Source organism: Dreissena polymorpha, chromosome 9 (genome assembly GCF_020536995.1).
Source record: "Dreissena polymorpha isolate Duluth1 chromosome 9, UMN_Dpol_1.0, whole genome shotgun sequence".
Taxonomy (NCBI): Eukaryota; Metazoa; Mollusca; class Bivalvia; order Myida; family Dreissenidae; genus Dreissena; species Dreissena polymorpha.
Genome location: NC_068363.1, coordinates 39,925,925 through 39,998,013, shown reverse-complemented (window position 1 = coordinate 39,998,013; position 72,089 = coordinate 39,925,925). Strand labels below are relative to the sequence as shown.

At 34.7% G+C, this 72,089-nt stretch overlaps 2 protein-coding genes and 1 long non-coding RNA gene across 9 annotated transcripts in view; 1 reads left to right on the top strand and 2 right to left on the bottom strand.

Moving 5' to 3' along the window:
• Positions 1–23,789: 23,789 nt before the first annotated feature.
• LOC127845176 (uncharacterized) lies at positions 23,790–41,310 on the top strand. 2 transcript variants are annotated; one of them, XR_008033093.1, is made up of 5 exons: positions 23,790–23,838; positions 36,164–36,309; positions 37,784–37,972; positions 39,011–39,086; positions 41,219–41,310. It is a non-coding gene; the product is annotated as an uncharacterized LOC127845176 (long non-coding RNA). The 2 variants fall into 2 exon arrangements; XR_008033092.1 differs by lacking the exon at positions 23,790–23,838 and having other exon boundaries at positions 35,140–36,309.
• A 6,025-nt stretch (positions 41,311–47,335) lies between these two features.
• On the bottom strand, positions 47,336–58,528 carry LOC127845977 (uncharacterized). Its single transcript, XM_052377155.1, has 7 exons — positions 58,426–58,528; positions 54,825–54,914; positions 54,367–54,438; positions 54,137–54,200; positions 53,017–53,055; positions 52,515–52,696; positions 47,336–48,622 (listed from the first exon to the last, which is right to left on the bottom strand). The coding sequence occupies exons 1-7, from the start codon at positions 58,526–58,528 to the stop codon at positions 48,354–48,356; spliced, it is 819 nt and encodes a 272-aa protein (XP_052233115.1). The 3' UTR covers positions 47,336–48,353.
• Positions 58,529–67,117: 8,589 nt separating this feature from the next.
• Positions 67,118–72,089, bottom strand: part of LOC127845146 (uncharacterized) — a 226,638-nt gene continuing 221,666 nt past the window's right edge. For all 6 annotated transcript variants that reach the window (XR_008033077.1, XM_052375869.1, XM_052375871.1 and 3 more), the window contains one exon: positions 67,118–72,089. This exon is cut by the window's right edge. The gene's annotated coding sequence lies outside the window, so the exon portion shown is untranslated.

Genomic DNA, 72,089 nt, shown 5'->3' with positions numbered 1-72,089 from the left:
TCGATAAATGTAAACATTGGATCGTAAAAGCTCCAGTAAAAAATCAAGAATTAAATTAAAAAAAGGAAAAGAACATTGCCCAGACCAGGTTTCGAACCAGTGACCCCTGGAGTCCTGCCAGAGTCCTGAAGTAAAAACGCTTTAGCCTATTGAGCTATTCCGCCGAGTACGCTTACTTAGCGTATTTTATACCTTATATAAGCAATCTTCGTAGTTTTACAAAATTTAACGACAAAAACAGAACTCTCCAAATTATTCAATCGTTTCGCGTTGCAACGCTTTATAATTTTTAGGTTTTAAAATCGTCAAAAGATGCATATAATGGCTTTATTAGACCATGGTAAATGTTCGGTATTACTGATTCCTCACAAATATCATAACTAAAACGAAAATTTGCGAATCTGAAACAATTTTTTTCAATTTTGTCAATTAACCAAAGCGTGAAAAGATCCCTTTAACCCGCTGCCTATCAAAACTGTTGAGCTTTGAACTGGGCTATTTCGGCAAGTTGTCGTTGTCGATACCGGCTTTGTAACTGACCATGGATCGTCGTCTGGAGTAAGCGAGAACCGCCGGGGCCGGATTGGGGGCAACGGTACGCCCTTTCTTTAGTTTTTCCAACTGCCTTTTTTGATCACCGTCTTTATTTTCCGGAATGAAACTATAATGAACATAAAAAAACTGCGTAATTAGATCTGACTTAAACGGTGTGCATTCTCGAATCATCAGAACAAATATACTCTTCGGTGTATTGCAGTGTATGCTCGGTTGAATCAGGCTGCTCCGGTGCCTTTGTCGCAATGTCACCGTCAAAACCATGACCGTTCAGAAACATGGCATGTGTAATAAAATGCATACCATTTTCCAAACGGAAACCGCGAATGCGATCTTTCCTTGCTTTGGGTGTGTTATTTATCTTTGTTGACGATTCACTGAAGTGGCAATTTACGTCATCATCTTCACAAGCGAGAAAACGACGACTGTTGATTCTCGACAGCTTCTTTCGCCGTCGGTAATGCAAGAAATCACAATGAAACACTAAAGTAATCCGATCAGTTTAATACAAAACTCGGGCATAGCTATTAACCATTTTTTCTCCATAGTTGTATTTTTCCTACCACAGTTAACAGAACCCAGTCCAATCAATGTATACACGTCTTTTCTTGTTACACTAACATACTTTCTACTTGTTAAAACTTACAAGTGCATTTAGGTGAATTACAGCGTGATAATTATTGTTGTCCAGAACAATCTTCATTTATTTATTTATGTATTTAATCATTACGTAGAACGAAACCATTCCGTTAAATTGATGTGATGCAGCAATTTAATAAGGGCAATCGAACTAATAAATAAATTAATTATAAATAATACAACCTTACTTATTATACGATGTCCTTTTATTATATTGATTTTTATTTGACATTTTCGCCAAGAATTGTAATTTCTTTTCTCACTTGTGCGCCATCGTATGTAATAATTACGTATGCAAACACTGCATGGCAACGTAATCAGGGTGCAGGATCATGTAAATTTGTGGAAACCGGTAAGTGGTGCTTGTTTTCGAATAACTTTTTAAAACAATTTTTCTGAAGAATTTCAACTTGTGCACAAATGACTGATTTTTGTGCTGCTTATGGCAATGGGAAATACATCCGAATTACTTTATTTAATAAGCATGTGTTCTTGGTCAAAAATGATATGTGTACTGCATTCATTTATACGGTTAAGCTTCACGCAACATGAAATGATGTCACCAATTTCAGACCATTTCACGGATTTATTGTTATACATTAAGATATTGGAACAAACTGCAAGAAAAAACTGTATTTTATACACTGAAGATTTTCGCAAATGATTTTTACAATAATTTGAGGTATTTGCAAAACATGAAGCTCTTAACGGTGTGTTTACATTCTTTCCAGCTCGTGTGTGTAAACCCATGGAAATCCCGTTGATTCTGCATCCTGTAAAAACTTTATGCCCGACTACATTTGAGTTAGGTTAGTAGTAAGTGATCGCAACGGAGTTAGCACTCGTAGAAAAGTCCCATAATTCAACCATTCGAGGAGAGTCGCCGCGCAAAAAAGCCTGGTTAAAACAACAAATTGTGTACCATTTACCTTATTTTCAAAGTTGCTTCATACGGTAAATATGTAGTATTTTGGAAATATCTAATACAGATTTGTGCACTGTTTAATTCGTAATTTGCACATCTGCTGATTTTACTGACCAAGTATTTTTCATGTTTTTTATAAGCGATGGCTTCACTATAACGCGAAACATATTGAAAGATATATATGCATTTTGGATGTGTTTGCGTTGCAAGGAAATACAAAGGATTTATTTCATTTAAAGTTTAAATTTGATTTGTCTTTTGTTATACATTGCTCAACCTACATAATGACATAGTGTTTAATTATTATCAAATACCTGGGAAGCATGAGGCTGATAAAAGAGATAAATTTGTATGTATTAAGCTGGCCAGAATATTTTACTCTCTTTTATACCTAATGATAAAATATGACATTTCTGCAGTGAAATAACAGCAGTGAAAATAAACAAATTGTTATTCACCGGTGAAAATAACAAATTTTCGGAACTACTTTTTCTATTTTTCAGATTATCATATCAAGATTTACTTCAAGATTTATATATATTTTTATGATCACGAGTGAATTAAAAACAATATTCCATCGAATCCAACACATTTTCTTTGTATTGTATGCTTTTCACCGTTAATTTACATTGGAAAAGAGTTTAACCGGAGAATTTCGCTGTTATAATAACGTCATTTTGTGTATTGAAATGTATTTAGGCACGCCACGGGAGAAAGCGTAACTTTTCAGCGAAAGGGAAACAGCTGTTAATTATTTTCTTCAAAAAGGGACATTTAGGAAACAGAAAATTGTTGCGCCACGAGTGAAAATATTATTTGTACATGCTCACTCGTGAAATAACAACCGATCTGACACTGACATGAACCAATATCCTCTATAAATTACATTGTCGTAGAATCTTCTCCCGAACAAAAACATTTTCTCTTTGTTCAAGCTATCTGGGGAACCTTTCCGTTTTAAATGCGTGTTCTTAACATGACGCTTGAGTTTAAAAGGTCCGTGATTTTAATATAGCAATTTAAGGTATTTACTGACACAATATTTATAAATCCCAATCACTGACTTAGTCCCTTTAAACCAAATCCTACCGATTTGTGTTAGCTACACTTTTCTGTTAAAAAAAAGACACACATAACGATTCACCACATGCATACATGTTGGTCAAATCTCCATGTCGGTTATTCATACAGAGTGGAAAGCTACAGCGCACACAATTTGGGAAACCGAACCTCTTTGCGTTCATTTTGCAGATCTGTTTATTTTTCAATCGTTCGCAAGTAAAACATAACGAAAACTTCGGTAATATTGTATTGACTAGTATTAAACATTAAAAGGTGTTATTTTATACTTATAAAATTGTTCCCCGATTTGCGTTTTAACACCTAATAACTCAATTGATGATGTGAACGAAAACAATTATTATTCAGTAGGGAAATAAAGTCATTCGAGTTTGAGTGCACATCCATTATGCATTACAATGCATCTGCTATGTCAATAAACGAACGGTATACTAATACCTTGCAGCACAATAATTCGCTTCGTTTCGAGCATAGCAGGTCAATATCCGATCAAAACGAATTCATGAAAATAAGGTTCCGTAACGCATTCATGAAAAAAGCACATAACGATTGGTTTAATTTATATCATTATGAGATGAACTCGAAATCAAACTGCTGATCGTGATTGTACATTTGTACCAATGTCTAACAACTGACTTTATCACTAACATTACGCTCAAAGCTTTTTATCTAATTTATCTGATTGTACTACTACTTCTACAAGTACTACTACTACTACTACTACTACTACTACTACTACTACTACTACTACTACTACTACTACTACTACTACTACTACTACTACTACTACTACTACTACTACTACTACTACTACTACTACTTCTACTTCTACTACTTCTACCACTACTACAACTACTACTGCCACTACTACTACTACTACTACTACTACTACTACTACTACTACTACTACTACTACTACTACTACTACTACTACTACTACTACTTCTACTACAACTACTACAACTATTCCAACTACTACTACTACTACTACTACTACTACTACTACTACTACTACTACTACTACTACTTCTACTACTACTACTACTACTACTACTACTACTACTACTACTACTACTACTACTACTACTACTACTACTACTACTACTACTACTACTACTACTACTACTACTACTACTACTTCTACTACTACTACTACTACTACTACTACTACTTCTACTACTACTACTACTACTACTACTACTACTACTACTACTACTACTACTGCTGCTGCTATTGCTGCTGCTGCTGTTACTGCTACTACTATTTCTACTACTACTACTACTACTACTACTACTACTACTACTACTACTTCTACTACTACTACTACTACTACTACTACTACTACAACTATTCCTACTACTACTACTACTACTACTACTACTACTACTACTACTACTACTACTACTACTACTACTACTACTTCTACTACTACTACTACTACTACTACTATTACTACTACTACTACTACTACTACTACTACTACTACTACTACTACTACTACTACTACTACTACTACTACTACTACGACGACTACTACTACTACTACTACTACTACTACTACTACTACTACTTCTACTGCTACTTCTACTACTACTTCTACTACTACAACAACTACTACACGAACTGCTACTTCTACCACTACTACTACTACTACTACTACTACTTGTTGTTGTTGTTGTTGTTGTTGTTATTATTATTATTGTATTTTTTTATTAATTTTTTTATTGCTGTAATTATTATTATTATTATTATTGTTATTATTATTATTATTATTATTATTATTATTAGTAGTAGTAGTATTATTAGTAGTATTATTATTATTTTTATTTTTATAACTACTACTTTTATCATCACCATCATCACCTAAATAAAACCATGCATAGGAAAATAATTGCTACGAGAAATATTGGTAATACAAACGACTTACACACCTTAAGAGACTCATGTCTATAGTTATGGTGTGAGTGAGTTCACCAACCTCTTGGGGTCCGTCTGAATATACAGTAAAAACTCTCTTTTCGACCACTTCGGTATTACGACCAACTCGCTAAGACGACCACCATTCTTCAGTCCCAATTTTTTCCTTCTATATTTCAATGGTCATTACACTCAACAATCCGACCAACCCGCTTAGCCGCTATTACGAGTTATATTTACCCGCACATTATCGGGTATCTAAACGAGAAAGGTGAATCAGCTTGAAGAATTTCAAGAATTGCATCTATGAAATGCAGAAAAATGTTAAAACGTGATTTAACAATTGACTTATGAAGATTTCGTCGCTAATAACCGAGCAATAATATAAGGTCATCTGACCATCGAGTTAGTGGATTATCAAATAACAATGAAGCTTTAATGTCACACAAAAAATGTGAATATATTTTGTAATGATACGTGTCTCACTCGTTTCATTTAAGACTCTGATCAGCTAACATATATGTGTTTGTCTCAATCGAATGAAAATGTATGTGATTTGCTCTCCTGGTAATGTGATGAACTTTGTTCATTGATTTTCGACTGATTAAAATTGTTACACAAAATTATTAAACCCATGCATACACGATAATATATGTTTACTGGTTTTAAAAATGAATGATCTCCAATTAAAGTATTTGAGTCTTCGATTAAATTAAAATGTAATAATTAGATGCAGACTTTATTATTTCCATCAATTTCGTTGAAATCTTTTGTTTGTTTTGATACTTCTTCATTGGCTAGTTTACAGACAAACATGAATAAGACGTGTTCGTGTAATATTTTATAAATTATTCTCTCGTGATTCTTACTCAGAAGAAGTTAACGTTTAGGCAACTACTGAATGAGTTTTTTATTCACAAATAAAAGCGATTATGCTAAAGTTTTACATTAAATTTCTTATATTTCAGGATTGTTACGTCAATAATGAGAACGTTGTTTACCTATTACCTGGGCTTGTTTTCACAAATAGCAACGAAACATTTTAATTTTGAATTTATAATAACTTAGCTTATTGTACAACGCCCTAGTATGCTTTTACTGACAAAGCAAACGATAATTTTAACGTGTTATATTATAATAACTTATTGTCCACAATTATTACATCAATAACGTTGTGTAACGTAATACAAATTTGGGTCATTATTGAATTAATATAATACAATTATAGAATAAATCAACGAAAATTATTGTAAAGGTAAGGCGGTGATAAGAAATATTAAATGCAGTATATTTCTACTTAGCTGTTTTAAATGATAACATAGACAAAAAAGCGCTGGTCTTGGTGGTAACCAGTCCTATTTGCCCCGAAGTTAGTGCACCTGGTTACTTTTTGCCACAAAAAGAACTTGTTATGATTACGCAAACAAATATTTAGAAATGTACTAAAATACATATTTTTAATACCCATATACAATGATTTTCATTGATGTACTGTGTTCTTTTGGTTCATTTTATTTTATTTTTTTGTGTAAGAAAATTGCAGTTCTTTATTCAATTTGAATAAAGAATAAGGAACCAGTTACTTATTCCGTTTTCCGAATAAGGAAATGGGTTATCATTAAATAAAACGTAGTTAAGTTGTACTGCAATTAATGTTTTTGATACCTAACCTAAATTTTAAATGATTTTCATTGATCTATTGGTCTCTTTGGTTCATTTTAATATTTTGTTTAGTATGAAAATGCCAGTTCCTTATTCGATTTGAATAAGGAATAAAGAACCAGTTCCTTATTCCTTAATCACATCGAATAAGTCACTGTGGTATTATTTTATAAAACTAGGTAGAAATATATTGTAATACATATTAAAAACTTCGAACCTACATATACCATGATTTTCATTTTCATTTAGTATTCTTTGGTTAATTTTATTTTTTGTTTGAGTAAGGCAATACCATTTCCTTGCTATCGTCTTCATACTACTTGTTTTCAGCGTTTATTGTCAAAAAGAATATAAAAAGAAATGTGACAGAATACCTCAATATAACATAATCAAGCTTAAATAACACACACACCATCTAAAATATAACATATCTGAAAGTCATCGTCCGAAAAACAGGCTTCCGAATAAGGAACTCACTTTACACCCAAAATCTTATTAAGAGGCCATAATTTCGGATACTTAAATTCGGATCGTTCTCAAATAGCACAGCATTATATTCGTTATTATTGGCGGTGTTTAATGTAAGATCTTTTAGTTATTTCTCTGGTACAGTTCTTAAAGTCTTATCTGACCCTGAACTTTGGTCAAGACTATTGACCCTGAACTTTGGTCAAGACTATATGAGAACTGTTACGAAGGGATATAATTTCACAACGTATCCATAAAAGAAAGACTGCACCGGAAGCAACGGGTCAAGTGCCTCTAGAAGATTAAAAAGTTTCATCGAAATGCCTCAATATTTAATTTTATTTTATAATAATTCTGCGTTTTCTCGTTCATGCAGACCAGCGGTACATTCAGCGACTTCAACCTCGGCACACGACGAATGCCAATGTGTCGGACAGCGTCGTCATTGGTGCAACGTCACTGATAGCACAACAAAGCGAGACTGAATCGGAAGCAGCGACCAATGTGCCTCTATTAAACTGGAAAGTTTCATCGAAATGCCTCAGACTGTATTTCGTTGTTGATGTTATTGTTGTTGTTGCTGTTGTTGTTTTTTAATTAAAAACCTAAATTTACATAACTGTAATTGGGTGGTTTTATTTCAATAGATTTTCTATCTCCGGAAGCGCGTGTTCTCGCTTTGGGATGCCTACGTTATATCCGACGACTTTCAACATTGGCGCACGATTAAAAGTCGTGGGAACTGACAAATGGCACTGTCTGTTCTTGGTGGTTATAAGTCATATTTTTATATAGTGCGACTGGTTACGTTTTCCTTATTCAGCCGCGAAGAAGGCACGGTGTTAACATAACAAAACAGAACCAAGAAGAAATGTACTGTAATAAATACATATTGTTTATTCCCAACCCAAAATTTACAGTGATTTTCCTTGATTTATTCGTCTCTTTATTTATATTAATGTATTTGTTTAGTAAGGAAATGCCAGTTCCTTATACGATTTGAATATGTAATAAGGAACCAGTTCCTTATTCCTTATTTAAACCGAATAAGGAACTATGTAATACTTATATACAACAAAGTTTAAATGTACTGCAATTAATAGTTTTATACCCGTCCTACATTTACAATATTTTTCGTTGATTTATTCGTCTCGTTGGTTCATTTTGATTTATAATTTATAGAAAGAACATGCCAGTTTATCATTCAAACTGAAGAAGGAAAAGGATTATTATTACTTAAAACTAAGTAGAAATGTATTGCAATTAGTATTTTAAATATACAACCTATATATAATGATGTTCATTTATATGTAGTTAACTTTGGATCAATTTCATTGAAGTCTAAGTAAGAAAATGCCAGTATATTTTTTGTACTGGTTTTATTAAATTAAATCATTTAAAAGTATTTTAGCCCACGATTAATTTTTATATTTAATTATTGGATGCAAAAATTTAGCCCCACCAGGTAACATTTTTTTCTTCAATAACATTGAAATCTTTTTGTTTATTTTGATACTTTTGATTTGGGTTGTTTACAGTCAAACATCAATAAGTCGCTTTTGCATGTAATGTTCTAAAAATTATTCACTCTTGATTCTTACACAGGAAAAGATAACGTTGTGAAACTATTGACTGAATTGCTTTCACTAATAAAATCTTATATAATTCGCAAATATTGTATAACGTCCTAGTGTGCTTTTACTGACAAAGCAAATGATAAATGTAACGAGTTAGATTATAATGACTTATCGTACGCAAGTATTACGTCAATAACGTTAGCGTTTGGTTTATATTGACAAATAGGAACGTGTGATGTTATATAACCTATCGTGCTTTTGATAAATAAAAACCAATTTGTTTTTATGTTTTTTCAAAGTTACAATAATCCATATGTGTTGTGTAATGCTATAATAACTCATCTTTGTTTGTGATAGTGTACTGACAAGCCTTGTTTGTGACGAAATAATAACTAATCTTCGTTCTGTGATAAGATTATAACTGTTTTTGATATTATAATAATTACCGTAATTGCTCTTAGTTTTCGGACACTCTTAGTTATCGACACCCCATTTTCTTGCAAAAAGAATTATTTTTCGTGACTCTTAATTTTCGCACAGGCGCTTTTTCGTCTATTATTAATGACTCTAAATTTTCGGACAGTATGTTTTTTCAGCGCTATTTTAACAGATTTCGGCACTGTTATCGCTTATCTTTTGACATTTTGATCATGGGGTTTGCAAACGTATTACGGTCATCAAACCGGGGAGACGCGTGCCTGAGGGCAATGGACCATAACATTTGCACCATTGGGTAAATAACCATGTATAACGACAGAGAACAACCGCATCACCCATCAGCATTTTAAATGATATCTTCCTATTAAGGAAGCAGTATGTTAAATGTTTTTACTTTTTTTTTTGGTCTGTATCATTTCAGGCAAGAGTAAGCAAAGCTTTAAAGTTGTTTTAATGATAAAGTAGAAACACTATTGAGCATTGTTTTATTGCATTTTTTCCAGTATAATTATAATTTTCGGACATTGAATTTATGTCTCTTAATTTTCGGACACCTGTATTTTTTAATATTATCCGTATATAAGTTTTCGGACAAGAAAAACAATATTTGAGTGTCCAAAAATTTAGTGTAAATACGGTAATTATTATAACATCAAAAAAATGACACGCTTACCTCAATAACACCTTTAATCATATGATCATACACATAAAATAAAAGTAATATTCATTTCAATTTCCTGTTCATCCACCCCTTAATCTTAATTTATTTCAAACCACATTTTTTTAAACGTGTATTGCCTGCTAACTATTCTGTACAAAACACACGATTAACAAAATCGAATGATTAGTCGGAGCGATTTATTTTCCTCCTACAGAAGTTTCCAATTATGCTTTACAAAAGACGTGTTGGATTCGTACTGTGCTAACAAAATAAATAATTAATAAACCTCCTCGTCCAAATTGTTGTCACTAAAGTTCATAGTCTAACTAAACTGGTGTGTTCCGTCACATAAATTACGTCATAGGAGATCTACTGAAAATTGGTTCAGTGAACCATTTAAGCCGTTATGCCGGCAGCGGGCCAATTGACCAGTCGCCAAATACGCGAACGCTCCGTCCACTAAGTTGTGTTTTCATAAAACGCTTATTCAATTCCTCCGACAGTCTTTGCTTGTCGGACCATGTGGCCGCAATAAACGAAATCTGATTGATTATTGCGTCAGTTTGATTGACAGCTGGCTTTTAGTGGTCAATTATGGACGTCCGGCCCAGCTCAGCCGTGTGCTATTGTCTAAATCTCTCAATTACGTCTAAAATCAAAACTATGTGCACAGTATTGCGATCTTGAAGTGTTGATGTTTAGGATATTAAAACTCAAATTCTTCTTTTAATTATATATAAATATTAACGTTACAAATCAATTAACAGGATAATAACAAATGAATATTACTCCAAGCAGTGGACATTTTTAAATTCGAAAAAAGTGTTACTTTAGTGAACGAAGTCATGTGCAGCACGAATGTGAAAGCAAGTGTTTCGTTCGAATTCATAGTCATTGTTTTGTGACACGTATTTCATCGAATTTTATATCAGCTCATAACAAAACCAGTTTTTCAAACTAGCATACTTTTTAAATATTTCATAATATCTGCTCTCAAAGATCTTCTAATGCTAACACAAGTCAAAAGGATATTCGGTTTCGATACGAATCAATCTTAGCTTACAAATTCTTGATTTTCAATAGCTTGACAGGGACACCAAAGTAAATAAATTTAGTCTCGTCAAATATAGATCTATCTTAGTTCGTTTGGTACGTAGAAGTGACTCCGCTAATTCACAATATATCTTAAAAACTATTTATTTTCCCGTGTAAACATGCATCACCATTGCTGTGGGCCATAAACAGAAACGTACAAAAACTTTTACAAACATTGAACAAAAAATTTAATGACAAAACTATATTAATGGCAAATATGTGACGTTCGCAGCGATTTGGGGTATTGTTGCGCAAATGAAGTTGTTGAGAAAAACGTGATTTTAAAATGTCAATTAACTTTTGGGCTGATAACACGCTTTTTAAAGCTGCGATTCAAATGAAAACAACGAATTTACTTCTTTTAATAAGTTTTTATAAGACAACACGTACACACCTAATATTTTTCTAAAGAAGCTTAAATAATATTTTTGAACTATGACTGCGATATCGACAAAAGCCCTCACCACATTTTGTCGGTTTGCGAAATGGCGCGGTACACATCTGAGAAGTCTTTAAAAGAAAAAAAATGGCTTAATGTTAATAATAACTTAAATACACGTTTGACAAATGGAAGGATACATCATAAGAAAGATACATGTGGCTTTTACAGCAGTTTTCACGTTTGTGTAATGCCTTAAGTTGTTAGAACATTTAGAATAATAAATAACCCGGAAGAGAAATTCTGACATTTTAATTTCATATGTCTTTGTTTGCAATAATATTATTATGTAGTTACGTTTTTAAGGATGATCGGCTAACAATTGTGTATGTTTTGCTACTATCTGCCTTTTATGACGTTATTATTTGTAATTGATTCATTACTCAATTTAAGCAAGAACTTCTTTTAAAAAGATAAACAAAGCTAAGCGTTATTTTTAACACTCTGATGATCATTGTTTCATTATAAAACACCACCTTTACATGTCGCATAACGCGATCCGACATATACTTCCTTAAATTTAACCCATATATGCCTAGTGGACTTTCCCATCCTTCTTAATTGGATCAATTTATTTCCAAAATTAGGAATGTCTAGTATATTTATTTCTATATTTAGAATATTTCTTACATAAATTCCTTTAAGCAAATAGCGCAGACCCGGATGAGACACCGCATTATGCGGCGTCTCATCTGGGTCTACGTTGTTTGCTGATGCATTTTTTCTAGACGCTAGGCATACATGGGTTAAATCATTTACGGACATCGATAATGTTCAATAGATCACGTGGACTTTTAATCTTAGCAGTAAACCAAGTGATTCCTTGTGGGTAACACTACATTTAAAACAACGAGTTTAAGGTATAGTATTAAATTGTGTTTGCTTTATTATACCAAATGATAAAAACATATATTGTTCTACAAAATAGTAAAAATATAATCAAATTGTTATTGTATGATATGCATGTTATTTGTGATTTTTATTCCATCAAACAAATATAACGTTTTCACATATTTTAAGTGAAAATACCTCAAACGCCACATTTTCAGGAGAAAATGCAATGTTCCCAAAACAGATGAAACAAAATAGCGCATTGTCTACCTATCTTACAAGAATTGTCTCCGTTTGATTAACAACATTAAGAGCACCAAGACAACAAAAGTGTCTACATAATTAATGACGTTTATCATAAACGTGGACACTGCTTAATAACTCAGCTCATAAAAAGTAGTATAATTCCACGCAACGCTGATCCAAGAATGTTCAGTGTGTTAAAACAAATGACCTCGCGGTTGCGTTTCAGAAATCACACGTGTTTCAACTACCAGCGTATTGCGTTGCGCTGGAACCGGTGTCATTATATTAATTAAGAGTTGGTCAATAACAATGACCTCTGTCATTAAATGTTTTTGGTCAGCTATGCACATTTAAAATGGTTATTATTTTATAGAACACGTAACATACATCAACAACTAAAATGCTTTATAATAGTCAATACATAGTATAGTTCAACTTCCATTAACATATAAACGCTGTGTCAAACCCAAATCACAATTATATTTAATGCGATAAACGAAAAATTACATGAAAACTTGTAATCCACAAATGCGGACTGTCGCGAAATGCGAGTAAACTTACAACAGCCCATGCTGGTGTTTTGATAAACTTTGCTAATTCACTTGAATATGTATATCAGTTAAAAGGTCGCTGCTGTACAGCATCAAGATAATCCAGATAATACAATCTCTAGCAATCTTTGAAATTAAGTGACAGTTAAATGATTACCAGCAAGAAGTAAAGAACAAAAAACTATGTACAATATTAATCCAATTTATTTTGGAATTATTGTGAAACTTTGCGAGCTTATTAATAAATAAAGAAATATGTTCGTGTTATTGTAATCAATTAAGTGGAAAAAAGGAATTAGTCCAAACTATCAACTGAAAATTGAAAGCGCCCATAAAGTGAATGGTCCAGTGAACTGGACATTAGAACAGTGGCAAAATAAAAAAAGATACAAGTGCAGTGAAATCACCATAGAGCTTAAAACAGTGTGAGCATAATCAATGGGTTAATGCCAATAAAGGTAAAGGTGGACAGAGCAGATAGAAACACAAGTTTAAAAAATGTAACGTAAATACCCAAAGCTATTGATTGTCGTGTGAAACATACTAAAGACAATGATACATGTGCCTTTGTGGCTTAATATAAAAGTACAACAATTAACCATGGCAATTACACAGCATATAGAAGGTTTGAGTACACTCGTTGTTAATGCTCTAAAATAGGAATATAGCAGTGGATCATAATTGATTGACACCGAAGTGTCATCCTGGGGTAAAAGTACGGCAGCAGATTAGATCAGTATATGATTAACACTAATCCAATGACTCACTGGTAGAGACACTCGGAGATACTGACTCCAAGTTGACGGATGCCACCTTAATTTAAGAAGCCACGTTGCATGACAGAGCTATGGATCTAATTGCTGATCTTTAGCTTCTAAAAAAACTTGAAAGTTCTAAAGATTGAAGAAATGTTTGTGCAACAGCGGTTCTCAGAACCGGATCAAATTACAAGAAGAAAATAAAACTAGGTGAAAGTGAACAGGTGTTAACAATAACAAATTTGCAACATCCAAAACTTGAAAAAAGTCGCACAAAGTGAAAATGTCCGGTGGGAGGGGGGGGGGTAATTAAGGGATTCCTTTGAAAGTGTTGTCAATAAAAGTGATAAATGTCAGAATAAAAGACAGTTTAATTTCTCAATAAGCAAACTTTGGGAGATGCTTGAATTGCAGTGGCTAGACATGCGTGATCTAAAGAGAATTTTTCGAGGGCAGGGGAAAGTTTACACACAAAAACGTAAGAAGCCATTGATTTGTATTTGCAACATAATGACAGACAAAATGAAAATGGAAGTGTATCATAAAAGTGGAAACAATAAGTGTTCGATGTGTTGTTCCAGCAACAATTAACAACAAATGTACTGATTTAGCTTGGCATTTTCAAACTTGCGGAAAACAAGATTTTACTTCCAGAGTTAAGTACATTGTTACGAAAGTATATAAAAGCCGGGAAAGGTGAGAAAAGAGTATCGACGATGCAAAATAAAGTGGTGTTTCTAAACTGAACAAACGTAATGGCATATTTAATTGTATTATTGTACTTTATGTAAGTACCACATCTTAAGTAAAATAAACTACTAAGCAAAGCCAATCACTTTTATTCCATTGCGTCTTAATATCGGTATACTTAATAAATGGCGAACGTCACTCTCGTTTGTAAATGATCGATGCTCTTCTTTTGTTAATACCTGTTGTTTCGTGCATTTCGTAACGTACCGATCATGCCAATCTTCAGCCGGTGCGTTTCAAAACTGTTGCGATTGGAACCAGAGCTGTTTCGGCCGGTAGTCCTTGTGACCGACCATTCATCGTACTCTGGAGCTAACGAGAGCCGACGGGGTTGAATTTGGGGTAACTGTACGTTTCTTTTGTGGTATTGATACTGCTTCTGCCCATCGGGATCATATTCGTATTTTTTTGGAATAGTATAATTTGTTGCATCGAATACTGCGCCGTTAGATTTGACTTCAACGGTGTGCGCCCCAGAACCATCAGGACCAATATGTACTTCGTTGTTGTGTAAAGTATCATCGGTATCGTCAGGCTGTTTCGGCGACTCTTCGTCGGTTGCAACTGCCTTCGTCGTAAAGTGAGAGTCGGAACCGTGACCGTTCAGAAACATTGAAGGACTCATAAAATGAATCCCATTATTCTCTGGTTCGCTGTTGTTACCGATTTCTTCGGACGTTTCACTGACGTCGCATTTTACCACGTCGCCGCTTTGTCCTTCGGGAGTACCACGACTGTTGATTCTAGCGAGTTTCTTTCGCCGACGGTAACGCATGAAATCAACAATTAACACTAAAGCGAATGAGATCAGTATAATGAAAAACTCGAGCGAAGATATTAACCATTTTTTCTCCATAGTGATATAATTTTCCTAGCTGAGATTAACTAAGCAGTATCCATGTATAAACGTTTTCATTTGTGTACGTGTATATACATACGTAGACGTTTATTGACCTGAAGTATAACATCATAATGATTGTTTTCTTGAACGTTATTTTGACAGTTCTGAGTAAGAAACTATTTCGGACAATCGATGTTCTAACGTAATTTAATAAGGCCAATGTGGTATCAACAGGGAACAATAATTTTACATCTATAATGTAGACCATATGTTGGGGTATTTGTTTTAAATTGCGCATGAGGCCCGATGTTTGTGTTGTAAATGTCAAGTGTTCATGGTTCTTTTGACTGATCATGAAACATACATCGCGAATGTAGGTACTTCGTCTACTTCTGTATTACAATACTGACTTTAATGTGTGGTTTGTATGATGGAAGATAGAATGCATGCAAATTCTACAGCAAATAATGAGTGTTTAGCCGTACCAATTTATTGGGGAAAAGAAAACGAACTGTGAACCATTAAAAAAAAACATTGCAATTTAATGAAACTTGACCATATACAAATAAAAAGGTTTAACTGACTAGTAAATTATCTATAACCAGGTCGTTTGAGTTATTTAATGATATAATGGCAAATACAATTAATTTATGTTAACAGTGTATATGTACAACAATAAAATTTGCCTGTAGTGAGTTGAAACATCAAATAAACTTATCTGAATTAAGTTTGAGAAACGAAATTGATTACATTATTTTAGAAAGTAACTAAATTATCATGTATATGTAGTCTGTGTCATGAATTGATTGCTTTTCGATTATATTTTATCATATCATATCACTATGAAAAGCATGCACAATAGGATGGAAATTTAAATGATGTTTAAGCGCCGGTCATGCAATTGGTTTGTCATTGTTATACTGTGTAATATCGAAAATGGCGAGTTTAAATTTTGACATGTGGACACTGGATTACCGTTCGTTGACCTTAGTACTAAGCTTTTTGTTTACAAAATACATTGTTCTCGTATCTTTCATCTTTTAATATTTCAAACCATGACGGTTTCCGGTAGGGTCAGAATATGGTGTGTATGGTTCGTCGGGTCGGATGTTTTCGGGTCTGGCCGGGATTTGATGTAAATGCACGTATACGTAAACTTTGATTTCCAATTTCAAATCAGCATTACATTATAAGACACATTATCAGTGATAATGGAAGTCTTATATCCGGACTTACGAGCAAATAAAATTAATCAACTAAGCTGATTATGTACGGCATATGAATTATACTCAGATGATTCTTCATAATGTTTCATTAGCACCTGGTATTGTTTTAAATACATTAAGTATTTGTTAATGTTAAAGAAAATTCACCTTATGTACGGTTACACATCACAACTAAAGGTTTAAAATAAAAATTTCAGAAATGGGAACTATTTTTAATATCAAAATGTCATCAACAATGATAAAGTAAAAATCGGATTGTGATTTTATGTGTTTCGCAGTTTGTAATCGACATATTAATATTTTGAAACTGTTGAAAACATATCAGCAAAGCAAAAGAGATGGTGTGCTTTTACGTCGGTAAGTTCTAATTGACAATGGGCAAGACCATAATTTGTTTTCACCGGGACAATCGTGAACACATATGTTATCATGAAGAAGACGTATACTCGACTGCTTTAGGGAATAAGACATTTAATTGTTTCACTGTTTAAATAATTCTTTTTTCGAATGCAATTTTATAATCAAAAGGCTTTTATTGACGTTTATTAAGGGCTATTGATTGCCGAATTCGTGGTTGTTAAGACGCTTCGGCTATCAAACATGTGGATTTAATATCACATGCATCATAACCTTTGACTCGTTGTTAAAATGGATGTTTAACAACTATAAACCGAGTATTTGTATCAACCGTAGAGAGTGTTATTTCAGAAGAAATAACTAAGAATTGTGTGTCAGTCTGAGTGTTTTGTTTATATATTTAAGTACATCAATTTAAAACAAACTATGTGAACATGAACAAGAAACGTAGTAGTTGCGCCTGTTATTATTTTATTTGCTCTTTTTTATCACAACTGCAAAATTTCTGTAGTGATAAAACTTAATTACAATCACCAATCATAGAGGAACATGTCTGTTGATAAGTCAGCCTATATACAGCTTTTCTCATTCGATATAAGCATTCCATGCAATTAAATGAAGCCAACAGGACAAGTGTGGCGAAAGTATTTTTTATAAATTAAGGTGAACAATAAAGAAGAATTTCAACAACAAATTTGAAACGTTGTTATAAATACTATACTGAAAATTATTTGAATAAGACCATCTTTATCGTCTGATCAATCAATAATTTAAAAAAAGGTCAGTGCAATATTTTTGGATTAAAATTTAACACAAAATAACTTTCCCGCAGGTTTTTTTTTAACAAAGTACAACAATTCAAGAGATTGAAGTGCAATATTTGGGAATACATTTCACAAAGTTCGAAAAGAAACTATAACATTATGAATGGTAAGAAAAGAACTGCCGCTGAGAAGAATTAAACTAATAACTCCTGCATATATTTTCTGACAAATGCCATAGACGAAAATCAATATAATGACCACAAATAAGGTCAACGTGGCATCCGAACGACCATAGCTGCTTGTGAGTAAGTATATTTTATTCATGCCCACAATAATCATATTGAACAGGTTTCTTTTGAATTATTCAGCACCTGACCTATTATTAAGTAGAACAAGACAACCAATGTGTATAATGTCCGACCTACATATATACAATTATGCTATTGGTAATTGGTGCACATTGGCCCTTTTGCAATATTCTCATAATTCGCCGCGAAATAGGAAATCGGGTGTAATTAAAAAAATACGTACACATGTGTTAAAAAAGTATTTGTACTGTATTCCTAAATATGCAATATTTGCGTTCGGCATTTTGCATATAGTAATGAAAATGAAAAAAAAGCCCTCCTGGAAAGTTGCGTTTTTTTTTAAGTTCGGCATTTTAAATGGGAAGCATCGTTATATTCTTATTGATCTCTTTCGAATTTAAACATCGACAGAAATATAAGATATGGAGATTTTAAACTTAGTATGTTGCACCGTCCAATCAATTAAATATATTTATAGCGTATACATAATTGACAAATAATATCCGTTAAAATAAAACAAGGTTTTTAATTGTTATGTTTACATTTGTAACAATGTAAAATTGTAAGGTGCAGAAATCACACAAGTTTAGCTTGTGCATTTTCCAATTAAAACTTTTCAATGAATAAAGACTAAAATGTTCAAAATGTAAAAGATACATTAATTTATATTTCGAAATCGCATGCACAACGCACAAAATTGTGTCACAACTCAACCACTTTTTTAAATGAATTATAAAAAATAATATATCAAGTTAACCAAGGGTTTAATGATGGAATACTGAATTAAATGTGTATTGTTCTAACTAATTGGTTTTATAACTGAACATAAATAAACCACACTGTCTAAGTTTTATCCATTGTCTTTTTTAACAAACAAATGTTATGTTGAAATATAATATTTTCTTCATATTCATTGTCTTTTTTAATATCATCATTAATATTTTTGCTTTATTTGAACACATTTTTTGTATAAACAAAAGACAAAAATAAATAAATGTATTAGTCTTCTGTTGTTTTTCAGACTTTAAAATCAATAGTCGAAAGATTTGTACCGGTTTTAAGATTCGAAGCTGTGTAAGAAGTACATGAAAACCATCCAACGACACGGAAGTTGTTTTATGAAGCAAGTGTGACGGGCATAGACTTTGCTTAGTTCAGTGGTGTTTACGGAAAGCTTTTTCTCTCAACGAACTATGTAACTATATAACAATATTTTTTTTTTCATAATCGATGTAAAGTTTATGTATTAATATTAGTGTATATTCACGGTTTTGTTTCTAACTTATTACTCATATTGATTAGATGCTTATGAAATATGAGTATGCATGCTAATGAAACACTGGTTTCATAACAAATAACAATATAAACCCAATGATGCTTGTTTATGGTTTATTTAAGTTTCTTTAGTTTCAAATATTATGCGCATATGGATTTTTTTAGTCTATCAAAATAAACACTATACTAATAATTGCATTTCATTTTAATAATCATACTATAAAAGCAGTATGTGCACCTGAAATCCTTTGATAACCATTCCGGATATCAGCTCCAGACCACCAAATATTGCTAACAAACGTTAAACGGATCAACGGAGTCGATATGAATCGATCTAAAACATCAGTTCTTGATTTTGAATAACTTAAATAAATTCAATCAGGCCATGTTAATTGTTGAAGGTGTGCCAAAGTATAAGCCTAATTGATTTCTAAAAGTATAGTTCATTACGTTAACGTACACATGTACGTTCCACAACACATGTTAATCAACGAGCTGAAAGCACTGAAGTTGTTCGCTTCTGCATAATCTTAGACGCAACTCATTTGTCAAAATTATGTTATAGCTTTTTAAATCGAAAGTTTGAAATGAACACAACCCAGTCAAATTTATAAAGAGTGTGTTTTAACGCACAGGTCGATATGTGTGTGCAGTTTTTGAATGCAATTTTATTTCGAAATTTATTGTGCTAAAATTGCCATTTACAACTCGCAATGAGATTTGAGTGCTTTTAAAACCTTGATTGATTTTATATCGGACAGCATCGCCTCTGACCAGACTACGCAAATGCCATGCTGGGCTTGAGCTACGCTGGCCGAAACGACCCGTTTTCGCATGAAGCGGCTATGAATGAGTGAATTAAATGTTTCGAAAGAAAACTGCGTAATTAATATTAACATACGATATATTTCGATAGTGGAGAAATATACTTATAATAAGCCATGTGAGGACACATATGATGTTAACTCCCGTCGTATAATTTGTATCTACTAATGTGTGGTTTGACTATAATAACACACATTTCATTCAAGTGAAAAACACACTCAATAGTTTAACTTTTGTTTTCAATTCAATACGTTTAGAAACGTAAATTTCAAACCTTATTTCAAAGTAAGCATTTTCGAAACTCATGTTTAACGTTTTATAAATTGCGAACTGTGCATATAAACAAGCTTAACCTTATACTATTGCGTTGTTATCACCCGTGCAATTGAGAATACATGATCTATCGCCGCTACCTGTTGAGAACAAAAGAACGTTTTCCAGACATATCAAATTTAATCCCGCTGTAGTAGCAAGTACTATCGGCGAGGTTACGCAACAGACGCTTGATAGTGTATTGGACTCTTTGATCAGCGGTAGTTTTATTTTTCCGCATTTATTAATAGCCTCAGATTATGAAGGACCTGTGCTGAAAAAATACCACGTGATTTAGACGCAGCAGAAAGTTGTGACTATTTTAATCATTCATAAACATTCTCTTCCGCGACAGTATATTTCTAACATTGTTTATTGATTCCTTTCTATAGACGATCCGTTCAAAAATATTCCATTAAACAAGATATTCACATTATGTTTCCATTTGTCAATGAATATAGTTGAAGAACTCAAACCTCTGGCATAAATTATACAACTCTTTCTTGGCGTGGATGCGGCAGTTATCAGGTTTATCGTAGTTAAGAAAACCCGGCTTGAATACGTGGTTTAAATCTTAGTTGTTCGCAAGCGAACATACTCAATACGTAGCGACCTTTCATACTTAATAACAACCGCTAATTTACCTAGAATCTGAGGGAGGGAGGGGGAGGTTAACGATCGAGTAGGGTTTACTATTATTTTGTGTTTTATAGTTGTAAGACATTAAGTTGTGATGAAGTTAGTGTCATCATATTAATTAAGATTTGGTCTTGACCGATGACAGCTACCATTATCGGCATATATACAGTATATATACAGTATATATATATATATATATATATATATATATATATATATATATATATATATATATATATATATATATATATATATATATATTCAGATACAGTCCATTGTCTCAGTTTCGGCTCTATTGATTTCAGCTAGTGAACAAAATGCAATCACATATTTTTTATAATACGCTGGTATGACCGACTGACTGATACCGTGTTTAACATCTGCCATTCGCACTCATTTAGGATACATTCCGCATATTCATTTAACACACAAGCATGCCATACATTTCATATAAGTCCATACGTTCTTATAATACAGCAATACCATGTATCATGAAACATACATAAAAACATGATTACAAACAAAGGCTTTGTCATCGTGACAATTATCAAATAACGTAGTCTACTTCTTCATCAGACATACTATAATGACAGGCACGCTTATCGAATGTTACGGAGACCGATTCTCACATAAGGATAAATAGAATGATTCGTATTTATATATATATATATATATATATATATATATATATATATATATATATATATATATATATATATATATATATATATATATATATATATATATATATATATATATATATATGGAGAAAGATATGCGTGAACAACCGGATATACATACATATATATATACACACACAGTTCGAATGGTCATTATTTTAGTGACCACGTCAAATTCATCAACATCTAAACTGTTCAAAAAGTGTAATATTTAATATATAGTGTAGTTCCTCTTTCATAAACATGTATGACGCTATGTCAACCCCAAATCGCTATGACATATACAGCGAGCTAAGGTAAACATAACATGACAACTTGGCATCTAAAAATGAATACCTTCCTATGATTTCCAGTAACATATTAACTCGTAATTAAATCTTGTCCGTGCCGTAGTGGTTACTGGTCTCGCTTTTAGATCTCCCCTAAAGAGTAAAAGAACTGGTTCTATCCAGGAGACGGAAACGAGAGCGTTTCAATAAGCCTTAGGCTTTCGATGCAATAAATAATGAGGGTTAATTTGATGGTGTTCCCATCAGTATTAAAGGGACATTTTCAAAGATTTTGGCAAATTTTTAAGTTTGTCATTTAAGTTTTAGTTTGATAAATATAAACATTTTAACTAAATAGCTCCAGTATTTAAAAAAAAAGAAAAGAAAAAAGTAATCCACTACTGGGCTCTATCCACTGATCCTTGGAGCAAAAGTCTAACGGTTAAACCACTCCCCATCCGAACTGATATATATAGGGACGTATATTAAAACATACATATAAGCAATCCTCGTAACGTCACAGAAAAAAAGTAACGAAAACAACAGAACTCTCCAAAGTATTCAATTATTTCGCGTTTGTAATGCTTTATCATTTTCAGTTTTTTTAATCGTCAAAACATGCCTATAATGTATATTAAAGAACTTGATAAATGTTCAGTATTTTAGTTTCCTCGCAAATAATATAACTACAACTAAAATTTGCAAATCTGAAACATTTATTTTTATTTTGTATATCTACCAAAACGTGAAAAGGTCGCTTTTAAAGTATTTTTCAAAAACATTACACAAAAGTTAACTTCAATTTCGTGCGTGAATAAAATACTGTTATAAATCGCTTCCATTAACGTTAACAACTGAAACATAATAGTACATTTGGCAAATTCGTGTATTTGGTATTGATACCAAACCTATTATAATATTAAGGACTTAAACAACACCAATAAATTGTCTTTCACCATGTCTTTACTTCGTTATACCATATACATGGCATTTGCCAACCAGAGCTTCTATATGCTCAATTCTCGACCAGTGTTAATACATGTTTTTGCGCGCACTTTGTAACGTACCGATAAAACCAATCTTAACCCGCTGCCTATCAATACCGCTAAGTTTTGAACTGGAGCTATTTCGGCTAGTTGTCGTTGTCGATACCGACTTTGCAACCGACCATGGATCGTCATCTGGAGTAAGCGAGAACCGCCTGGGCTGGATTGGGGGCAATGGTACGCTCTTTCCTTGGCTTTCGATCTGCCCCTGCTGATCACCCTCTTTATTTTCCGGAATGGAACTATTCGGAACATCAAATACTGCGTCGTTAGATCTGACTTGAACGGTGTGCATCGAATCATCAGAACCAATATTCTCTCCCCTGTATTGCAGTGTATGCTCGGTTGAATCAGGCTGTTCCGGTGCCTTTGTGGCAATGTCACCGTCAAAACCTTGACCGTTCAGATGCATTGCCTGTTTGAGCAAATACATACCATTTGCCAAACCAAAACCGCGAATGCGATTTTTCCACCCACCCGATCCTGTTTTATTAGCTACTACTAGTAGAAACTTATTAGACTTTTTAGACTACTACTACTAATAATAAAAGATGCCTTTCCTACCGCGGTAAAATTTATTAGCTACTGCCAACACTAATAAAAGATCACGGTTGGCCTGAATTATTTCGACCAATCAATCAAAAGCACTCTTTACGGCAACAAAGATGGAGGCATCCAGCTCTGTTGCAGTAGGCCTACCGACGGTAGGCTACGTTCTAAATTTCTATATCATCACGATTAAGTGTTGGCGTATCTGCATGTTTATTAGTAGACTATTTAGCGACTGAAGACAATAACGATTGCTTTCACTGAAATATTGTTTCAGGGAATCTGATTGTGCTATAGACGTCTATTTTGGATTTAAAGCGTTATTATTTTCGACTGACCTACTTTCGCTAGGTCGATCTACACAATACTTTTTACTCAAACCAAACTGAAATGAAAAATGCTGGTGTACCCTAGTATGGTTAGCAACGATTGTACTTTAAGACCGGGATTTCTTTACCAGAGTATCGTATCGATATATTCATTTGTCACTGTTTCTCTGGTCCTCGGATGTTTCGCCCCCAAGACGTTTCCGCCCTGGTCGTTTCGCACCTGGTCGTTTCGCCCCCATATTAGGTGCGAAACGACCAGGGACTAGGTGTTGAGTAGTTTAATTGGTGACCATTATATAATCATCAAAGAAAGTACCCTGAATCAATAATGTAAGTATATTAGTGGAACACTAGGTGTTGAGTAGTTAAATTGGTGACCATTATATTCAATAATGTAAGTATATCACGCATTTATCCGACAAAGGGTAGGTGATAAAAGCAATTAGCCACCATAAGTATATATATTAATGTAAAATGAATGCAGATATATTTTTAATTGACTTGATAATCACAATCCAATCAATTTGATATGAGTATCTTTTATAAGCGGGTTATATAGATATAGATATATATATATGAGGCAATTGACCGTAAATTTAAATAGCATGAGTCTTAAATTAACAATGCATTTCATTCCCTCATTATGTAATTGTGATAAAACAGGTGTTAGTTATGGTAGCTATAGCGCTTACCATTTGTAGAAAACGAAATGTGAAAACATTTGGAGATCTGTATTAAAAGAATAACAGTGCTGCTATATATTGTAATGTAAATAATTACGACTCATTCAGTTTATAAATGTGCTTTGCTGTAATTTATTATTGTGTGCTATGTAGTGTTGCTTATTTTATCTAAATAGCAGCGATAGTATATTTATTATCTCTGTTATATAATGAATTTGTGTATAGTAAGAAATTCTAGTCATAAGTTGATGGTATATTGAATATATTTTGTGTATATAATCTATTATATAGGAAAAATACAGAAAGCCACTGTTAACCAGTTCACTTAGGTCGTCGCTCTTTTACACCATTTTTCACTATGCGCATTAGTACCCAGTTTTACAAGCACCAGTGTTGTATCAACTTCAATATTTTATAACAGGTGTTTAACATAAGGTTAACAGGGGCAAATCTGTAAGATTGGCCATGCATGTTTGTAAATTGTGTTATTTTATGTATTATTATATTGTACATGTCATGGACGAGAAATAAACCTTGAAACTCTATGTTTAAGTCGTAAGACATAATTAAACATCTTAATTGCGATAAGTTCCATTGATTAACTTGACAGCCTTCGCACAAAGTGGTGCTTAGGCAACAATCAATTACTGACACCCGCCTTCGATTGTCAATAAATAAACAAATCAGTTTTCTTTTAAAGTGCTCCCTAAATGGATATTTGATAAACAGTATGAACAGGTGTTATAAACATGCCATTCAATGCGGACAGCTTATCTTAACATTGCCACTAATCCGATGTTGTTGCGTAATATTATTTTAACTATCAGACAAAGATCGTCGTGTATTCGCTTCACAGTAAAAATGATTTTAAAAATGTCGTTTTTTTAGGGTTATTATTATTATTTATTTATTATGAAATGATAATTCAACTTGTTCATCTATGTACTTGATTTACAAATAAAACGATATACATTTACTTATTATAAAAAAGTTATTATATAATCCATCGATATATTATATGTAATTAATTAAATAACATTGCTATAGTCTAAGTTGTTTTGTATGTACAGTCCAACCTGTCAATAAAGACCACTCAAGGGATTTGATCGTTGTGGTCTTTGTTCACAGGTGGTCTTTATTCGCAGGGTCGATCAAAACTTTGCAAAATATGCTAGTAGTTTTTTAACAGGTACCTTATCTATGTATGTGCTCTATTGTTTAAATGTTTGAATACTTATGCATGTATAATGAAATAAAGGATTGAAAACACAGTTTTGTTTTACATTTGTATATTTATTACAAGTTGTGTTTCTATTCCCTTATGTTTTTATTATTTATTTAATTTATCATACACTGTATAAATAACTATTGACATACATGTATACGCACATGCACATGTAATTCTACAAAGTACAAAATTCACATAACATAGCAAACATTTATACATGAAATACATGAATCACTACTACACAACCAGTAAAGTTGACAATAATGGACAATAAATGACATCTGATATTTATATAAGACTGAAAACATCGTCAACAAACCACTTATGCACTAAGTCATTCACTGACGCGAATTCCGACTCACGCTTAAGGCGTTTACTTTCACAGTTTACGTTCTCTTCGAATTCGTCCATAATCTCATGTTTGCGCTTTAAAATGCTCTGAATTTGAGTTTTTCCTACACCAAGATCACTAGCCACTCGTCTACAACTGTGTCCTTTATCTAACAAACTAATGACCTTAACGCGTTCTTGCAACGTCAAGAACTCACGCTTGGAAGCCATGATGGTTAACTTGAACTGACAATTAACTTTTCTATAATCTATGAACGTCTTATTACGGAGAAATTTAAGAAGAGAATGACTATCCAAATGTTTGTCTTTAATAGGCATCGTAAATGATTTGAAACCGTTAATTTCCTTAATGAGTTTATGAAAGCCCCAATTTTGTCTTTGATATTTTCGGCAATTAGTACATTTATCGCGAGTCACTTAAATACAAAGGCAAATTTTTACACTTTTGACAAACTGTCAAATGCATAAAAGAAGCAGACGACTATCAATTAGCAATGCATGTTAAATAAACAAACAACTGCTATCGAGTGCAATAAACTGTCACTTGCCAAAATCTCCATAGCGACCGACGAGTCCACTAGTAAGATGTGTATCACGTGACTACGCAGCGTCCTTGCGGTCATTTTGTTTTTTGAAAGGTGCGAAATCGCTGATTTTTATGATTGCAGTGGTCGTTGTAAGCTATCAAAATGGAGATTTGGGAATGTAAAAGGGTGGTCGTTGGTCTTTGTTCACAGGTGGGCTTTATTCGCAGGTGCAATATATAGTGAAATCGTTCGGGAGGAAATCGGTGTGGTCGTTATTGACTGTTGGTCGCTATTAACAGGCGGTCGCTAGGGCAGGTTGGACTGTAGTTGACAAAAAGACAGTAATTCATCAGTACTTAATCTATAAAATTATATCTTAAAATGTAATACGAGAAAATTGAAGAATTATTTACTTATACAAACATTAAATTACATGGCAGTAGTTTTGTATGTATTTTTTCGTATTAATTTATAATAGTGAAAAGTCTATGTAGAGCTCTATTTTCGCGTTCTGCTAGTGTTTGGGCTGTTATACCTAAGTATTTTAAGGATGTCACTATTTCTAATAATTCTCCGTAAAGGTAGAAGTTGTAATTTGTATGGCGATTACTTTTTTCTTAGATCGAGGCCTTTGTTTTAGATGTATTTATTTTAAGAGACGCTATGCAGTAATTAAACAATAATTCCTTCGTTTCACAGGTATTTCTCTTGAGGAATACAAAGCCGCTGTGACGTCAGGATGCGAGCTTGACTTCGTCTGCAGTCCTTGTTCTAAAAAAGAACAGACACATAGATCAGAGGCCGATATTGATGTCGATGACTTTGCTGCAAATTGGGAAATGGGATTCGACATAAGCGACATTCATGACAACGTCACCGACGAGGACTTGGACAGTACGCGGGCAGAAGGGAATGGAAACGTGGACGATGACGGCGCTATTGACGGTGATCACATTACCGGAAACACAATGGACGACACAACTGGAAACGGGGACGATGACGGCGATATTGACGGACCGCCAGACATGGAGTGATGTACGCTGTCGAACTCACCTACCTGCGTGCCTGCAGAAAACTACTGAAATATCGAATGTGTTCAAATAGACCCTACGGACATTTCTTCGTGTTGTCATGTTTATGTACTTCATAAACTATATAAATAAAGAATGCTTTCATTGTCGTTTTATGTAACTAAACTACTAAAAAATGTTAATTAAGTGACACAAGTTGCATTAAAATGTCAGAAAAAAAAACATGAAATATATATTAAAACATGTAATTATAACATAAATAATACTTGAAAAATATGCATTTTTAATTCATATTGTCACATTAATTCAGATGCTGTTTAAAGTCTTGTTTTCTTTTCAAGGCAGACACAGGAGCAAGAAATTAATCATTAATGTTACTTAAAAACATATAACATTAAAATTTTAAGTTAGCTGTAGAGTAATACAAGCCTTTTTTTTAAGAAATACTTTTGAAGCTTAATTGTGTTAATATGAAATTTTATCTTCATGTAGAGAACAAAACTATATCTCTCAGTGACTAACACAATCAAATTGGTCATAGTGACTGCTCATTGTGTTTCGAAGTTACATGATTACATGTTCATATACTGAACTCACTTGCATGACTTTAATGGATGTAATCTAATTTCATTGTGAAGAATTGCCCATCTCCTTTTCTAAATCGTTTTATGTAACTAAACTACTGAATTATCGTATGTGTTCATCGCGATGTTTTACAACACTGTAATTCTACGTTATTTTATGCCAAATAAAAAAACAAATAGACTCTACGGACTTTTCTTTGTGTTGCTTATACGCTGTTGTGTTTATGTGGTTCATAAAATATATAAATAAAGAATGCTTTCATTGTCGTTTTATGTAACTAAACTACTGAAATATCGTATGTGTTCATCACGTTGTTTTACACTGTTATTCTACGTTATTGTATGTCAAATGAATAAAAAGGTCAGAAAAAATATCTCTTTTTAGTTTTTTGTTACTACTCTAGAGTCTAGACTATAAGTTTAGTCATTGACGTGATAAATATCCTCTTAATAAAATTATATAATTGTCATCAATTAAACTACTCAACAACTATTGTTCCGCTAGTATGGGGGCGAAACGACCAGGTGCGAAACGACCAGGGCGGAAACGTCTTGGGGGCGAAATAACTAGGGTGCGAAAAGACTTGGGCGCGAAACGTCTGTAAATCGTTTCTCTTGTTTCATGTTTCGTCCTCTAGCCTTTCGTCCTTTGTTTTTTAAGAAAAGCATTTTAACAAATTTCATCAAACTTCTAATTTGCCAAATCTTTAGATATTTTTCCATACCTCACCCACTATTTTATTGTTACGTTTTTACCTACTCTACTGTAAACACAATAAAATCAAAATAAAGCATAAACACAAACCAATTTAATCAAAGAAACTAGGCTATTAACAAATCACAAAAAATCCTACCATATAAGTTATGCTGGGGCTAGTAGTTATATATGTGGGGCGAATCCTTATAAAATAAGGGTCGAGTTTATATGGGGCGAGTCGTTCCCTATCTGGCTACATTACTAGTTCTTTTTGAATGCTCTGAGCTTGTATGGGTGCTTACGGAGTGTCAATAGCTGTGAGAAACTATTTCACAACTGTGTTTATATTGTTTATAAAATTTCACATTTTCGATTAAATGACCCGCAGCCTTTTCACAAAATGACCAGGCTAGGGCATCTTCACAAATTTTGGTGAAAAACCCATGCAGTCCCATAATACACTGCTTTTTATATCCCCCGCCAACAAGGATATGTGAATCGCAGCCATCCGTCCGTTCCAATTGTGTCCGGAGCATAACTTCATCATTAATAAAGCCAGTTTTATTAAACTTGCTACAAATGTTCCCCATCATTAGATTATGTGTCACCCTAAATTACCAGGTCCCTGGCCACATCCAAGGTCAAGGTTACAATTATAGGTCAAATGTCTATGCGGTCAAATGTTTCCATCCAGTTCATGTCCATAGAAAATAACTTCATTTATTAATATTAAGCCAATTTCATTAAACTTGCTGCGAATGTTCCCCATTGTTAGATGGTGTATCGCGCTAAACAACCAGACACTACCTCCAAGGTGAAGGTCACACTTAGGTAAAGCGTCTTTATATGGTACAATGTTTCCATCCAGTTCGTGTCCAGAACATGATGTTGTCATTTATTAGGTGAATTTCATTTAACTTGGCACAAACGTTCGGCACCATTATTCAATGTGTCTTGCTTAAAGGGTTTCCTGCCTCCAAGGTAAAGGTCACACTTATATGTCAAATGTCCATAATGTTCTACACTTATTTATGTCAAGAGCATAATTTTGTTATTTTTAGCTTTTGTCCGTTGTGCGTCGTCCATCATCAACATTTTGCCTTGTGAACACTCTAGAGGCCACATTTATTGTCTGATCTTCATGAAATTTGGTCAGAACATTTGTCCCATTGATACCTCGACTGAGTTCGAAACTGGGTCTTGCTGGGTCAAAAACTAGGTCACTAGGTAAAAAAAAAAGAAAAACCTTGTGAACACTGTAGAAGTCACATTTGATGCCCAATCTTCATGTAACTTTGTCAAAATGTTTGTCTAAATGATATGTTGAATGAGTTCAAAAATGGTTCCGGTCCGTTGAAAAACATGGCTGCCAGGGGGCAGGGCAGTTACGCAGTATTTCTTATATGGCTATAGAGAAACCTTATGAACACTCTAGAAGTCACAATTTTTGCCCAATCATCATGAAACTTGATCAAAACATTGGTTTCATTGATATCTCGGACGAGTTCGAAAATGGTCCAGATCGGTGAAAAAACATGGCCGCCAGGGGGCGGGGCAGTTTTCCTTATATGGCTATGGTAAAACCTTGTTAACACTCTAGAGGCCACATTTATTGTCCAATCTTCATGAAATTTGGTCAGAAGATTGGTCTGTATGATATCTTGGATGAGTTTGAAAATGGTTAACTTACGTTTGCCTGAAAAACGTGGCAGGCTGCCAAGGGGCGGGGCATTTTTCCTTAAATGGCCATATATGGCTATAGTAAAACCTTGTAAACACTATAGAAGCCACATTTATTGTCCAATCTTAATGAAATTTGGTCAGAAGATTGGTCGCAATGATATCTTGAATAAGTTAAAAAATCGTTAAGCTGGCTTGAAAAACATGGTTGCCAAGGGGCGGGACATTTTTCCTTATATGGCTTTAGTAAAATCTTGTTAACACTCTAAAGGCCACATTTATTGTCCGATCTTCATGAAACTTGGTCAGAAGATTCATCCCAATAATATCTTGGACGAGTTCAAAAATGATGCCGATTGGTTGAAAAACATGGCCGCAAGGGGGGCGGGGAAGTTGTCCTTATATGGCTATAGTAAATCCTTGTTAACACTCTAGAGGCCACATTTATTTTCCGATCTTCATGAAACTTGTTCAGAAGATTTGTCCTAATGATATCTTGGATGAGTTCGAAAATGGTTTCGGTTGCTTAAAAAATATGGCCACAAGGGGGCGGGGCATTTTTCCTAATATGGCTATATATCATGCTTTAGAAAAACCTTGTTAACACTCTAGAGGCCACATTTATTGTCCGATCATCATGAAACTTGGTCAAATGATTTGTCCCAATGATATCTTGGATGAGTTTGAAAATGGTTCCGGTTGGTGGAAAAACATGGCCGCCAAGGGGGCGTGGCATTTTTCCTTATATAGCTATAGTTAAACATAGTTAACACTCTAGAAGCCATATTTATTGTACGATCATCATAAAAATTTGTCAGAAGTTTTGTCCAAATGATATTTTGGACAAGTTCGAAAATGGTTCCAGTTGCTTGAAAAACATGGCCACCAGTGGGCGGGGCATTTTTCCTTATATGGACTTATGAATCTTCATGAAATTTTGTCCGTATATTTGTTTAAATGATATCTTGGATGTGTATTAAAATGGTTCTGGTCTGTTGAAAAACGAGGCAGCCAGGGTGTTCACTAGTCATGAAAGATGGTAAGAACATTTTGTTCTAATGACATCTTGGGCTGCACAGAACAGGTCAGTTCCTTTGAATCTCAGGTGAGCGACTTTGGGCCTTTCAGGCCCTCTTGTTTAAGCAAATTTAATTAAACTTGGTACAAATTGTTCCCATCATTAGAAGATGTGTCGCGATATAAAGCCAGGTCCCTACCTCCAAGGTCAAGGTCACAAAGGGCGAATGTCTATACATTGTACAATTTTTAGCTCACCTGAGCACAATGTGCTCATGGTGAGCTTTTGTGATCGCTTTTTGTGCGTTGTGAGGCGTCAACATCTGCCTTGTTAACTCTTTAGAGGCCACATTTATTGTCCAATCTTCATGAAATTTGGTCAGTAGATTGGCCCAATGATATCTTCGATGAGTTCGAAAATGGTAATGTTTGCTTGAAAAACATGGCTGCCAAGGGGCGGGGCATTTTTCCTTATATGGCTATATATGGCTAAAGTAAAATCTTGTTAACTCTCTAGAGGCCACATTTATTGTCCGATCTTCATGAAACTTGGTCAGAAGATTCATCCCAATAATATCTTGGACGAGTTCGAAAATGATGCCGGTTGGTTGAAAAACATGGCCGCCAAGGGGCGGGGCATTTTTCCTTAAATGGCAAAAGTAAAGCCTTGTTAAAACTCTAGAGGCCACATTTATTGTCCAATCTTCATGAAATTTGGTCAGAAGATTGGTTTCAATGATATCTTGGATGAGTTCGAAAATGGTAACGTTTGCTTGAAAAACATGGATGCCAAGGGGTGGGGCATTTTTCCTTATGGCTATATATGGCTGTAGTAAAATCTTGTTAACTCTCTAGAGGCCACATTTATTTTCTGATCTTCATGAAAGTTGGTCAGGAGATTTGTCCCAATAATATCTTGTAATCTCAGGTGAGCGACTTTGGGCCTTTCAGGCCCTCTTGTTTGTTTAAGTTATCACCCGTCTTGTCGCGTTTTTTTAAATAGCTTTTCCGACTGTGTCGGCAACTGAACATACAGCATCGTTTAAGATCTTTTCTATAATGTCTTTCTTAACATTCAACTTCAGCTAACTTTGCAAACAATATGTTAAAAGCGTGTTTTTGCACGCTTTGCAGTTTTTTAGGACGCTCTCTGGGCGCCGCCATTGTTTTTTGACAGATAGACTGTACACGCCGCTTTTATTGGAAAAAATAGCTTTGCAAAACAAACCCGATAACCATTCAATATAAGCACCGAAAAGATCTTTATTACGCAAAAAGAACTCAATAAAAATCGATACGAACCGATGTAAAAATAATATTCGTAACTTGATTTTGTAATTCTTAATGGTATGACAAGATTTAAAAAAAAATACGTAACGGACTTGAAAATAATTCGTAATTACGAAAATACGACCCTTATCTGGAGTTCTGAAATATGAGTTTTAGATCCGATTCCAACACTTTTTATAATGACTTGCACTGAATTGTAATGACCTGTATTGGGTTGTTTTGACCTGAATCAAATTATTCGATGCCAAGGCCCTGTTGGCGGGGAATATGTCTGCAACTGTGAAGTTCTTGTTTTATTTTCAAAACAACCTGTGGCTCTCAAAAGGAAAAATTTGAGCTGATAATCAACAGAAAAGATATTAATAAGGTATAGATCAATATGAATTTCATTTATATGGTGAACCATCATATATTCGCATCCAAAAGCTGATTGAATAAAGCGTGTTATTATAAAAAAGTAGGTATTTGGAATGAATTTAATGAAAACATCTAAATGCTAGGAGAGAAATCCGTTTTCGGAAACTTGTAGTTTGCTAGGGGAAACAACCTGTGTTCGGCTGTAAAAAATTGGGGGAAAATTCACTGATATAAAATTAAGAAACTCCCAAAACATTATCAGGAGAGAACACCTTATTATCAACAAAAAATCCCTTATTTAAGGCAAATGACCATTTGCCTAACAGAAAAATAAAAAACAGAACATTAAAACATAAAACACAAAATGTGACTAAATCTGGCAGTGATTTTTTTGCATTTATTATACCCCCAAAAACAAAGTTTAGGGGGGTATATAGGAGTGAGCTTGTCGGTTGGTCGGTCTGTCTGTCTGTCGATCCGTCCGTTATTAGTGTCCGCTCTCTAATTCAAGTTGTTTTCATCCGATGTTCACCAAACTTGGTCAGATGTTGTATCAAGATGATGTCTAGGTCAAGTTCGAATATGGGTCATGCCGGGTCAAAAACAAGGTCACGGGGTCACTTAGTGTGTTTTAAACATTTAGCATGGAGTCCGCTCTCTAATTCAAGTAGTTTCCATCCGAGCTTCACCAAACTTGCTCAGAAGTTGTATCTAGATGATCTTATGGCCATGTTCGAACATGGGCCATGCCAGATAAAAAAACTAGGTCATGGGAATATCAGTGGTAATTTTGAGCAAAAAAAATCACTGTCTGGGAACACGGTCTGACCTTGGAAAGGTCAATATAAAGCACTGGGAGGTTAAACAGATTTGAGAGATCCCAACCTTGGTCCAGCAATATACATGTACTAATTAGATATAAGAAAAGACACAAAACAAGAAAACATTGAAAACTCAATGTTTTTAGAAGCTTGGGTCACCGCCTTGGAACTGTCAAAGGGTCATGTATGCACTGCCGGTTTAAACCAGTTTTACCCGGTTTGCAGGGATACCGTACCTCAGACTTGGTCCACAATTGACCATCGTACAAAGATGTGTAAATAAACATTGACTTCATAGCATTCCTGTTCAAACAAGCAAATTCGTTGAATTGATATCCACAGCCAATATGCTTAAGGACACAAAAGTGTTTTATTTGACACTACAAAAGCATTTTTTTAAGATACAAAGGACCATAACTCTGTTATTAACAGATGTTGTACATTGCCATTTAGCGTGTATCATCCTCTTATCCATATATATACTCATACCAAGTTTCAAGGAAATCTGCCAAAGCACTTCCAAGATATGGCTCCAGACACAAAAGTGACGGACAGATGGAAAGACGAACGGACCAAAAGATGGAAGGATGGACGGACGGACAATGCCAAAACAATATCCCTCCGCCTATAGCGGGGGAAAATTAAACAGAAATACGAGAGAATAATAATTTTATTGATTTAATTACACAATAGTTTCATGTTAAGCACCAGAACTGCAACTATTTGAGAAATGATGATTTGAAGTAAATACGAGTATGTACATAATTTAAGGCCAAGCCCAAGGCAGAAAAATTGTCCAATTGTAAGGTTATCCAACGAGAGCTGTGTTTGGTTCATTCACTTCTCAGTTATTGACACTGTTTGAGTACTCTATCGGCTACAGGTAGTTAGGGTGTAGGTCACGATTAAGCTTTTTTTTTAGCTCACCTGAGCACAATGTGCTCATGGTGAGCTTTTGTGATCGCCTTTTGTCTGTAGTGCCTCGTCCGTTGTGCGGCGTCAGCATTTGCCTTGTTAACACTCTAGAGGCCACATTGATTTCCAATCTTCATGACATTTGGTCAGAAAATTGGTCTCAATAATATCTTGGATGAGTTCGAAAATGGTTACATTTGCTTGAAAAACAGGGCTGCCAAGGGGCGGGGCATTTTTCCTTATATGGCTATAGTAAAATCTTGTTTACACTCTAGAGGCCACATTTTATATATTCAGAAGTCTGAATTTGGTCAGAAGATTCATCCCGATAATATCTTAGAAGAATTACAAAAATGATGCTGGTTGGTTGAAAAACATGGCTGCCAGGGGGCGGGGCATTTTTCCTAATATGGCTATAGTAAAACCTTGATAACACTCTAGAGGCCACATTTATTTTCTGATCTTCATGAAACTTGGTCAGAAGATTTGTCCCAATTATATCTTGTTATTTCAGGTGAGCAACTTTGGGCCTTTCAGGCACTCTTGTTTAAAAACATTGCATGTTCTGTGCATTTCCAAAAAGGAAAACCATTTTGTCATTTAATAAGACCCAGTTCATTCACTGCACAATTTATGAAGTTATGACTTCTTAAAGGCGGCAACATAAAAACAGCACCCTCCTATTTTGCTCTTGATCTTTCTTTACCTCAGATGTAGAAGGACCTCATAAACTTATTTTGAAAGTTTGCGTTTCCTTAAACCTAACTCTATTTTTCACCATTTAAAAATTCAAGAGCACATAATAAACTTTAAACAATGTTTGCCCACATGTTGGTTTTGCCCCGCAACAGTCCATATTCTTTCTCTCATACTGCTGCCAATGTTCTGCCAAGAGTGCATTTTATGTATAATCATTTGATAGTTAACTATCTTAACACAAAATTTAAAACTCGTAATTATCTTTATGCAGGTAGGACTGCCTAAGGATGGATTAAACAATATTGGAGGTGCAATTTGCGGCATACCCAGGGACACTCAATTACTCCCATGGCAGGGCAGGACCCCCCCCCTGGCACCCAGTGAATGCCGACTTGTTCTTTTCTGCAATGAAGACTTGTAAGTATTCCACATTGTGAAAACTGGTTCATGGGTTTGTTTCTGGAGTTGAAATTATTGTTTGTGAAATTGTGAAGTAGCCTGCAATCAGCCGCTGTTTTATTAGGTGAAAATGCCCTGTATCTATGAACACTTTCAACACTCCTAAATCAACTGACCATATTTGGATCTTTAAAATGACCTACTTTTGCACTTTAATTAAGAATTATCAAATTCTTGGTATACCAAAATGGTGCATTTCATATGACACCAATACTGCTTGCTACAAAGCTTTCACAGTTGCATGGATTTTATCTTTAAACCGTTTCAAAGACCCACTTCACTCAACTTCAGTTTGATCTTGACATTGACCTATTTTTTGCACTAAGACTTCAAATGGGCAAATGAATTGATACTGATCCGGCTTCCACCAGGGGTGTCACCATTTATATTTATATTTTAATTTAGGGTCACTGTCACATAACCCGAAATTTAATGTTAAAACCCTTTCATGCCTTAGAAATGTTTGTCATGCTTTAATAACCTTTTTGCGTTTTGGCCATTTTAAAAAACTTTATAAAAAAAATTGTTTTAAATTAGTGCAATTTCACAAGGCATTCAGTTTTGCTATAGGTCAGCCCCTGTTTCAACATGGAATGTTGAGTTTCTCTGTGGACACTGATTTATATGGAGCATGCTACTTAGATACTAAAGGCTTCAACTAGACTATTTAACTCTGAGAAAAGTGGAGCTTGCCATCTGCAGATGGCAATTGTATTATCCTACTAATGTAACCATTGGGAGAATTTATATATATAGAACCATAGTTTTTCATCTTTGCATATGTTTTCTGCCATGTCTTAGAAGCTTTTCTTAATTCTTCTCAACGAAAATGCATACAGTCGGAAAGAAGAAAACTTTAAAACTTTTATACATATGAGTCGTGTTCTGAGAAAATTGGGCATAATGCATGTGCGTAAAGTGTCGTCCAAGATTAGCCTGTGCAGTCCGCACAGGCTTATCAGGGACGACACTTTCCACTTATATTGGATTTTTGCTAAAAAGAGACTTCATTTAAACGAAAAATGTCATAAAAGCGGAAAGTTTTGTCCCTGATTAGCCTTTGAGGATTGCACAGGCTAATCTGGGACAACACATTACGCACATGCATTAAGCCCAGTTTTCTCAGAACAAGACACATATATACCCATACTTCAAGAACAATCCCTGGGGGCTATACTGAGACTATATATCATGTCTTGATGTGTATAAATATGATTAACAATTTAGACAGAGAAATATAATAAAGTTTGATGTTTTACATTTCAAATACCGGTAAAAAAACAATTGTATGATTATGTTTTGAAGATTATTTAATTGTACTATATCTATACAAGGAGATTGTTGCTACATGTAGTTGGACACCTAGATTGTTATAACTACTACTTTACCTTAAGTATTGCTGCTCATGCGAGTCAACGTTCCTGCATTACAGGTTTAGGGACGTCTTGGGATCTAAGTGCAGAATTTGAAGCAAATGTGACATCAACCCTCTAAACCGATGAGAGAAACAACACTGAACTTAAATTTCGGATATAACCCTGAACAATTGTCATCAATCACATGACATGCTGCTCACCACTAGAGGAAGACCCCTATTGAATTTGGCGTTTATTCCTCTAAGGTAAAGGTCACATACATACTTCCTTTATGTGACAGCCTTGTTGAAGGGATATCTTAAGTTCTGTCTGTGACTCTTCCTCATATTTGGAATAGTTGTTGCTTACCGCTAGAGGAAGACAGCTATTGATTTTGGCGTTAATATCTTGAAGGTCCATGTCACTAGGCCATATTATCAATTTTCTTTATTAGCAACCTTGTTCAAGTGATTTTTTCAGTTCTTCATGCCAAGACGAAGACTTCTATCCATTTTGGTGTTGATACTCCAAAGGTCAAGGTCACATCTTTATATGGTTTTGTTGTATGAAAATAGTGTCTGAGAGATATACTTAAGTACCTCTTGACACTCTCAACCTAAGTTTCCTGTAACTAACAGAACACAAGGTCAAGCTCACATTCTAACCTTTCTATTTCATGAAGTAATTTCTCATCTGTCCTGGGAACACATAATATGATAATTGTATTTTCATGTTTTTTGCCAAGAAATTTCTATTCAGGATCTTTTATTGTATGGTAGCATATGAACGTACTATTGTACTGTAAATATGCATTTAGGGTGGCATGCATGTTTCACAAACATTTTTTTTTCTGTGATATGAGGCTACTTTGTGATTAAATTGCAATTGCTGCACAAACAGGACAAATAATGATGTCCACCCTCCTTTTATATGTAGGAATACATTTTATAAATACCATAAATTTCCTAATTTTACGTGTAATGGCTATACATTTTATAAAAAGCAATCCTTTATTGATGGACTCTTAAAAAAAAAAAAAAAAAAATTCACAACATGGTCCTGGTAGGATTTCTTTTCTGAAAATAGTGCCATTTAAAGACATTAACTAAAGTGCACATGCTCATACAGGTTTTCTCGTGCACATTTTATTCAAGAAGGTTTTACTAGGACTTTATTGTTCCACTGCACACAAGAATTGTCATTATGAAATGACCCCTTTCCCATATATACATATAAGGGTTCATTTTACGAATGAATACTTAGTATTGTTAAATTATAATATTTATACATTAATTAATTTACAGTAACTGACCAGACACTAGAAGGTCCAGGTGCTGATAAACTACACAAGATCAAGTCCTGGTGTACAACACCCTACAGGTATTGGCTTGTGATAAAAGGAGTGGCATGGTTGTACTTTTATATAGGAGAAATATTGTGTATGACATGCATTAAGAAAAGAGATGAATTTTTATGCCTAAAGGCTGGCACATTATTTTTATCTCGGCTGTTTTTGGAGAAAACCCGAGGTATTGTCATAGCAAGCTCTTCGTCCGCCGTCCGCGTCGTGCTAAAACCTTGACATTTTGCTCTAACATCAAAGTGCTTCCACCTACAACTTTGAAACTTCATATGTAGATGCATCTTGATGAGTTCTACACGCCACACCCATTTTTGGGTCACTAGGTCAAAGGTCAAGGTCATTTGACATTTTTCTCTAACATCAAAGTGCTTCCACCTACAACTTTGAAACTTCATATGTAGATGCATCTTGATGAGTTCTACACGCCACACCCATTTTTGGGTCACTAGGTCAAAGGTCAAGGTCACTGTGACGTCTAAAAAAAAATTCTCACAAACTTTCATTTATTCAAAATTGCACCCACAGCCGAGCGTTGGCACCCGTTATGTGGTGCTCTTGTTTTAATCGTATGTTGTTCAGTACGTCTGTCCACAATTGTGTGTCTCGTTTATATCTTTACAACTTATGGATGGATTTTTAAATAACCTGGCACAAATGTGTAGCACAGTAAGAGGAAGTGTCACGTGCAAGACCCTGGTCCCTGTCTCAAAGTTCAAGGTCACACTTAGCTTTTTAAGGTCATATTTTAAGATTCTACATTGATTGGCCTGTTTGGTCGATATCTTTGTCATTAATGGATTTTAAAATGACATGGCACATATGTAAAGCACAGTATGAGGAAGTGACGCTTGAAAGACCTAGGTCCCTAGCTAAAATGTCAAGGTCACACTTAGACTTTCAAGCTTACCGGTATATTTCATGATTGTGCATTTAAAGATGTGTCCAGTCCATATGTTTGTCATTAGTTGATGGATTTTAAAATACCTTGGCACAAAAATGTAGCACAGTAAGAGGGAATGTCGGGCTTAAGACCATCCTTATCTCAAAAATCAAGGTCGCAATTAACCTTTTAAGGTATTATTTTAAGTGCATTGATAGGCGTGTCCTGTCCATATTTTTGTCATTAGTGGATGGATTTTAAAATAACGTGGCACAAACGTATAGCACAATATGAGGAAGTGTCATGCGCAAGACCCAGTTCCCCAGGTCAAAGGTCAAGGTCACACTTAGACTTTCAAGATCATATTTCATCATCGGCATTTAAAGGCCTGTTGGGTCAACATCTTTGTTATCAATGGATTGCTTTTAAAATAACTTGGTACAAATGTGTAGCACAGAAGACGAAGTGACACGCGCGGCTCAGGTCTCTTTATGGATTTTGCATTAAGAGGTGCAGCTGGTCTGTCGTGTGTTTGACCAAGGTCCCTATCCCAAATGTCAAAAACCCAGCGGGTGCATGTGTCATCCTCTGGAGTCAGTTCTTGTTTTGTCACAGAATACTAGTATTTTAAAAGAAAGTTCTTACCGACATAGAGATTACCATGTATTTAAGCTGGTATATGACTATCTATAATCTTATGGATATTGATGCAAATTGTCATTGATGACATGGCTAGGTAATAGTCACGAAGAAGTGGGTGAACCTTGTTGCCTCTAAAGACATGGTTAAAGTAAAGTTGTGTTTGGACCACAACTTTGTCAAGCATTATGTGATTGTAAAATAAATTGGCGCAATTGACCACTATATCAAGATGAGGATGTCGCATGAAGCAACCATTTTGTTTATTATTTTTTTAACAATTGTATGTTTTAGTTTTATTTGGTTAATTGTACAAATATGAATAAGCATGACACGTTTTTATTGTATAATATATGTTATTAATTGCTGGAGTCCCTTTAAAATGAATGTTTAATATGATTCTGTACACTTTCAAGTTTTGTTGGGATCAACTTTAGATTTATGGCCTCTTAATTAATGGTAATTGAGGAATTTTGTATGTACGGAGCCATCGCATAGAATTTTATTAATTCAATTGAATTTAATATCATCACACTGGTTGAGATTAAATGAATTTTTTCAGTTGATTGATTGTTTGTTTAAATAAGTTCCATGTGCTATAATTTACTTGACTTTAAATGTCTCTTTCAGTGTTTCTGGCGGCTGGTGGAGCGATTAAAGAAAAGCCATGCTAATGTTGCAATGATATGTATGCTAAACAAAATAAATAAATTTAAAAAAAATGTTTTAATTATTGTTGTTAAATATAATTTATCAAACTTCCTTAGATGCAAAAGCCAGTGTATCGGTTTGATTTCATGGCCACGGTATAATTTCAGTATATTAGCTTTAGAAATTTGGGCATTAAAATGGAAGTAAATATGACATTTACATCATTTGACAGTTTACTAACAATAAAAAACGCGTTATTTATTAAATTGAATTACAGGAATATTGCTAATTCTAATTGCATTGAATAATGAAACAATAGTGATGTTCCAACAACGCCAAACAGAGAGCTATGAACGTCTTGTTTCAACATGATATCTCGTCTGAAGGATTTCGCTCCATGTTAATTATTAAAATTGTAATGGTGACTCAATAAAGGTTTTAACTTATATCACATTTATGAGCCCATTTTTGACAGGATGAGGGTACCAGAGGGGGTAATCACGTGATAGTCAAGATGGTGACGTCCATGCCAAGACAGTTATTTTTTGCCTTTTTATACCCTTATTACTTCTGTTTATTGTTTAAATGACGCTCACTTTCCAGACATATCAGTAAAATAGTGATTAGCGTTTATTTCATATTTAAATTCGCTTTATATCTCGACTTTACTCCCCGCAAATTTTACTAGCGCAGCCCTAATTATGTCATCCCGCTAAGAAATTTCGCACCGAGTAAAGTCAAGATGTAGAGCGAATATTACTATGAAATATAAACGATTAACTGTCTTCCTAATATGGCTGGAAAAGTGAGCGGAATAAAAAAATAAAACAAGTAATAAAGGGTGTTAAAAGACGAAAAATACCTGCCTCGTCATGGACGTCGCCATCTTGTTTGTCACGTGATTACCCCCTCTGGGGTACTACACCAGGCTTTTTCTCTGAACTATAATAATGGGTAACACGACTATATGTGTGCCTAACTATAACGCTGTACTTCTGAACAGAGGGAGAATATTGGCATTCATTTGTGTCTTGACAATGTGATCCTTAAATCGTTAAAAAATCAGTGATTGATAACAAATGTAAGCATTTAGTAGTATAAATTGTATACTTGTATAAAGAGTTATTGATGAAGTACTTTGACATGCTTGAATCTTGACATTGTGAAATGTGTTTTGTTAATATCTGCCCGGTTTCTGTCCAATTAGTGACCTTTTAATTAAAGCCAAACATGACCATTTAAGGCGACATATTTTAAGCCTTTCGGTGCTTTGATTACAAATCATGAAGCTGCTTCATTATTTCCACATTACAGTTAACATACACAACTACTTCACCCATTTGATAGACAATTTCGTTCATTGTAACTTATATCTTGCGCAAGTTTAACATAAGACGGTATTTATATAACTCTTCATTATCTGGAACTGTGTTTTCAAGCAATATCCGAATTTATTTTACCCGAATTTAGTATGTAAATATCAATATTATTAGCACCAAAATAGGAAATATTATAACAAATTAATACAAAAAACAATATTTTTATGTTTGATAAGAGAGTGGTCTACAATATGAACCCAATACAAGTCATCGGTTTGCACAAAAAGCGTAAGAAATCAAAATTTCATATGTAAAGGTTATATTACACTGATTTATCACGCTATTGTAGAATAAGCGTGAACACAAAACTGCATTTTCTAAAACATTACAACAGCTGCACGAGTGCTAAAGCCTATATTTAATATTTAATAATAGAAAGTTTCTTTATGCAGTTAAACATAGAAGATAATGCCTTATCTGTGTGTTCACGTGTGTTTGTTTAAATTGAATAAATCAACAGTTGTCGCGTATTACTCGTTACAAGGCCGTGCACGTCTGACCTTTTGAAATTTATAGTAAAAGTAAATTGTCAAAAACCATTGTGAAATATTGTTATGGGCATGTATATAGAGCACTCGGGTATCCCCGCAACATGACTTTCCCAAACAGACCTATTATGATACGCAATTACGAACACGAACATCGGTATCCTCGCTACATGGCTTTCCAATACAAAATTAGAATGGTACTCTTATTACGGATCTGAACATCTGGTAGTAGGGTATCCCCGCTTCATGACTTCTCGTGCAGAACTAGAGTGATACACAATAGCGGGCATGGACATCTGTTAAAAGGGTATCTCCGTTACTTGACTTCACGTGCATAAGGCCGGGTTTACATGTCTCCGCGTTCCGTGTCCGTGTGTCTGTGTCCGCGAAAAAACGAACTGGTTGAAATCTGTTGGACTCAGTACACGGACGGCAGTCAACATGAAAGGTCGACTTTCAAGCATAGATATTAGTACAAAAATAATAAACTTAGTAAATACAAATGTATACACCAAACGTATGAAAGAATTCAAAGACAAAGACATTGCATTAAAACATCTGGAAAAGCATAGCCAACGAAATGTAAATTGATGGCGTTTCAGGTAAGTGAGAATAGTAATTTGCGAATATATATCGTCTGCATATTGTACACTCTATAATCGCTTTTCAACAGACACAGTTTATATTCCAAACAAGATATAACGCTAAAAGAAGTCGCTATTTATGTTCTTTTTTTGCCTATATATATAAGTTTCACATATAAGTTTTGAAGTCTGTCTAATACGAATAAATCAGTAATGTTTATCAATATAATTATTAGGTTTTTAGAATCTGAATTAATAAATTAGTTCGACGGTTTCATATGATGGCACGTACATCTATCTAGTACCAATGTCTGCATTCCGTCTACTAACATGCTGTACTGCAGTCATCACAAAAAATGTGTGCTTTTTTAATAACGACATCTTAATCCAAGTACCACCTCGTTTGGAATGGGGTTTTACACGGAAAGGCTAAAATAATAAGCGGATGCATGGACTAGATACTCCGTGTCCGTATACGGAACGCGGACACGAAACGCGAACGCCGAGCACGGACACGGAAACATGGAAACCCGGCCTGACTAGAATGATACGCAATAACAGACATAAACATCTGGTTGTAGGGTATCCGCGCTACATGACTTTCCCGTGCAGAACTAGAGTGATACGCAATAATGGACATGAACATCTTCTAGTAGGGTATCATCGCTACATGACTTTCCCGTGCAGAACTAGAGTGAAACGCAATAACGGACATGACCATCTGTTAGAAGGTTATCTCCGCTAAATGACTTCACGTGCATAACTAGAGTGATACGCAATTACGGACATTATCATCTGGTAGAAGGGTATCCGCGCTACATGACTTTCCCGTGCAGAACTAGAGTGATACGCAATAACGGACACAAACATCTGGTAGTAGGGTATCCGCTCTACATGACTTTCCCGTGCAGAACTAGAGTGATACGCAATAACGGACATGAATATCTGTTAGAAGGGTATCACCGCTAAATGACTACACGTGCAGAACTAGAGTGATACGCAATAACGGACATGAACATCTGGTTGTACGGTATTCACCTTTCATGACCTTCTCGTGCAGAACTAGAGTGATACGCAATAACGGACATGAACATCTGGTAGTACAGTATTCACCTTTCATGACCTTCTCGTGCAGAACTAGAGTGATACGCAATAACGGACATGAACATCTGGTAGCACGGTATTCCCCTAACATGACTTTCTCCTGCAGAACTAGAGTGATACGCAATAACGGACATGGACATCTGGTAGCACGGTATTCCCCTTACATGACTCTCTCGTGCAGAACTAGAGTGATACGCAATAACGGACATGAACATCTGGTAGCACGGTATTCCCCTTACATGACATTCTCGTGCAGAACTAGAGTGATACGCAATATATACGTCATATATATTTTTGTTTGTTGTTTACGCTCAGTTGAATTAAGGATCAAACCTGAACAGTCGTGTTTTGCATATCAACTCACTCAAAGTACACCATTATACCTTCGTGAAATATTCCATGTATATATTGCATGCTCAGCACAAAATCCCTTTTGAGTACCGTTACTAAGCTATAAGTGTATAAGGTGTCCTATATATTGGTTGCACTCTATCCCTAACCTGTGACATAACTCAGGGACTGTTTGTATAGGTCCGTGCATAACTATATCAAAAAGAACACTAATTTTATTTAAACGATTTTCTTTTCATTCAGGTTTATTTTTCATACATTGATTCACAATATAAAATTATTGCAAGCAATTAATAACATGACTCAACATACATACAATTTAAACTATGCAAAAACATTGTCCATAAGTGTTAAGCTAAGTTTTACATACCTTACTAATTACCTTTCAGTACTCAACAACATCTACAGTATCACAAAAACAAGCTGAAGCAAAGCGACACCATACACACAAATAAAAAGTTAACAGGGTAAATCGGTGTAATAACAATTGATTGGTGTATGTACTAACAACATTTCAGCAACAGAAAAGCAAAGGGGTGGAACCATCAACCTCTTAATTGCTCTTAAATTGTATTGTCCAAGATATGTTGAAGTCTATACTAAACAAGATATGTTTGTGAAACACTAGGTCCCACCCATATATTTGACCTTTGACCTTGAAGGATGACCTTGACCTATCACCACTCAAAATGTGCAGCTCCATGAGATACACATGCATGCAAAATATCAAGTTGCTATCTTCAATATTGCAAAAGTTATGGCCAATGTTAAAGTTTGACGCAAACAAACCAACAAACAGACAGGGCAAATATAATATGTCCCCAAGTATAGACTGGGACGTAAAAAGGACGTAGCTTTTGAGACTTATATATCAATTGCTTTTAAAATTGTTATATATATACATGTATTTGTGATAATAGTAATCTGAACATGATTGTCAGTTTATATATATATTTATGATAATAGTAGCCTGAACATGATTGTTAGTTTAATTATTTGTGTATACGACCACCTATAAGAAGAATAGTTTTCTCTGTAAATTCTAGAATGGTTTATCCTTTGGAATAATGTATGTTTTAATATTGGTATGAGTATTAGTACAAGTTAGAATTAACCAATTATCGATCCTCTTTACACAACAAAATTATAGATGATCTATTATGATCATTGTTCTCGTAAAATAGCAACTGTTTCATCATTTCAAATGACCTTATGAGAATACTTGAGGCAAAAGTATATAAGCATGAACAATTCAATTTGTTTTGCAGCATGGGGCATTTAAAAACAAAAAGAAACAAGCATACCAACACAATCATGATTTACATATGATACAGTATACAGCTGGAAAACAGATATCATAAATTGTCATTGAAATGTGAGTTTATAACGAGCAAATTCGTTGAATCGATATCCCCCAGCCAATATGCTTCTGGACACAAGTGTTATATTTGACAATCAAAAAAGCATTTTTTTCCAAGATAAAAAGGGCAATAACTCCTTTATTAACAGATGGTGTACAATGCCATTTGACATGCATCATCCTCTTATCCATATATATATATATATATATATATATATATATATATATATATATATATATTCATACCAAGTTTCAATGATATCGGCCAAAGCACTTCCAAAATATGGCTCCGGACACACAAAAAAGCATTTTTTCAAGATACAAAGGGCCATAACTCCGTTATTAACAGATTGTGTACAATGCCATTTGGTGTGCATCATCCTCTTATCCATATTTATACACATACCAAGTTTCAATGAAATCCGCCAAAGCACTTCCAAGATATGGCTCCGGACGGACGGAAAATGCCAAAACAATATCCCTCTGCCTATGGCGGGGGATAACAACTTCAGTATATATGGAACAAGAGATTGCCAAGCAATATGGTCCCCTACCGGTAAAACTCCACCAGTCAGTAATTTTTTTTTTAATTTTTTACATTTGTTGCCATAGCAACCACAATTTTTGACATAGGAACAAAATGAATTGACGTGCATAATCTCCATATAAGCCATCTGTCCACGTTTCAAGTTTCATTAAAAAATATGAAGAACTTTGAAGTTATCGCAGGATCCAGAAAAGTGTGACGGACTGACAGAAAGACTGACACACGCAGACAGACTGACACACGGAGCGCAAACAATAAGTCCCCCCCCCCCCCCCCCCCCCCCCCCCCCCCCCCGTTTCACCGGTAGTGGACAATAAATATTGAGTTAACAAGATGAAAAAGATCGGACAATAAATGTGGCCGATAAGTGTGCTTACAAAGCATAAGTTTTTAAATTCCGCTCACTTTCCAGCCATATTAGCAAGAAAGATACTGGCGTTTATTTCAGTTATATTCGCTCTATATCTCGACTTTACTCGCTGCGAAATTTTCTAGCGGGATGACCTAATTTGGGCTCCACTAACAAAATTTGCGGGGAGAAAAGTCAATATATATAAAGTGAATTTAAATACGAAATAAATGCCAATCACCTTTTTACTGATATGGCTGGAAAGTGATTCAAGTAATTCACTACTGAAGGCATTCCATTCATATCTCCCAGATCTCCCAGAGTAAACCCTGACTTTGCTTTCTGATTTTGCTCAACTGAGCACAATGTGAGCTTTTGTGTTATACAACCAACGACGGACAAAAGGCAATCACAAAAGCTCACATTGTGCTCAGTTGAGCTATCAGTTGAGCTACAAACAAGAGCATTTAAAAAGCCATAGCACAGTTGTTTGTCTTATCTTAGAACACTTATTGCGAACAATTCAATTGAGACAATTAAGACAATATTGGGTTTGAGTCAATGATGTCTTTTAAACATTTAATTGTCACCATCAGAGTCATTGTCACTATCACTGTCTGTAAAATCCTCATCACTGAGTATTACATCAGTTGGTTCAGAGGGTTCTAACTCGTATTCTGGTAAGTTTCCATCATTTATTTCAGAAATACGGGCCTCTTGAACGCTGGTTAGACCAACCTTTTGTGCAAAATCAGAAAGCAAAGTCAGGCTTAAGTCTGGGAGATATGACTGGAATGCCTTCAGTAATGAATTAAATTTCATTTCCACATAAAGCCCTTCTTTGATGATGACTGGCATGTCTCCTTTAACATTATCCAGGACCTTGTTTAAAATACCTGAATGTTCATTGGAAAAGAAATGTAATGTTGACTTCATTTCTGAAATCAAAAGTTCATTTTCTTCTGCAGCTCTGTGTCATGCAAAACAGGCAAACAGCTTGCTGTTTTACAGACACAGGCACACTGGTCCTCCAAGCACCTACATCTGATGACTTCAAAATGTCCCACAGCTTGCTGTCGCACGACTTTACATCTTCAAATGACAAATGTGTCGGCATTTTAACTTCCCCGCCAACCGCATTGCACAACGACAGCTGTTCTCTTATCTTTTTGTTTGTTTGCTTTAGCTGCTTGCCCAATCTTATGGCTACAGCTTGTCCTCCTAAAAGCAACATCATTTTTTATTTTTAGTTAACTTTCAAATACTCCTAAAAGAAAGGTAATGAATGATGTGACAATTTAATTAGGAAATACTTTTACTGTTTTTAGTAACAGAGACCTAGATCTCAAGCTAAGTCTGCATATAAACTACCAGCACACTTAACTGTACAAAATACCCACATGAACACTCAAATAATTAGAGAAACATTCTATGTAATGTAACAGCTAACATTGCTTAACTGGTCCCAAATGTAATCCCAAACTTAATGTGCAATACAAGTTTCATCACGATTGGCTCCTGCAAACAAAAGTGATTGTCTGGAACCCACCTGCTTGTTTCCCTTCTTGCCCAAATGACTCATATCTCAATAAATAACCAGGTTTCCAACTTTGTTGATTAGACAAAAATAATGAAGTATATTCAGTAATGAAAAACACACTGAAAGGTCTTAGGAACAGGGGTGGCGAAATCTCAAAAAACTATACTTGTCCACGGACAACCATTTATCAAATTTAACTTGTCCGTTGCTGAACTACACTTGTCCGTTAATGTTTATATAAATTATAAACGTATTTATTGATAAATGTTAAATAATGTGGAATAAATATATATTTGTATAATTTGCTTGTTTTAGTTATGTAATGTAGATGTGTATCCATGGTACATTCATTATAGCAGTATATAGTAAACAATACAGTTACTTTCTCAAACTTTTAATCTTGCAAAACTATATTGTGTTATTTAAACATGCGTTACACTTAAGTAAATCAAATTAAATTAGTCCAATATGTGGACATCAGACAGGCTCTGCACCGCTACTGGTAGGCTGAGCAGCCCTGGGCTTGTGAACTACGTGCCTTCCACCTTTGCTGCTGTTCAACCAATGCAGAACACTATCGGAAGCATCAAAGTCCTGCAGACTGGGCCCTGACAGCACTATCCGCATCTGATGATGTAGATTGTCTTGGCTTAGCTTTGATCTGGTGGGGGTTTTAATCAAATTCATGGAGGAAAACGACCTCTCACAGGCTGCAGTTGAAGGTGAAATTGTAAGAAGCAACTCCACAAGCTTGCTGATATGAACAAACAGTTTCTCATCTAGCTTCAAAATTTGAGACAGGGCAGCTTGTGAGGGCATGCCTTTCATTGCAGACATTCGCACTTTGAACTGCTGCCACTCCTCAGGAATTTTGGCTTGGTCTTCAGTGGTTAGCAAGTCCTTATAGTACTCACACAAGGAATTAATGGCTTCATTACCATAGACAGACAGATCCTGAAGTGACGTAGGCCAAATCCTGTGATCAAAAGCTTTGAAGTAGACAATAGGAGCATCAGACAGGTTACTGAACCTGTTTAGAACATCCTGCGAGATATTCTTGATAAAATCAATTACTTCATTGTCTTGATCAAAGCTCTTTGGCAGAGGGCCATTTAGCTTCACACCCTTATACAGTCGTGTGTTTGCATCAAACATGTCATAGAAAGTTTGAAGACACTCACCAGGACTTACACTCATGGCATGAAGCTTCATGTACAAAGCATCGACTGATTCTTGCACTTCGTAGATAAGAAGGTCGGAGGTCTGAAAGAGACAACTGACAGCTGTTACATGATTCAGAATGTCCAACATCAAATGAAGGTATTTGACAAACTTGACCTGAGTGATGTCACTTAGTATTTTTTTGGCCTGTGCCTTTTCATCAGTTTTCTTCGATGTCTCCAGCACTTGCTCCAGGTGAGTAACAGTGGCTTCATAGTCCCTTATAACGGCCTTGACAGCCCGTTCCTTGCTTGAAACCCATCTAATAGACTTTATATCTGAATACATTATCAGATCTTGGTCTAGAATTTCACCTATAGACTGGAGATGTGAGCGCCTTTTCGGACTAAAAGAGTAAAACTTGTAGATCCGCTTGATAGTTTGTTCAAAATGATCAAGATATGGGAGCTTTTTAGTGGCATCTAAAACTCCAAGTTCCAAGCGGTGTGCTACACAGTGTGTGATAACAACTGGGTGGGATACACAATCAGATAATTTTCGAGCCACACCATTTTTTGCCCCCAAGTTCACACTTGCACCGTCCATGTTGACACATATGAGTGCAGGTACACTGTTCGCTTCAGTGTTGTCCAAATCAATGTTTATTTTCTGAAGCCCTTGCTTAATAGATGAGAAGACCCCTACTGCATCTGGTGTTTCAAGTGGTTCAATACTGGCTATATGGGTAATGGGCTCCTTGGACTCGGGATCCACAAATCGAACCAGAATACACTCTTGGTCAACGATGGCTGAATCTGAAAACAAAAAAAAATCAAATAATGCCCACTATGGTAATTTTAGAATGCTTAAACTTTACATGATTGATTTGGACACAAGTAAGCAGGGGAAAGACTTTTATAACCAAAATGAAACACAATCAATTAACAATGTCATAAAAATGGACAGAATTTACAATTATCAAGGTTAAGAATTATTGACGTGCACACAGAGAAATGCAATGTGCACCTATGGTACAACTGTGTTAAAATGTTATTTGTTGTTTAAACATTTTGATTTTCGTAATTAGAGCTTAAAATATTGAAATAATATTTAAACAAGTAATTACTCAAATAGAATTACACTGAGCTAGAAATTTGCATATTAAATTAGAATATATTATATCTATATTTGCAATTCAACATTTGACATATTGTGATTATTTACCGTAAAAACAACAGTATTAAAAAATTAGATGACTGTTATAAAACAGAGCAAACCTGTACTTGAGTCTGATAGCACAGCATAGAATCTGGATTCTTTCATTTTTGCTGTCAACTCAGCATGCAATGTTTGTGAAATTGAATGCAAAAAGTCAGTACAGGCCTTTCTGTTGATGTGGTCATTTCCCAGATCAATGCCATTTTTCTTTTGTACTTCACATAACATTTCGTAGTCAGTAAATGGCTTACGATGCTTTGCAACTGCATAAGCTGTATTAAATAGAAGTTTAAACCTGTCAGTCTGACCTTCATTAAACTTGTGAATTGTTTTGTCAAGAGCACCCACGTACTTAATGTTACTTAATTTCAATTTTTCTCGATCACTTTTTAGTTGACAAGAAGTGTGTTTGGCACTTCTTTCATGGGCAGACAATGTGTCCTTACGACTAACAGTCATTCCAGTGTAAAGTCCACACTTAGTATCGGCCAACAAGGGGAACTGTTTACATATTTTACACGTAGCAATTTCATGGTCATCAACACGCAACCACGGAAAATCTTTGAACCAAGTCTCTTGAAAAGTTCTTACGCGTTTATTTTTATCATATTTGTTGTCATAGTCTTGCTTAGTTTTTTTGGGGGGTGGAATGCACAACGCTTCGGGTTTCTGCTCCGAACTTGTTGAAGATTTCTTTAAAAAACGTTCCATGTTTACCGTTAAAGTCGTCTGAAATATCAACATAGACCGTGTTTTCATTAACTTAGTTCAATACTGTTATTTCCGTCTGATTGTAAATATAAAGAAACCAGTCTGTACACTGTCTAACAGACGGGCCGAACGATGAAAATGCGGCATGCTCCCGGTCTTTTACAGAATAAGGGAGATCACTGCGTAGGAGAGTGCCCGTATTTCGGCTTGCTTGCTCCGCATATAGCACTGACAATGTAATCGCGTGTCAACATCCGGTTTTGTAAAACTTTAATACAATGTATTTTTTTTTATTCCTCGACCCGAATTTTAAAAAACTGGTTGTCCACGGACAACTTAATTGAAAAAAATCACTTGCCCAGAGAAGCAAATGTACGACTCGGGCAACTCGGACATATGATTTCGCCACCCCTGAGGAAGATATTTGTATTACATTAAGGTGACAATAACTTGTATCATATAGAAATGGATTTTTACACTTACTTGCATACTTTTTCATTAAATCTAACAAAAACAGCCTCTCTGCAGTGGTCTGTTGAAGGGTCTCCAGTATCTGAAGTCTTAGTTTCTCTTGTGTAGTCTTGAGTGTCCGCAGGTAATCAACATTTGTTGAGTCCCATTTGACACCAGCCTTCTTCCCTTTCTTTTTCAGTTTTGTCTCTAGCCTGCATTGGATAAAATAACATCCTATTGATGTAAATGTTCTTGTATGTAAGATTGGCATTTAAAGGTGAAATGACTTTTTAAAGTAATTATTTCATACACGCATTAGGCAAAGAATCTATAACATGCATTAATCTTTGACCATTTAAAAACTACTTGTCTGGGGGTAACTTACATATCGTTATTTTTATAAGTGGATAGAGTTTAATTTGCCTTACTTAGAGGAGAGAAAATAGAATAGAATGTTTAGATTAATAAATAAGTATCAAATGGACAAAGGTCAATTAAAAAAGGCCATGCATAATATATACATGCAATATACCTTTTCTTATCTTTGTTTACATCCGTCGCAAACACACCCCTAAAATTAAGATTTCATAAAATTGTTAGCGACATAATTATATATTTAACATACATAGAGCATATGATTTTTTACCACTGGCCACTACAGGAACATTATTTAAATGTACTATGTATCTAACAAGAGCTGTCAGAGGACAGCGCGCTCGACTATTCAAGTGCTTGACAGTATAACGTAAGCCATCATGGGGAAATTGTTCAAATTATTCAATAAGGTCAAGTTAATAGTTCAGGTATATTTTCAGGTGGGGGTAGGGGAGAGGTTGAGAGGGGGTATAATGTGGGGTGTGGTCATTTATAAGACGATCTTTCAAAAATAAAAAAATGAAAAAAAATATATATTTTTTTTTTTGTGGGGGGGGGGGGGTGGGGGGGGGGGGCAGGGATTCTGGGTTGGTGCGTGGGGGATGGTTTGGACGGAATCCATTGTGGTATTCATACAAGTGTTGTTTTGTAAAAGTATTCATAAAATCTGATCATAAATAAAGAAGTTATGGCAATTTAACTAATTTATTCTTTTGACATTGACAGTCAAGGTCATTCAAAGGTCAAGGTCAAATTGTACTTGCCAGGTACAGTACCCTCATGATAGTAAGAAAATATTTGAAGTTTGAAAGCAATAGCTTTGATACTTTAGAAGTCAAGTGGATCTAAACACACAATTTAACAAAATATTCAATTACTAAGACAAAAAAGGGCCATTAGTCTTACAAAATGCTTGCTACAGTTGTCTGCTCTTGTTTACAGATTGGGGTCATGTTGGTAAAGAAGTTTGCAAAATATGAAAGCAAACTTTAACATTTGCACGCTCACGCTAACGCCGACGCCCAGGTGAGGAGGATAGCTCCACTATATATATTTCATATATAATAGTCGAGCTAACAAACAAAACAAAATCTCCCCAAAAAACATTCTGAGAAAAAAAGGGTTAAGTGTTATGATTGAAAACTCATTATTCTTGCACATCACAACTTCATTTATTTTTTATTTATCCACAAAGAGACTGGATGCTAACTAACAACATTACTTAGAATCTGTATAAAATAACGTAGTAACAAATGCATTATTCCTATTAAAAGTACCTGTATTTTGTTAGCTCCTCCAGGACTAGACAATACTCTTCAGCAGGTGACAAGGAGTGATTTTCTGTATTAAAATGTGAAGTGCAAATCATTAAAACACAAAGACCATGTTAAGCAAATTATGTGGCTTGTAAACACTTGTTGAATTTCTGTTAAAACAATTGAATGCTGCGAGAAAATGATAAACTCACTAAGCTACTTATGAATCAAATAATTATCATATAACATACCAGTTGATTTGCTGCGGATACACACAACCCGCTCATAATCTATCCATTCCTGTAGACATTCAGTTGTTACTCCTAATCAACAGAACAATTTAATAAATATTTGTGAACTTACACAGAGAAAAACAATAATTATTTTAAATTCATCTACATTATTTAAATGGTTCATTTTGTTATCGGGACATTTATAGTTTTGTTTCTTCTGATTTAACATAAAGTCTTTCAATTCTATATTGTTATGCACAAACATTTTGTTTTTTTAATATTGGGACAATATTTTCTGAAATGGCAATTAGTCGAATTCTGTCAAGCCAGCAATTAAAGGTGTTCATCTCACAACTGGTATTGACATGTGCATCATTTAATTAAACACTGGAAACTGCAAAACAAATGTGTGATGGTAATTTTATATAATGCCACAAACACTTGTAGAAAATCTGCATTTGTCCATGTTTTCTTACCTGCAAAAGGTTCCAAAATTCCTTGAAGAGCCTCCTTGCTTTTTTTTTCTATATCCTCTGCTCTAGCAAGCTTATCAGGGAGGGAGAATCCTGAATAAGAAAATACCCAGAAGTTTAAACTGTCACAGAAAACTAGCATCCATTTTCAAAAAAGAAAACACCTTTCATGAGAATTTGACAGTCAACACTTCTAACGACTTCGTTGAGGGAACAGTAAACTGCTATCTATCCTTTCTTTAAAAGATTGGTTCAAATCAGTGGTTAATACTAGCACATGGAGTTTTGTCTTCATCAGTAAGTAAAAGTTAGCGTTTTTCTTTTCATTATGTCCTCTTTGTTTCACATCATGTTACAAGACTGACAATATAACCCTTTATCTTAGGAATTGTATTATTTACAAAGTCAGCTAGCAAGCCTCTGTTGGTTATGCGAGAAATCAATAAAACCAATGTATTGAATAAGTTTCACAATGATTAGGCAAAAAATGTGACTTCTATAGTGTTCGATCACAAGGTTTCTCTCTAGTCACATAAGGAAAACTGCCCCCCTCCATGGCAGCCATGTTTTTTTACTGATCGGGATCATTTGCGAACTCGTCTGAGATATATATATAACCCTTTACCACTTAGATACGTATTTTCACGCATTTGTAGTTCCTTATAAAATAATATTTAATTGAAGACCTTTCTTACTAGATTAAAGATTTTAAGACTTCATATCTAAACCATAGATACTGATGAGCAGCAAACAGCATAAAACATGAACAGGCTGCGAGTTACTCTCAGGCTTTTCTGGTTTTATGCTGTTTGCACATTGCCTTTTTCACTTTGCTTCTAAGTGGGAAAGGGATAACCAATCTTTTCACCAAGTTTCATGATGATTGGGCAAAAAATGTGACTTATAGTTTTCACAAGCTTTTTTAAATAGATTAATATAAGAAAACTGCCCCCCCCCCCTCCCGGCAGTCATGTTATTCAACTGACCGAAACCATTTTCAAACTCAACTCTCATATCAAGGAAACATATGTTCTGACCAAATTTCATGAAAATTGGGCCAAAAATGTGACTTCTAGTGTGTTCACATGTTTCAACTATATACATATAGAGAAAAATGCCCTGCCCACTGGCAGCCATGTTTTTTCACCGATCTGGACCATTATCTAACTCGTCCGAGATATCAATAAAACCAATGTTTTGACCAACTTTCATGATGATTGGGCAAAAATTGTGACTTCTAGAGTGTTTACAAGGTTTCTCAATAGCCAAATAAGGAAAACTGCCCCGCCCACTGGCAGCCATGTTTTTCAACGGACTGGAACCACTTTTAAACTCAACCATCATATCATTAAGACAAACAAAGTTACATGAAGATTGGGCATGAAATGTTACTTCTACTGTGTTTACAAGTTTTTTCTTTTTTGACCTAGTAACCTAGTTTTTGACCCGGCACAACCCAGTTTCAATCTCGACCAAGATTTCATTGGGACAAAGCTTCTGACCAAGTTTCATGAAGATCGGACAATAAATGTGGCCTCTAGAGTGTTTATGAACAAATGTGAACGGACGGAGGGACGGACGGACGACGGACAAAGAACGGTCACAAAAGCTCACCTGAGCAATCAGGTGAGCTAAAAAGCAAAGTATCAATTCATTGATTAATATTTACTTTAAATACTGTAATTGTAAAATGGTGGGATAATTTTCTGTTACAATCACTATTTAATACATTACCTCATAACAAGCTGGACATTTGGATCCATCATCGTGGATGTTTTCCATTTGGTAGATAAAATGTCGAAATTCATCGGCTGTTCCTCCTACAAGCACTTTGTACAAATCTTTGACCTAAAAATATAACCGTGATTTATCCCATTTATTCAAAATTTATTAAACATGATAAAATATAGAGACAAAACCAACAGTTAAAGCAAGCTGTAAGAACTTAAAATAAACGTTTAAAGGTAAACTAAAGCATACACATAATGCAATTACACATTGCAATTTAAAATAAGGCTTGTCATAGTATCTGACATATGCCCCCAATGTGGAATATTGTCGGTGCAGTGTGAACTTTTTTGTGAAACTTTTCCAGATGTTAAACTTTGTTCTGTGTTAGCGACTTCAGTATGGTGTTTCCACTAACATACTTATATTCAATCATCTATCCATTCAGCATAATTCCATGCTGTCTGCTCTTAATCAAATTAAATTTGAAAATTTTCATATCAAATAATAATGTATGTTAATCTATAAAGTTGTTAATAGCCACTATAACACATAGGGTCTTTCTGTAATTATTTGTGTACAATGGTGAGACATACTTTTAAAGGGTAGAGCATAAAAATGGAAGGGGGATGGTACATATTTATTAGAGGGGCACAAAAATGGAAGGCTCCACCTCCTGCTTTTCTGATACTAGTATAGCAAATCATTCACATGAATCAGTAAATCAAATATTTATACTTAAATTATTTTGTAAACAAGCTTTATCTTATGTATTAACTACATATAAAAATATTATACTTTTGTGTTACTTCAGAAGCAATTAAAACAAAAATCATGTACAAACATACAGGGTGATGAATATATGTCTTCATGTGCTTTGATGTCCTCGCGTCTAATGTGGAGCAGAAACTTTTAACTGACACCAAGGTTTCAAGAAGAAGACCACATAACCAGCGCATGAAGTCAAAGTGAAATGCCACCTTCGGAAATTTGGTTGAAGATGGCCACAGGTTGAACCTAATCAAGCGTACAGCTTCAACTTCACACTTGCAAAATTGCAGGGTCTTCAAATGCTGTCGACCTTAAAAAAGATTACAAGGTTTTTAAAAAATACTTATGGTTGTTAACTATAAAATGTGTTTTAGTAATTGCAAATTGGCAAAACCATGATTTATTGGGATCATATAACTCACTTTAACTTGCAACTTAGTTGTAACCATGCTAATGTGTAATCAGGGGCATTTCCAGTTGTAATAATCAGTTACTTGGCTTTTAATGACCCAGTTTGATACAGGGTGCATATATTAATATTGGCGAGAATGTAGCTAGATTCCAATATAAGTTGACTACTGTTTAACACAAAGTAACAGGACAGCAAAACAACCTGCAACAAATCTTTCGTACCAAATTACATTGTAGGATAAGAACAATGCAATGATCAGTGTGAGACATGACAAGATCAGAACAATTATCAGCATGAGACATGATAAGATAAGAACAATGATAAGCGTGAGACATGATAAGATAATAACAATGATCTGCATGAGACATGATAAGATAATTACAATTATCAGCATGAACCAGGATAAGATAATAACAATGATCAGTTTGAAACAAGATCAGAACAATTAGCAGCATGAGATATAAAATATGAACAATTATCAGCATTAGACATGATAAGAACAATGATCAGTGTGAGACAATATCTGAACAATTATCAGCATGAGACATGATAAGATAATAACAATATCACCAAGAGACATGATAAGATAAAAGCAATTATCAGCATGAGACAAGATAAGAACAATTGTCGGCATGAGAAATAATAAGATAAGAACAATGATGAGGGTGAGACATGATAGGATTACAAAATTACCTTTATCATCCACGACCACGAGTTTTTTCAGGTAAGTAGTGCTACAGGAATGGTCATTCAATATCCAAGCCTCATCATCATCAATGAAAGAAAGGTAAGCCATGTTCTGTAAAAAAGGGCATTTAAGACAAATGCTCAATAAGCATTTAAAAACACCTGGCAGTTTTAAAGTTCAAGATAACATCAGCTTTTGAGTTTGATGGCAGTTGGAACTGGTTGGTTTTGAAACCATGTATTGAAAAAGACCACATTTGTAATACACGTATTTGTATGAAGCTCATGTAATGATAATTTTCTAAAATGGTACTTTGAATATCTCTAAACACATTCAAAGATTTTTTAAATACATGAAGTCATACCACTTTAAGATAAAAAAGTACACTGTCTTAGATGATTTATGTTCAAATTCAATGATATGATAAATGCTTTCTCTTGTATTTGTTAACATTGTACCTTCCAAATGCAGATGAAGATGTTTATGCCTCAACGGCAAGCATGTGAGGCACGTAGTCTCCCATGAACAGCAATCACAACACCTGTACAGTTCATCTGTGGAAAGACAACAATCAGCACATTGTCGCTTATTGGGTGTCTGCATTTGTACATAAGCAGACATAATTTCTGGAGATATACTTTTCCATCTTTCAAGACGTTTGGCCTTTTCAGTATCATCTGCAATGCATACATATCTTTCTTTAATATTTTGAGGAGTTTCAAGTTGACAGTAAATATTATTGATTATAGACAAATAAGTAGACCTCAATTATTGTATTCTCAGATATTCCAAGTTTTTTTCCATGATTTTGTGATGACCCTGGCCCACTAACTTTTTTTTTTGAGTTGCGAACTTTTCAAAAAAAAATTTTCAATGAGTCGCAAAATTCTGAAACATAATTGTAGTGTGTGTTTTTTTTTATACATTTCCACACACCCGTGGTATGGGGTAATTTCCCACTTTAATTAATATCATGGGTATTTATGGTACGATTCCCTTATAGTGAGCATGACCTAATTTAGATCACTTTGTTTACATTAAGATTGCGGCTCTCATGATGACGTCACACGCATGCGTTCCGAGTATTTTGTTTTACTAACATTACTACGCTTGAAAATATAATCTACAGACACATCTAAAATAAGGAAAAAAAAAGTTTAATTACATTTACAAATCTTACTTCAACTGAAATATTGATTATTCTAATTGTATGCCGATTCCGTTCATGTTTTCGCTACTCATCAATAAACTTGCACAGAACTTGCAGACCACTGCGCTTGTGTAAACACATAATATTTCATGTATTTGTTTTATTTTAAAGAAAATTCTTTTACTTTTTCACAATTCCCAGAAAATGTTGCATGGAAAAATCTTTGCGGGTACATCACAAAAATAGGTGACATCCCTTATCCACATGTTCAGTGGGTATACCCTGTCTCGATTTGATATTTTTATCAAATTTTTTAATAGTAACATATATGCCAAAATTTTATTTGAACAAATTGCGAACGTTTTTGTTTTTTTCCAATTCTTGAGCACTTTTTGTGTGTATATGTTGCTCAACAGAAGATCTACCAGGGCTTTCCTTTGACCCGAGCTCCCGGGTTTTGACGCTTGAAAATTACAGAAGACACCTTTTTGACTCTTGAGAAAATTACGTCATGCGTCACATTTGACCCGGGGGAATATACCGACTTGCGTCAACGAGATCAAAAGTTGTTAAGACTAAGCGATAATTGGCTCGGGGCGGAGTATCTCATTTAGTACACGCTAATCGTTAACGCCCGTTTCCAATCATCGAAGCACAAGTCCACCCAGTAGGCAGAGTTTGGTTAATTAAGAAATCTAGTATTGACCAATTAAAACACTGCTGGTTCGATGACGGGTGTATTAACTTTCCATTATTCATCATAGCGTTTGTTATCAGCTGTTTGCGGAAAAGACGTGTATTAAACCCACCTAGTTGCAATAATCCAACTCCCAGCTATTGACCCTCTGAGCTGTACGTATGTACTCATAAAAGCTCAGAGCATTTAAGAAGAACTATAAACCCACCAAAACAGAATGGACTCATCCGCGTCAGTTTTAATAATATTCAATATAAAATAATAACATCCATATCCACATAACACCGTAAAGCATATTTTGAGATATTTCCAGAGTATGGCAGAATGTATTTCCAAAGCTGAATGCACCCATCACTGTTTCGCTTCATGATTGCTCAGTTCAAAGACGCGCGAAAGTTATGCTGGCATATGTACTGTCTACAACGTCAAATTACACGCTTTGCATCAAAGTTGCTAAAAATAACTATAGAACCGATACAACTGGCCTTGTGGCAAAGTGACAATTTTTGCATGAGCTAATTGATTACAAAATACATGTAGGCGTAATAATTGACCGTTTGATAAGGCATAGAAAACGGCGTGTTTGTCGCACATCTTCCGTGAAGATGGCACATGAAATAATTAAAGGGCGTCGGAATTTTCGATGGGATTAAATACGGAGGCACCTTTATCGGCGAGTAAAAATAATTTTCTTTTATAGTTTACCGATTTATATAGGCTATTGTGTTTAGGTACCACCCGTATGTTGTTGTTTTATTTGTGATAGCCAGCGGAAATGGTTTTTATTCACATTTTGTATTTCATTCTTAATTTAATAGCCACGCGAAACGGTCAAACAAAGTTATTGGATAAAGTGTAATTATGCAAAGTGTAATTGTGCTAGTGCATTCGGAAAATGTCGCAGAGAAACCTTTTCGAATTCGGAATCGGTAGTAACTCTGAAAGTGTGTGTAAGACGCCAACGACAAAGCGTACTTTAGATCTAAATGACAGTGCTCCTAACACCCCCAAACGTGCGAAAGAAGAACATATGACATATTATTCTGCTGTATACATGAAGTTAATGTTGTATTAGAATACATGTTTTGTATTTATTAATCATTGAAATATTGTGTTTAAATGCATAGTGTTGTAGTGACAGTAAAATGTAAGAAATAAATGTTAACATACATGTATCTTTTTATTTGTTGCTTTTTATATATTATATCTCAGTAATTTGCTTAAATTGCAAAAAATCATTGACTCCTGCGTTATTATTAGGACTCTCAGAAGTTTGATTTTGACTCTTGAAAATATGGTCCCAAGAGTCCTTGACTCTTGAGATTTGAGGTCTAAGGAAAGCCCTGTCTACCGATAAAACAGAAACTTGTTAAATGGTAAATAGAAGTTATAAAAAAGTTAATTTAATCTTTCAGTTTCTCTAAATTTGTTCAGTGATTCGAATTTTCTAAGTTTAATTGACATCATGCCTATTGCAATCGAGTACTATAGCTTTTTTAATGTAACCTTTTGACTCAAGGTAGACAACGTGTGTAGTGTATATTATTTGCAGATGTGCATGGAACTATAGACTTTGCGTAGTTTAACACGCTGTAAATAAACAATTTTTACATGGATTTAATGGGAATGAAATAAATTGTTTGAGGTACATCGTTTATTGCGGCAATGTTTGAATTATTTCAGAAATTATTTTATTTGTTTCCTTAACTGCTTGACTGAAGGTAATTGGAGGATATATTTATACTAGCTGTGTGATCTTATAAGGTAATGTCAGAAGTTGTGCGACAATGCTGGGAATTAAAAACAAGAGCAATGCATAACGGGTGCCACACTTGGCTACGGGTGCAGTTTTGAATAAATGAAGGCTTGTCAGATTTTTTTTTTTTTAAAAGGTTACAGTGACCTTGACCTTTGACCTAGTGACCCCAAAATGGGTGTGGCGTGTAGATCTAATCAATGTGCATCTACATATGAAGTTTCAAAGTTGTAGGTGGAATCACTTTGATTTTAGAGCCAATGTTAAGGTTTTAGCACAACGCGGACGGCGGACGACGAGCTGGCTATGACAATAACTCTGGTTTTCTCCGAAAAACGTAGAGCTAAAAAATGATCCAAATATCAGTCTGGAATAATAATTAACTTCAGATTTTTAAACTTTCCTTAATACTGTATCATTGGTTTTGGAAACATTACTTTGTGAATAGATATATATGATCACACACACCCATAAACCAGGGACAGCTGACATGTGACTAGTCTAGAGCCGGCCTTGGACGGAGGCTGGAATTAATCTCAATCAATGCACCAATTAGGTTGTTGTTTACTTACCAAATGTAACCGAAGTATCTACGTCTGATACTGAACTGCTATTTGTAGCACAGTTAGCAATTAAGTTTGTTTCTGGTTTCTCATCCTCAATCTGAACTTCTGCAAGTTCTTGTGATTGCGTTCCAAGCTTTTGCCTACTGCCCCACTTCTCGGTGACATGTAGGCCTACTGTTCGCCGGCTTTTCCCCTTGTACACAGTTTTAATAGAATGAAGCTTTCGCTTCCGGATCATTGACCTGATGTTAAGTTAATTTAGGCTGATCACTTTATTATCCCATAATTAATTGTATTCTATAATTAAAATAACACAGACACATTTCTCCCGCGAACGCCGGTACGTCAGCATTATCAGACGATTGACTGTATAAGCGCCTTTCAGAAAGGTATAATTTGCGGCCAGATAAGACTTGACGTAAAGCTGAAGCGCAATCGAACCACTCCAATAGCTTTTAAATGCTTATCACTGCGCAGACAAATTTAATTAAAAATAATATCATTTGTAAAAAAGAACAGCGATATCTCGAAAATATTTATTCATAATACTACATAACCGGAAACTATATATTTTATATAGTTATTTTAAAAGTAGCACTAAACTGAATTCTCGTCATAGGTATCAAATTGTGCTTACTACAGTAAATCGTGTAATCTGCTATAATTTATTGAAACCCAACATCCAGAGTTCATATTCGTTCGAGCATTTTAAAGGCAGGAAATACAATCAGCTATGCAATAACGGCATAATTCCTCACACGTGGCACACCATTGTCCGCCAAATGAACAAGCACCGTTTAGCGACAGCATCTTTTATTAGTGTTGGCAGTAGTACTAAAATTTTACCGCGGTAGGAAAGGCATCTTTTATTATTAGTAGTAGTAGTCTAAAAAGTCTAATAAGTTTCTACTAGTAGTAGCTAATAAAACAGGATCGGGTGATTTTTCCTTGCTTTGGGTGTATTATTTATCTCTGTCGACGATTCACTGAAGTCGAAGTTTACGTCGTCATCTTCACCGGCGTCAGAACGGCGACTGTTGATACTCGAGAGCTTTTTTCGCTGTCGGTAATGGAAGAAATCGACAAGAAGCACTACAGAAAATCCAAACAGTATAATGAAAAATTCGGGCAAAGCTATTAACCATTTCTTCTCCATAATTGTATTTTTTTATGCTCCGTTTAACGAACCCAGTGAAATTCATGTTTAAACTTCTTTTCTTGTTTCATGAACACACTTGTTAGTTGTATATTCGTAAACGTGTAGAAACGTGAATTACAACATGATAATTATTGTTGTCCAGAACAATATTAATTTATTTATTTGTGTATTTAATCAGTGCGGAAAACGAAACAATCTCGTCCAATCGTTGAGATACAGTAATTTAATAAGGGAAATACGAACTAATTAATTAGTTATGAATAATAAATCCCTACTTATTACACGTTGTGCGTCGTTAATTCGATTTTTATTTGTCATTTTCGCTGAGAATTGTATATTTTTCCTTGTTCGTCATTGTAGAATAATGACGTATGAGAACGCTGCATGGTAATTAAAAACGTTTACGTCCGACTGCATTTGCGAACCAATAATTAGGTAATTAGTCAGTACTCGCAACAGAGTAAGCACTCGCGGAAAAGTCCCATCATTCAAGCCTTCGAGGAGCAGCGCCGAGAAAAAAAAAACTCGGTTAAAACACTAAATTATGGACCATTTACTTTAATTTGCACTGTTGATTAATTCAGTAAATATGAAATATTGAAAAAAAACACACTATGATTTGTGCACTGTTTAATTTGTAAATTGCATATTTGCTGATTTTTATGTTGTTTTAATGAGCGATCGCTAAAATTTAACGCGCATCATGTTGATTCATAAAATATAGCTATAAATTTTCATTGGCGCCATCTCCTATTCTTAGCGACACCTCCTTGGCATTGGCTCCATCTCTTTTTGAAAAATGCAAAATTATCAATAAGATCGGCAAGAAGCCGATGTTTTTGTGCATACATTAACGTGTACATGTTCAAAGCAATCGTTTTATGTAATTAGCGATTTAATTGACTGGGAATGTTCTCGTCATACATGCAAAATACATCGATTTGCTTTTAAAAACTCTACCACGCCACATCTTATAAAGGTTCTCACGTTTCCAAATGGGTTGTGAATGAATGTTGATGTGTATTTTGTGGATGAATTAATCTTCGCTGAAAAGCACTACATTGCCGACTTTTAAAATAATGAGAAACATGCTGAAAAAAGACATCTAAAAACCTACTCAGCCTGTAGAATTATCCGAGAAATTACAAAACATCCGAACCTGAGCGCCACATCGGAATAGCATTGGCTCATTTATTAATGCATCTCAAAAAAGACGTGGCGCCCGTGATTAACGATCGTGTTTAATGTCATTACATTACATTTGAGTTTTAAAGGTCCGTGATTTAAATCTAACAGTTTAAGGCATTTACTGACACACTTCGAAAAATGCCCAAATCCGTGACATAGTCCCTTTAAGCTAAATATTACCGATTTGTGTTAGCAACACTTTTCTGTTAACAAAAAATAAAAATAACGATTCACACTATGCATACATGTAGATCTACTCAAACGCCGCCATGTTGGTTATTTATACAGATCGGAAAGCTACCCGCACACACGATTGCCGTCCGGAAAACTGAACCTTATGTGCAAAATAAATGTGCATTTTTCAGATCAGTTTGTTTCCTAATCTTGCACAAGTAAGAAACATCGAAAGCATCCGAAATATTGTATTATAATAGTATGATAAGATGTAACATAAATATGGGTTACTTAATACATGTACTAATATAAAAGTTTTCCCGAGTGGCGTTTTTAACACATGATAATTTAATTGATGAGAGAACGAAACATTGTTCATAAACTTAATTGAGTCATTCAAATACGAGTACAATTCAATTATGCATGAAAATGCATCGGCTTTGTAACTAAACGTACATACAACTACCTTGCAGGTAAATAATTCGATTTGTTCCGAGGATATCAGGTCAATATCAGACCGGAATAATACATGAAAATAAGCGCTCCTGAAGAATTCATGAAATTAAGCAGATAAAATGATGCAAGTTAAATCTGGCTGAGATGTTATGTAAATAAAACTGTGCATCGCTAAATAGTTTGCAATTGTATAATACATGAAGCAAGTTTCATTTGTCATATTTTCCAATGTCTTACAACTGACTTGTTCTATAATATTCCGGTCAAGTTTTCATCCTCTGATATTTGTGTTTAGATGAATCCCTACTCATATCGTCTTTGAACAGCTTATGAAATAAACACAGTTACAATTACGCGTTAAATTCCATCTCGCAGGAATTTCAGGGTCAGTGCTCGGTCAGTAAATCGTCAGAGCAATACAGAATGCTCTATCGATAAACGCATAAGGTTAATAACACAATATTTCTTGCAAGATATAACATAACACGAAGTTTTGGGACAGAAATTAATGAACACCTATCCGTATATAGCATACCAAAGTCTGAGAAACAAATGGTAGTTTTATTTTATTGAGTTATTGCATACAATTAATCTTATTATTTTATCATATGTCGTTGCTATTATGACAGAAGCTGTACAATCACCCACTGTTGCTTTTTTACCCTCAATTTTAAAACGAACCTTTATCATGTATCGTCAAATTGGAAATCGCCTGACAAGTATCGTTTGTTCGATAATAATGTGAAACAGTAGTTGCACACGTGTCGTCAAGTCACATGGTCACGAATGTTGCTATCTTTGCCCAGAGGCATATGGACGTGTTAAAGGTAACGAGGCCGGAGGGCAGTGTGCCGGTGGTCAACTTTAACATTTAGTTTAAAAGTTTTTCATTTTCTTTTCATATTAGTAATTTCTTAGGTCTTCGTGATATATACCATTAGATCTATTCACAACTCGGGGATAGTGCAACACAAACACTATTGCTCCTGTATACGTAGACCAATTGAAGCATACGAGTCTTAAAAAATGAAACCCCGATAGTTATAATTATGTACCAACATAATAATAATCATCATCATTATCATCATTATGTTGGATTCTAGGTCGTGTTTGTAAAAACACTAGGTCACCAGATTAAATATTACAAAAACATCATATCACTTATAAAGCCATATTAATGACTCAATCTTGATTAAAAATGGTCCAAAAGTTATTTTTGACAATACCGACGTCAATTTTAAATAACGGGTTTTGTGTCCGAAAACTAGGTCACCGGGTAAAATATTATATCACCAAAGAAGCCCAATGTATAATTGAATCTTCGCGGCAATATCTAAGCCTATTTCGAATGTAGGTTACGTGTGTCGAAAACTTTGTCACCAGATCAAGATTTGACAATTAGTTACCGCAGTATACAGAAAAGTACAAACAGTATAGGTCCCTGGTTTGCGTGAAACTCAGGGGTTTAAGAGCTATCATGGCCCTCGTGTTGTTTACAACTATTCATTTTCTAAACGGAATAAAATGGCATCATGGTAACCACTCAGCAGGACACAGGATATTTGACTTTTATTGATGGTCGTTTCCTTTGTACATGCCAGTAACAAAAACAACACATACATGCATACAACATTTTTGGTTTCAGTTTAATGAATAAGTTATAATGAATAAGTTATACCAGTAAATTGCATAAATGAATGCTACATTAAAACAGACACGTCACCTTAAAAAAGAGGACGGAATCAAAGCATATACAGAAAATAAATAATAGATCTAAAAGACAACAGAATAAACATGGAGATTTTTTACATAAAACTTAACATGATAATTACATGTATAATGATGCCAAAATTATGTTAATTATACACATAAAAAGTATGATCGGACACTAAATAGTTCATAAATAAGGTGATATTTTTTAATGACACAGTTTGCTTGTTAATCATAAAAAGAATATTCAATACATGGTAATATTTAAACTAAAACATTAACCTTAGCATATGGTGTTAAATAAAATGTATGCAAGATATATATACAGGCCAGGTTACTGCCTGATATTTTTTAAATATATCAGCAAGGCTAAGAATAATATAACGGCAAGGCTTGCAGTTGATGAACCATTAACTAAACAGGCATTAACCTTTTTCTGTTTATCATAACTCTATGTCCACATTTTAAAAGAAATAATAAAGAAAACGATAGGAAGCGCCCCTTTTAGCTGGAATAAATATGATTTTTCACATTTGACGTTTTAATAATGACATCTTGAGCACTTTCGCTTAACACTTGAAAAATAAGTTTTTTGCGTTTTTGTGGCTTTTTGTTTATAAAATAGATTACATAATGGTATCAAATTGTTTGTTTTGTTGAATCCAATTTTACTTCACTAAAAATGATGACTTTATAGTTCATTCCAAATAATATGACATACCTAAAAATATCGACTGATATAATGCCTGTTAAACTGATAAAAAATATATCAGGCAGCACTATATCAGGTAGACATCAATGTAATTAAGCCATTATTCAAACACACAACAGTACTAAATACTGCTTTTCCATATCTTAACAAAATGTTGTAATTGTCCATTTAAAACTAAGGTAACTGCCGAAAAATACAACAAAAATATGTGGCAAGATTTCATATTCAGTTATCATAGGATAATCACTACATTCCATTAATAAACACTGACAGGGCAGTCCAAAAGACAGCTATATCTAAAGTTGTGATCCTTTTGTCATTCAATTGCGACCTTAACCTAAAGGTTGCATGACTGACAAACTTCTTCGACACAAACATCACCCTTTAAGTGTTACCTTAACCTGGCATAAAATGGCCCATACCTCCTGCCCATTATGTTTAGTTGTTAGCAACCTTTACATTTGAACCATGTCCCTTGAAAATCTTTAAAATGGTATAGGAGTAGAAGCACAAACATGAAATGGAAGCTCCAAAATTTGACCTTTATGTGTGACTTTAACATAACCAACTCATGCATTCTCAAAATCAACATAATAACCTTAACATTTAAGTCAAATTGCATGAAAATCCTACAAAATGTATATGATATATGGAGAGGACGAAAAATATTACTTTCAGACAAATAGACCAAATGAATGTATATAATCTCCCTGTTGCCTCAAAGCAAATCTTTGAAAACAAATTAAACAACGTGTTTCTTAAAATGCTGCTGACTAAAGTTCAATACCATATTAAGTACAAATACTTTTAAACAGAAATCCAATTTATATTATTGGTCAAATCAAATTTACATGATAACAGATTGAAAGCTACCAATATAGTTGAAACAAAACAATGATTGTTTCAATTCATGTACATGTTGATTGGCGAATTTGATTTATTAAATTTGAAGCTTGATGCTACCAATATAAAAAACAGGTATAAACTTAAACAATATTAATAAAGTCTGAACTCAATCCCAAGATAATATTTCAACCAATGAGTTTGTTTCTGTGTTGTTGTTTTTTTTCATTTAAGAACCATATTTAAAAACAAAAACAAAACAAGAGATGTGTTTGTCAGAAACACAATGCCCCCTAATGCGCCGCTTTGAATTTTTTTGTTTGACCTTTGACCTTGAAGGATGACCTTGACCTTGCACCACTCAAAATGTGCAGCTCCATGAGATACACATGCATGCCAAATATCAAGTTGCTAGGTTCAATATTTCAAAAGTTATCTCAAAACATTAACCAAGATTAAAGTTTTGGGACAGAATGACAGACAGACAGACAGACACACAGGCCAAAACCAATATGCCCCCGATCGAATAAAAACACTGAAACTGCTTATGAAAATAAAAGAACACACATATACAATAGTTAAATCAATTCCTGCTGTAGTGAAATATCATAATGCATATATTATTGAAGTGTAAAAAACAAATTCACAGACAAAAGAATGCAACAATGAAAAACTATTAAATATCATCCAAAACCAGAAAATGTAAGGAGAAGATTAATAAGAATAAATAAACTGAGACAACTGGCAATACTGATGATAAATTATATCAAATTTAAAGAAGAAGAAGAAATATTGACGACCACTGAACAGTTATATCATGCTTACTGCAAGCAGACTCGTCCATGACTACATGTGGGCTCAAAGATAAAGAGAAAAAGTTTTGTGAAACATATTTATTGGCACAGATGGAAACAAGATATGTGTTTGTCAGAAACACAATGCCCCCTACTGCGCCTCTTTGAAGCCATATAGTTGACCTTTGACCTTGAAGGGTGACCTTGACCTTTCACCACTCAAAATGTGCAGCTGAATGAGATACACATGCATGCCAAATATCAAGTTGATATTTTCAATATTGCAAAAGTTATGGGCAGTGTTTAAGTTTTCGGACGGACGGACAGACAGACTGATTGACAGACGGACGGACTGACGGACAGTTAAACTGCTGTATGCCACCCTACCGGGGGCATAAAAAACAACAAAGAATTAAATATCAAATCAACCCAGGTAGTTTTCTATATTTGAAGACGAAAGGACATACCAGTACACAGTTTTGCTAAGATCTTGAAGACAATAAGCATTATTGTTGTCTCTATTGATATCAAATAATTTCTTGTTCATTTAGAAAGACCTGTCAACCAAATTCTACCAGCAATTTGCTAAGCATCTGCTGAGGCATTTCTACTCCTCCTGTATTTGCATAGACACAACATAATTCATTTGAATCCTATTAGATGATTGAAGTGCAACTTACCGCCCATTCATATTTTTAGAAACACAATAACACAATTCAAACAATTCAATACTGTTTTAGTGTAATTTGGGACAATCATCCAACCAGTTTTGTAATAACGAGGGTCAAAGGCCCTATGGCACTCACATGAGAAATAAAGAAACTTAATTCGGCTGAAATATCATTAAAACAAATTTTCCAAGCATGTCTCATGATGAATTGTTAAAACAAGGCCGGAGGTCCACAGTCGCTCAACTGAGCTTTCAGGGAACTGAACTGCTCTCAGCAACTTTTAGCTGTTTCTGATACTATTTTCAAACTTAGACAAAATATCAACTAGAGAGTTAACAAGGTTTTACTATATCCATATAAGGCCCCTGGCAGACATGTTTTTCAACGGACTAGAAGCATTTTTCAAACTCAACCAAGATATTATTAAAATAAATATGAGATTGCTCATAAGGTTTTACTATTGCCATATAAGGAAAACTGCCCTTCCTCCTGGCCATGTCTTTCAATAGAAGAGGACCATTTTTAAACTTGGCTCAGATATCATTGGAACACATGTTCTGGCCAAGTTTCATGATGATTTGGCAAAAAAGTGTGACTTCTAGAGAATTGACGAGGTTTTATTATAGCCTTATAAGGAAAACTGCCCAAGATCTTGGCTGCCATGTTTTTCAACTGACCACAACCATTTTCCAATGCAGCTGGGGTATGATGATAACAAGTATTCTAATAACAATTCATGGAAACTTGGATAAAATATTACTAGAGTTTTCACAAGGTTTTACAATAGCCAAACAAGAGCTGTCACCATAGGATGACTTGTGTCCCCTTTACACGCTTGATAGAAGTTATGGGCTTTTTTCGAAACCTAAATGCAGATTTCGAAACCTAAACGCGGACCCTAAGTTCAAGGTCAAGGTCACAGGGGTCAAACTTTGTGTGCGTATGGAAAGGCCTTGTCCATATACACATGCATAACAAATATGAAGGTTATATCTCAAGGGACATAGAAGTTATGAACATTTTTCAAAACCTAAACGCAGATTTCGAAAACTAAACGCGAAACCATAACTTCAAGGTCAAGGTCACAGGGGTTAACATTTTTGTGCGTACGGAAAGGCCTTGTTCATATATACATGCATACCAAATATGAAAGTTATATCTCAAGGGACAAAGGAGTTATGAGCATTTTTCTAAACCTAAACGCAGATTTCGAAACCTAAACGCAGAACCTAAGTTCAAGGTCAAGGTCACAGGGGTAAAATTTTGTGTGCGTAAGGAAAAGCCTTGTTCATATACACATGCATACCAAATATGAAGGTTATATCTCAAGGGACATAGAGGTTACAATGTATGAGCATTTTACGAAATCTAAACGCAGATTTCGAAACCTAAACGCGGACCCTAAGTTCAAGGTCAAGGTAACAGGGGTCAAAATTTTTGTGGGCATGGAAAGGCCTTTTCCATATACACATTCATACCAAATATGAAGGTTATATCTCAAGGGATATAGAAGTTATGAGCATTTTTCGAAACCTTAACGCAATGTGTGACGGAAAGACAGACAGATGGACAAACAGTTGGACAGACGGACAGTCTGATCACTATATGCCCCTTTTTCTTCGAAAGCGGGCATAAAAAAGAGAAAACTGACCAAGCCCTTGCCGTCCATGTTTTTGAATGGAACAAAACCATTTTCTAACTCCGTCGAAATATTGTTCAAACAGATGTTGTGAGCAAGTTTCATAATTATTCAGCAATAACTGTGACTTTTATACTGTTAACAAGCTTTCTCT

Coding starts and splice junctions, on each gene's coding strand:
- LOC127845977 (XM_052377155.1), bottom strand. CDS start 58,528: ATGGCTTACCTTTCTTTCATTGATGATGATGAGGCTTGGATATTGAAT. Junction 54,439..54,824: donor AATTTTGGAACCTTTTGCAG/GTAAGAAAACAT, acceptor TCTGTTGATTAG/GAGTAACAACTGAATGTCTA. Junction 54,201..54,366: donor TATCCGCAGCAAATCAACTG/GTATGTTATATG, acceptor ATTTTAATACAG/AAAATCACTCCTTGTCACCT.